At 34.6% G+C, this 60,007-nt stretch overlaps 1 protein-coding gene and 2 long non-coding RNA genes across 3 annotated transcripts; all 3 read right to left on the bottom strand.

Moving 5' to 3' along the window:
* Positions 1-14,943: 14,943 nt before the first annotated feature.
* On the bottom strand, positions 14,944-15,828 carry LOC147390940 (agamous-like MADS-box protein AGL61). Its single transcript, XM_086460263.1, has one exon. It carries the CDS (start codon positions 15,731-15,733, stop codon positions 15,068-15,070), a length of 666 nt encoding a protein of 221 aa, XP_086316389.1. The 5' UTR covers positions 15,734-15,828; the 3' UTR covers positions 14,944-15,067.
* A 6,072-nt stretch (positions 15,829-21,900) lies between these two features.
* Positions 21,901-28,038, bottom strand: LOC147390939 (uncharacterized). The gene is made up of 2 exons (XR_015170226.1): positions 23,664-28,038; positions 21,901-22,037 (listed from the first exon to the last, which is right to left on the bottom strand). It is a non-coding gene; the product is annotated as an uncharacterized LOC147390939 (long non-coding RNA).
* A 13,218-nt stretch (positions 28,039-41,256) lies between these two features.
* LOC147390938 (uncharacterized) lies at positions 41,257-41,974 on the bottom strand. Its single transcript, XR_015182514.1, has 3 exons — positions 41,835-41,974; positions 41,451-41,533; positions 41,257-41,378 (listed from the first exon to the last, which is right to left on the bottom strand). It is a non-coding gene; the product is annotated as an uncharacterized LOC147390938 (long non-coding RNA).
* Between the last annotated feature and the right edge of the window lie 18,033 nt (positions 41,975-60,007).

Genomic DNA, 60,007 nt, shown 5'->3' with positions numbered 1-60,007 from the left:
CTCTCGTCTCTACGATCCGCCGCTACCGGCTGCTCTCTCTCTCTCTCGTCTCTTTTATCTCTCTCTCGTCTCTACGATCCACCGCTAGCGGCTGCACTGTCTCTCTCTCGTCTCTGCGCTCTCTCTCGTCTTTGCAATCCGCCGCCAGTGCCAACCTCTCGTGTCTCTCTCTCTGCGACCTGCTGCCGACTCCTGCCACCACTCTTTCTCTCTCTCTGCGGCTGCGTCTTGATCGGTGACCTGAGGGGCGATCTGCGGCTGTGACCACCGGCTGCGACAGGTTCCTCCCCCCCCCACCCTTTCTCTCTCTCTCCGCGGCTGTAATTTACGACCAAACTGTAAATCTCATGGAACTGAACCGAACCAAACCTTTAAGATCGGTTTGGGTTGGTTCGGTTTTAGAACACTTCGGTTCAGTTCTGGTTCTTATATAGTAGAACCGATCTTGGTCGGTTCGGTTCTGATTTTGCTCTGACACGAAAAGCCTTTTTTCTTCTCTTGGAGAAAGTTACCTGTACTGTAATTTGCTTTGGCTTTCAATTTTCTCTATTTGAATCTTTCTCTTTTCCATTATTTCTCTCAATGCTTAAGATGGAAATTTTGTTAAATTTTGAAGAACAAAACTCAGTCAGTCAGGAAGGAAGAAGAATAGAAAAAGGAAACAAAACTCGGTTAGGAAGGAAGGAAGGAAGAAGAATAGAAAAAGCAAGAAAGAATAAAAATTCTAATTTGTGTTTCAGCTGTTTGAGGCTTTATAGAGTGAGCTGGGAAAGTGAGAGATTTTTTAATTTTTTTTTTTTGAGGGAGTGAGAGAATTTGGTTTTTCTTTGTTAAGTTGCATCCTTTCCTTCAGGAGAAAAAAAAAAACCAGAGTTGCTAGTGGCATACTCAATCGACTTCATGATGTGACAAGTTCGGATACCGTAGATCTGAATGCCTCGGGATACATTTTGCACCACCCCTTAAAAGTGTATGCCGAGGCATGCATATCTACGATTCCCAAATTTTCCACGTCATAAAATCGATTGAGTATGCAACCTGGTGAGTCATATTATCAAGACTCAAAAAGAATAAAGATGCAAACAAAATTTGGCTGACGGTGCTCATAGAATCTGTGATCCACCAATCACATGCGCCCACTTGTATCACTTAAAACTTCAAATTACAAAACTACCCTTGTTAGACTTGACGTGGCACACACTAGACGCAAACACTCTCTAATCAAACATTTAAGCGTTAAAATGACGAAAGTAACCGTTTGTTTTCAATCTTTGACAGCACGAAAACGGCTGTAATTAATTAGATAATAATACAACTTACGAATAGAAAACGTTAATAACAGATATTTTTTGGGCAGATTGCATTTTTATTATTAAAAAAAAACTCCCTTAAAGTTCTGACAACTCCAAGGGAACCTTACTTTATGAAAGTTTATTACCCACTAAACCTCATTTTATCAAATTTGTTACCCACCAAACCTAGTAAGAATCCACCTCATAAAATTCAAATTTATGAGATTAATTTATATGAAAATTTGAAGAATTTTATATAACATGCATTTATTTTTAGTTAAGAAAGAGCTTTTTACTCAAATGCTAGTTAAGAAAGAGTTTAGACCCGAAGGGCTAGACTCGAACTTCTGCCTTTAGCTTAAAAAGTAGTTTTCTCTCTTGCCGGCTTGAGTGTAGTACCGCTACCGCACTATGAGTTTATACTTCATTTAACCTCGACAAGGTTAATTGAAGGCTATCCATACCCCCCAGAGGTGAAACAGAGCTGGAAGGAGGCCCTCGCCCCGAGAGGAGGGGTGAGGATACTTAGCATTTAAGAGTTAGTCACTAGACAGAAAAGGGAAAGCAGCTGGCAAACACTAGACTTAGAAGCACTAGACTTGAAGCTGCCTTAGGGGCCTCATAAAGAGACAGGTTTCTTACTTTAGCTACAAAATAAATGCATGTTATATAAAATTCTTCAAATTTTCATATAAATTAATCTCATAAATTTGAATTTTATGAGGTGGATTCTTACTAGGTTTGGTGGGTAACGAACTTGATAAAGTGAGGTTTAGTGGGTAATAAACTTTCATAAAGTAAGGTTCCCTTAGAGTTGTCAGAACTCTAAGGGAGTTTTTTTTATAATAAAAATGCAATCTGCCCGGTAAATATCTGTTATTAATGTTTTCTATTCGTAAATTGTATTATTATCTAATTAATTACAGCCGTTTTCATGCTATCAAAGATTGAAAATAAATAATTACTTTTGTCATTTTAACGCGTAAATGTTTGATCACAGAGTGTTTTGCGTCTAATGTGTGCCACGTCAAGTTTAACAAGGGTAGTTTTGTAAATTGAAATTTTAAATGATACAAGTGGGCGCATGTGATTGGTGGATCACCAATTCTATGAGCACTGTCAGCCAAATTTTGTTTGCATATTTATTCTTTTTGAGTCTTGATAATATGACTCATCAGGTTGCATATTCAATCGATTTCATGACGTGGAAAATTTGGGAATCGTAGATATGTACGCCTCGGGATACACTTGTAAGGGGTAGTGCAAAATGTATCCCGAGGCATTCAGATCTACGGTATCCGAACTTGTCACATCATGAAGTTGATTGAGTATGCCATTGGCGACTCTGTTTTTTTTTTTTTTTCTCTCTTGAAGAAACAGATGCAACTCAACAAAGAAAAACCAAATTCTCTCACTCTCCCTTAAAAAAAAAAATTCAAAAATCTCTCACTTTCCAATCTCACTCTATAAAGCCTCGAACAGTTGAAACACAAATTAGAATTTTTCTTCTTTTTTTGCTTTTTCTATTCTTCTTCTTTCTTTCCTTCCTAACTGAGTTTTGTTTCCTTTTTCTGTTCTTTTTCCCTACTTCCTTCCTAACTGAGTATTGTTCTGCAAAACACAACAAAGTTTCTATCTGAAGCGTCAAGAGAAATAATGGGAAAGAGAAAGATTCAAATAGAGAAGATTGAAAATCAAAGCAAATTACAGGTAACTTTCTCCAAGAGAAGAAATAGGCTTTTAGGAAAAGCTGCTGAGTTTTGTCGTCTTTCTGACGCACAGATTGCCGTTATCGTCTTCTCACCCGCTGTACCCTTCTGTTTGGTCACTCTTCTGTCGATTCCGTTATCCATCGTTACTACAATGGAGGATCTAATTCCAATTCCAATTCAACAGTCTCTGATTCTGATTCTAACCACAAAAGATTAGAACATCAATCGGCAGTTTTTGATCAAATTAGGGATTTATAGTTAAATCTGAGGAAGATGGATGAAGAGAGGAGTAGGTTTTGGTGGGATAAGATAGAGGTTGAAGAGATAAATTCTTTGGAGAAACTTGAGGTTTTGGATAAAAAGTTGAGTGAGCTTAGAGAGAACGTATTGAATCGGCTTGATCAGAAACAAAAGCTTGAGGAGGAATCGTCGAGGAGGATTGTTGATCCAAAATGCAGTGATGATGAAGAAATGGAGGCTTTTTTAAAAGAGGTTATCTGTGATGATGATGTTGAGTGGCCTGTTGTTGTTGAAGAAGAAGAAGAAGATCCTTTGCTCATCGAATTTCCATCACTTTGATGGTTTGTTTCTTTATGTACTATACTATACTGTTTTCTATTTTAATTCTTAAATTTTGGAGAAAATAAAGATGTTGATTCCTTGTATTTGTTTTCATAAGGTTTGTAGAGATTTTTCTATTTTTCTTTAAATCTATTTTGGTTCTGTACTTGATTCTTTGTGTTTCTTTTTTATGATTTTTGTTGGTTTTTTTTTTTTTTAATTTTAATTAATGCGGTATTTGGATCCACATCTCCTTCCCTCTAACTCCAAGTGGAAGGACTTTATAGTGTTGATTACATATGCAAATCTCAGTCCAGTCAAATTAAGTCAACAACTCACGAGTCAACTCTGATGAGTCAAATAATAATGTGTTAAGTTATCAGTAATAGTTTAAAATAATTATATATATTCTATTGGCACACCAACTTTTACTTACAACACTTCAACATTTCCGTACAACACACTAATGATCAAACCATTGTCCACATACAAGATTGGTGTGTTATAAGTAAAATTTTGTGTGATAATTGAAGCTCTCAGAATATAAATATGTTGGAGGTAATTTTCCAACTAGTGGTAAAGTAACGTGTCACCATCAGATTTGAATCAGATTGCCTTAATATTACTCTTGTTCAAAATGCATAATTAAGTGCCATAGCCAGATTCCGTGGAATCTTATAGTTAAGGAAAAATTACTTAATGGTCCTTGACGGAAGGTTTTCTTTCTAATTAGTCCTTAAGTTTTAGACTTCTCTTATTAGTTCATTTAGTAAAACTTTCTTTTCTTAATGGTTCCTCAACCTCATCTTAGGTTATAATATTTTTGAAATACCGAAATTATTCTTTTTTCATCTTCTTCATATACTTAGGTTTTCCAATAACGATTCCATTCATTTCCAACGATTTTTTATCGTGAATGACGAATGAAAATTATATACTTCTCATTTTGAAATTTTAGAAATACTTTTTTTTTCCAACGATTTATAATAAAAATAAAACCAGGGTTTTTCAATTGTTTTGGTTTGTTTTTGGATGAAATTCTATCAAGAATGATTATTTTGGTTTGAAATCATCTAAACAAATCGTTATGTCAAGTTTAAAGTCGATCTTTCCATGTATTTTATTTGGAAAAACTCGAAAAAACAAAAAAAATGGGTGAGTTTTACCATGTCGAGTTTGTCAAATTTTAATGCCTGGATTTCACTTCCCTCTTCAGCTGCAACAAATACACCATTAGAATATCAAATAATAACACTATGGTCAACCTTCCTTTTTGTTGAAAGATTGACCCATCTATATATATTGACTTCAAACCACCCTTAAGGAGGAAGAGTACAGCGTATGGTATGTCTCTTAGTTTTCTTCTTCAAGGCATGTACTATTCCATTAGTTACTAGTACATTGTGTGTTATATATTTTTTATTTTTGGGGATAATTGCACTTTGGAAAAGAGTGATACACTATTATATAATACCAATATCCACTTGAATTGTAGAGTTCAAGCATTTGAAAATTTCTTTAAATTGATCATTTAAAGCACTCATTTTGAGTAAATATTTTCCAAAAAATTTGTACAGTGTACCGTTTTGGTAATTTATTCTAATTTATTTGTACTTGCCGGTCAAGTTCTAATATGTTTCTTACAACCACACAATTAAATATTTTTCACTCACAAGTTTCCGTCTTTAAATCTGGGTAAAGCTACCTCCTTGAGAGTACAAATTTGGCTCTACACTAATTTATTTATCCAGGTAAATGCTGCCAGTTTGCACATGGATAGCTTAGAGATGGTTCGACTAAATCCTTACTTTTCGTCTTCTAATACCTTTTTGCCTCAAGTGTTTCTGTTTTCATTCTATAGATATTGAGATTTCTGATGGCAGGTTAAGCATTTCAAATTCCTTGTAAAGAATATTGCATTAGACATCTCCTTCAATCATCTAGGAAGATTCTTTACATTTATACTACAAGAAAATTTTGAATTAGGAATGAGGTTTTAAAATGGTTTTAAGCCTTTTTTTTTTTGGTTGCTGATATGTTTATAGTTTGTTTAGGAGACATTATTTGATGAATTTGTTCTAACTCATACCTTTAGAAGGTGGGGTAAGGCTACATTGATTCATATTCAGCCCTTTCTGGTTCATTATTTGATGAATTCATATGTTTATAGGCTACCTTGATACATTGATGAATTTATTGATATATGAATAAAATCAGACTCATCATATATGATTCATCTCATAGATAAATTCTGGTTCTGTTGCAGGCTAGCATGGTTGCTGCACATGGTTTCATGTATATTGTGGATTGTAACAGGGATTAACCCGTGTTCTTGGTTTTATGCTCTCTTGTGTTTTGTGGATTGTTATAGGAATTAACCTCTATACTGTTATCATGTTTTAGCTGCCCATCAAATCTTAGTACAGTATCATTGCTTTACCTCTGTAATGTGATGAGTTTGATGCATCAAAGGTTCCTTTAATTTTTCAATTTTCGTTGACCACATCAACAAACAGGTATAATCCTCACAAAACAACTATTTTAATTGATGAGATTGCATTCTTTTCCCTCTATCCTAAGCATATAACTTTTGTGGAACCTTCTGTTTAGATGGGATTTGATTATTATTGAGTTGGGTAGCTCTAGCCAATTGTTTAGCACATATTTTGGGGATGGTGTTGAAGTACCTAGAGATTTACAAGTTATTGTGGCGTCTCTCTACCTAAAGGATGTAAAAGAGGTATGCTTGTGTGTGTGTGTGTATTGTGTGGGCACTCCCTGTATGCATGATCTCTATGCCTATGAGCATCTAGGCGTTTATGAGTGGCCGAGTGTGTGCATGACTCTAAATCATTAAAAGTTATCTAACAAAATTTACAGGTTCCTTTAAACGTAGGTGGAATGATGTTAGTCTTAAATAACACCTTGACCTGTGTGATGACCATCCCTTGTTCCCTTCATGTTATTTTGCTTTAATCCAAATTGCCTTTCACAAACATGTCTATCTTCCCATTTTCTACTTGGAAATTTGTGAATGATACAATTTATAGATGTTTTCAATGGAATAACAGATGAAGATGCTTCAAATTGGGTGCATGATGACTAATTCGGGATTTACTGCTACATGATGTGAGGGTCTGTATGTTTCCTTTATCTCATGTGGTAGAAAAATTGTGAGACTACCAATGGTTGGTCATGGAACCCAAACCCTTTGTTAACTGGGACTAGAATGCTTAGGTGCCAAACAATGGTTGCATCAAGTAAGGAGGCTGCTTATACCTCTCCAAACATAGATAGGGCTGCCCATAGTGATGTCAATAGTGGCTGCCAATCAAGGCTTATCGACTCAGTTTTTGGCCAAGGAGGTTGTTCTTTTACTGCAACTTTTCTTGTTCACCATAATTGAAGGTCCGCCATAAGATCAACTTATATCACCATCAATTTGAAGTCCACATTTTTTATAGGCTTGTAAGTTTTAAAAGGGCTGATTTTGTGTGAGGATCATTCCCATGGTGAGGAGATGATTCTCAGAAGGAATTTGCTCTTCACTAGGTTCCTTGTGGGTCACATGAACATTGCCAAAAAGATGGGTCATAGATACAATATGAGATTGGGTTATATTGACCTAAGGACCACCTATTTATATGGATTGAACTTCCAAATGGCACCCAAAAACATGTCGTAGTCCACGTGATCCAAATGAGGACCTCAGCTGGGGCTCTCGTCGTCCTTCAGTCCAAGTTATACTCATTTGCACTCAACTGACTGAATGTTTGGCATACCTCATGGGTAAACTGTGTAATTACAGCCTGATCTGAGATTTCAAGCTGTTTGACTTAATCACTTTTTATTCTTGGGTCTCAACTCTTGACAATGCTTTTCACTCATGTGCCCTGCTGCTCGTTTACGAAGCTTGTGATTGAAACATCCCGACTATTGAACTAAAATGTCATAGTTTTTTCTGTATAGTGAATAATATCGTAATGGACAGATTTTCTGTGATGATGACGACTTCTTGAGGAAAAATAACTTTCCGGTGGTTAAAAATTATCTACCGGTTCTTTGTCTGGTCTCAAGTTCTCACTTACATAATTTGATGCCAAGATGTTATTTGAGTTAGGAAATTATAGTTATTTGTGTGTTATATGAAGGGATTGAAAATCCTTTGCTGCAAAGACTACCAATGTTGGAAAAATTACTCAAAACTGCATGTGATTGAACTTGGTGCTTTGCCAGGCCCAATTATCTTCTTTTCCATTTACCTTTTTCTTTTAATAAAACTTATGAGTTAGGAATTATTCACATTGGTTCATGTATATTTTCTCCATTTTTAAGTTGTGGAGTTCAATCATGTCTGACGACTCTGGAAGTGTTATATTTATCGGCATCCATACTATCAATACTGTTCTCTTTGAAAGTCAGTATGTTTCTAAGTTTTCTCGCTATTTTGAAGTTTCAAGTATTGTTCTTTCCATGATTTTGATTAGCAGGTAAACCAGCTTTTACAAAGAAACAGGCAGATCTTTTCTTCCCTCCAGATTTTTCTGACGACTTCCCTAGTGTTGTATCGTGTCAATATGAAGTTGCAGATACCCCTTAAGTACAGTATGACTAGGAGACAGGTATCGCAGTTCACAAGAACCAAATTAGCCCAAATCCTATATTTTTAACAGCAGAAGCTTCATCAGTAGCTTGTATGCCGTTAATAGGCAAGGACAGGTCTTACTTGCCACAGTAAATGTGGCAACAATCGTGTCTTTTGTAAGTGGCCAAGTATGTCTATGTAAGCTTTCCTTGTGCGTGCCATTACAGTAAATTAAAGTTTGTACTAAACAATGTTAGCTGATGTCTGCTACAATTAAATAATCTAGACTTGGTAAATTAATTCTTGTCTACTGATTTTTTCAGCCTACTCCATTTTTTCTAGAACTGCAAGAAAGTAGAGAAGCTTCAACTTTATGCGGCCTAGAATCATGTGTTCAACATACTAAATTAAAGTCATAGTTTTGCATGCTATGTACTTTTGTTGCATGTTGGAAGTTTACTCGTCCATCGTTTTTTTAATTGGGTTGTGCAGCAGTTCCAAGAATTATTTTCTCAAACAAAATAAAAGGAGGCTGCAGATTCCCCACAGGGAATCCTCCATACTCCTGATACTGTTGTGAAATTTGAGGTATTTCAGTTAACTTGATGTGGTTTTTCATGGATATATGAACTTTGGTTTCATTTTTGAGCTTTAGATAATGATAAAACACCCAAAGCTCAAGATTAAGGTGGTGGATGGGAGTAGCTTAGCTGTTGCTGTTGTGCTTAATAGCATCCCTGAAGGAACAAAGCAAGTACTTCTTAGAGGAAACCTTACCAAGGTGGCTTATTCCATTGCCTCAGCTTTATGCCAAAATGGTGTCAAGGTAGGTACAATATGCAGGGATGATAATGAGAAGCTAAGATCAAGGCTCATAAGCCACAATCCTAGGGATATGTTGAATGGATATTATGGAATCCCCATGAATAGAATGAACCTTATTCCAAGGTATTTTCATGAGATTTCCCATGATTTATGTTTCATCTTTCATTTCTATTTCTTTTGTTTCAAGATAGGTATTGATCAAAATTCCGAATCTTTCTTTCTTCGATCAAAACAGAATTTACAGCTTGAATGTAGTGAGTAACTTGGAGACCTTGTGAAGGTTTGATTGAGAATTTAAGATAGCACTTTGTCCCATTCTTTGGTTTTTCCGATACAGTCACCAAAAAACTCACAACTTATTTTTTGTTTGAAAATTGTGTCTAATGAGTCAGACCTATTTGATATGAAATTGTCAATCTAAGCCATTTATGGTGATTGTAAGTAATTTGTGGCGATACATTCTTTATCATTTTTTGATATCTTGATGCAAGTTTTCATTTTAGACTGTTGATAATGACATTACACTTAAAATACATATCAGTAGGCCAGGGCTACTCCAAAAGTTGTTGCAGCTTTTGCCGAGGGAAGGGAATTTGACTAAATTCTGATCTACTTGAAGCAGGTAATTGTGTATGCTTCAAATTATTTCAGTTCATTTTGGCGCATGTGAAACATAGTGGGACCCATTAGTGATGTGGTGCTTATGAAGGGCTGTTACAATGTCTATTATTTTGCGTCCAATCCGGTGGAAGGTAGTTATCTGGTTGAGTTGACAGATCATAGCTAATGATTGATGAAAACATAATTTTTTATTACTAGAACCCAAAATACAAGAATTCTTATAATTTTTTTTTGATGGGTAAGCTAGACTTGAAACCATGACTAGGGATACTTGTTAAGAACTAGAGAGGACCCAGACCTGAATTTGTGCATAATGAGTGTTTATGTTGACTGGTTTTGGATCTGTCATTTTCCAGTGTATATTCTCTGCCACAGGAACAAGTAGTTAAAAACCTTCAGAAAGAGAGTACTCTATATAATCAACCTAAACTAGTGACCAAGCTTTAGAGGCAACGTTTCATCCTATACTTCAAGGAAAGTGATCGAGTCTGCATGATCTGACATTCGGATGAAGGGAGAGACTGTGAGAGCATGTAAGGGAAAGTGGAGCACCATGGGTATCAAGGCAAGACACTGAATAGGAACACAGACTTGGAGAGAATTAGTCCCATAGGCCATAGCATCCTTAAAGCCTTACGTTAGTATGTAAAAAGTGCTTGCATGGTTGATTTGTTCTAAAATCCTTAAAATGAAACAAATTCTAGTAGTAGATATAAATTTCCTCATGTTTTTGTATATCATATACTTTCTGGGAAATCTGAATTCTCACTATATTTTTTGGTGCATTTACGTGATTAAGTTGAAAGTTCGACATTTTCCTAATAGGTTTTGTCATATAATTCAATGTTAGAAAGCACTCATTGTGTACATTGTATTTTAGGCATGCTTGGGACCTTTCTCAGATTCTTTTATTTTATTTCGTAATGTTTCAAATCTCATTACATATATTTTAATGGGTGTAACTAACATTTTTACCAAGCATTCCATTCTTATAAAGGGATTGCAACATGTTTGTTTTCAAACAGTTAAATTCTTCATTCCTTGTCTTCTTCTTCTTCCCTTTTTTTGATTTCTTTTCTTTGTATTTCCCTCGTACCTCTTACAATCAATATTTTTCAAGTTTAGCTTTCAATTCTGTATATAAAGTGATTGCACAAAACCTATTATTTATCCTAAATAGCACCAATTGAGAGTTCCTCAGAACTTTATCAAGCATTGCCAACAGTCAAAATATCAGGAGAATAGCACAACCCTTCCAAAATTAATGAGAAAATGAAAATACAGGTGAATGTAAAACAACAGACCCTCATGTTCGGTTTTGATTAAAAACTCAAAAATACTTTCCAAAAAAACTATCAAAAACTAACACCCTCCCCCCAGTAATCCCTTATTTTTTTCTAACCATATCTAGCTAAAAACCTGTTTAAGCTCACTCCACACCTACAGCTGGAACTAATGTATGAGTCAGGATCTTTGAGACTGACATCATCATCCCGTTGAACACCTGCGAGATACCAATTAACAAAAACACTTGAGGTAAGCTCCTAAGCAGGTTAAAAATAATAATCAGATACCTTGGCTCGCGGATTGCTGTGCAACTCTACAAGTTACAGGTGGCATTGGCTGGAGACGAGAAGGCCTTGCGTATAAGAAAAATGAGGTGATTTTACTTATGATTTAGTATACTGAGGCCATTATTCCAGTTATTTACACTAATGCATTATAGGTTTTTCTGGATATTGTCGTAAGTGTCAATCTTCTTATGTCTTCAAAAGGTATGTGTTGGTCACCTACGAGCTTATTTGTGCTAACACAATGTGTCTTTTTTTTTGTCACAAGTATGGTCTACTTGCATCGTTATATGCCACCTTTGGAGGAGAGTGACATCTGCACTTAAATGTCAATGCACATAAGCAAAAAAGCTGTGAGCTTGTATAAGGAATTTGAAATGCTTAACCTGCCATCAGAAATCTCAATATCTATAGAGTGAAAACAGAAACAGTTGAGGCAAAAAGGTACTAGAAGACGAAAAGTAAGAATATTGTGAAACAGAATAACTAAGTTTAAAAATAAGAGATTGGACATGGTAAAGGTAGAGTTAAAACATCACAGTTAAAATAACTGAGTTCATCACCTCCATGAAAGATTGTAAAAGTTAAATTGAAAAATAATATTTCCATTACTCTACAAATAAATTCTGTTAGAAAGATGTGGGTAGCAAATCTTCTAGAATACCAGATTGGTTAGCACAGATAGTATATTCTCTAGATTCTCTATTGTATTGTATTCCATCATCCTTTGAAACCAACACCCCCCCCCCCCCCCCCCCCCCTCGAAAAAAAATAAATAAATAAAAACTCAGAAGAATACTAGAAAAGCTTCAATGAAATCACATGAAATCAAAGGATGAAAATCTTCAAGTTCTTTAAAAGAAAAGAAAAGAAAAAAAAAAAAAAAAAAAACCAAATACATATGACAGTCCTTTAAAATCCCCTTAAGACCATATACTGGTTTCTTGCTCTACAAAGAAAGATGGTTGAAATTCACAAGGTACAGATGGAATTGCTAAGATTATTTCCCTTGGAAGAAGTCATTTTAATTCATTTTTCTTATGACTTTTATAAGTCCAAAGGTTTCTATAACTCCCCAACATACTAAAAAATGAGTTTGAAGACTGATAAACAAGGTCTTGCATATGTTCTTGACAAGTACAATCATATCAAGATACCGCACAACAGAATGACATAATATACTGCACATTACCTTATGGTTTTCGACAGAATTAGTAGTTGACACTGCATTGACCTCTTGAAGTTGCTTTTGTAGCATCAAAGGTGAAGGAATTAATACGCACCCACAAGGATTTCAGTGTCACCTCAATGTACAATATGCTGTTTATTGAAAATTTAGATAATCCATATTTGGATTGCCAGGTAAATTGTGTTGTTCTCATTTACGAGTATTTCACCGACATTGATGGGGAGGTGATATGCCAGTGGATGGTAAAGGTCTGTCATCTGAACAGGCTCACATTCACAATTTTAAAATAATCCATCAACCAAGTTAGCTTAGATGGGAAGTTAAAATGCTCAAGATGTGACAGAGCCAGCTTTAATGAAGACTATGTAGATGGTAAAGCCTACTTGGATGTTCGGTATTTACTTGTCAAATATTGAAGAAGTTCCCTACCAACTTTGACATTTTCTCAGAATCAATAGTGAGAAGTCCATTGTGCATCTAGTAGCTTATATTGCTCTTGTTACAGGCAGCACAACTCTTCACAATTTCATTTTCGTGGTGAGAGAACACAAGGCCCATCCCTCCACCATGTATGTCAAAAGAGTTACCCAAATAAGAAGCACTCGATGTGCCATCCCGACCTTCCTCACCCCCTGGACTCTCCCAAAATGGCTCACCCTCCTTTGCAGAGTGCATATACATTTTAAAAACACAAAATGGTTATTTTGTAGACTGTCATGGCCTTGTGTGTGTGGGTTTTGGGGTGTGTTTTGAGAGTTACCTTCCTAGTCTGTGTTTTTATGAGGTAGGTATTCTCGACTCTTTTCTTTGTTTTTATTAATAGATCTTATATCCATTGTCAAACAAATAAGCAGTTATTGTCCATGGACTCACTTTCCATATAGCAAAATCAGCAGGATTTCTCTTCTTCAAGTCAACCCTTTCACCTGGTCTATTATATTCCAATGTGTATCAAAAGACAGAAAAGATCGAAAACCAAATGTGCATTCTTTATTTATAGCCTGCAGGACACATCAATGCAGCTATTCACGATAACACACAATAATACATAATAATAAATGAAATCCTTTTAGCAATTATCGACCATTTATAATCCTATAACACTGTAAACTTAAGCTCCAAAGCATGATCTGCTTAATATTTTTTCCCTCCATTGTAAATCTGTCCCTGTATACTAGTCAATTTCTCAAATAAGCATATGAAGATCAATTTAGTTAAGGTGCCCTACTAGAGAAGTCACGAACCACTAAACAAGGAAAATGTAATGTTATAATCAATATTCAACACCATGAAAGATAAGTGATACAGGGTTGTCAAAAGTGTAAAAGGTATATATGATCACTTGCACAAATATAGAGAGAAGTTTACCCATTCACTCCCAGAATTTCTATCCAAGTCGGTTTAGTTACTGATATGTCTAGTTCTCTCTCTTAAATGTGTGAGATTGTGTCCGACTATCTGTGGCATAACCTAAAGATCGTATACTATAGTATGATCCATGTATCTTGGTTACTAATCATCCTTAGAATGCTAAAACTCACATTGAGCTCGACAATAATTAAAACTTGGTGAGGTCGACAACTTTTTTTTTTCTTCAAGTGTCGAAACTCGACAATAAAAATATTGAACTCAAAAATAAAATTTGTCAAACTCGACATGGTAAAACCCACACATGTTTTTTGTTTTTTTTTTTTTTGAGTTTTTCTCACTAAAGTACATGAAAAGATCAACTTAAAGCTTGGCATAATGATTTGTGTAGATGATTTCCTTGATAGAATTTCATGCAAAAACAAACCAAAACAATTGGAAAACCCCGGCTTTATTTTGGTTATAAATCGTTGGAAAAAAAAAAAGTACTTCTAAAAGTGCAAAATGAGAAGTATATCATTTTTATTCGTCATTCACGATAAAAAATTGTCGGAAATTATTGGAATCACTATTGGAAAACCCAAGTATATGAGAAGGTGAAAATAGGATAATTTCGATATTATAACCTATGATGAGGTTGAGGGACTATTAAGAAAAGAAAGTTTTACTAAATGGACTAATAAGAGAAGCCTAAAACTTAAGGACTAATTAGAAAGAAAACCTTCCATTAGAGATCATTACATAATTTTTCCTTAACTTTAAGATTCCACGGAATCTGGCTAAGGCGCTTACTTATGCATTTTATCGAACGAGAGTAATATTAAGCGAATCTGATTCAAATCTGATGGCGACACGTTACTTTACCACTGGTTGGAAAATTACCTCCCACATATTTATATACTGAGAGCTTCAATTATAACACAAAATTTTACTTATAACACACCAATGGTTTGATCATTGGTGTGTTGTAAGTAAAAATTGGTGTGCTAATAGAATATATAATTATTTTCAACTAATGAAAACTTAACACGTTATTATTTGACTCATCCGAGCTTACTCGTGAGTTTTGACTTAATTTGACTTAATCAACACTTGTAAAGTCCTTCACTCGGAGTTGGAGGGAAGGAGATGTGGATTCAAATACCGCTTTAATTAAAATTAAAAATAATAAATAAATAAAAACCGACAAAAATCATAAAAAAGAAACACAAATAATCAATTACAGAACCTAAATAGATTTAAAGAAAAATAGAAAAATCTCTACAAACCTTATGAAAACAAATACAAAGAATCAACATCTTTATTTTCTCCAAAATTTAAGAATTAAAATAGAAAACAGTATATTATAGTACATAAAGAATCAAACCATCAAAGTGATGGAAATTCGATGAGCAAAAGATCTTCTTCTTCTTCAACAACAACAGGCCACTCAACATCATCATCACAATAACCTCTTTTAAAAAAGCCTCCATTTCTTCATCATCACTGCAATTTGGATCAACAATCCTCCTTGAGGATTCTTCCTCAAGCTTTTGTTTCTGATCAAGCCGATTCAATACGTTCTCTCCAAGTTCACTCAACTTTTTATCCAAAACCTCAAGTTTCTCCAAAGAATTAATCTCTTCAACCTGTATCTTTTCCCACCAAAACCTACTCCTCTCTTCCTCCATCTTCCTCAAAATTAACTCCAAATCCCTAATTTGATCAAAAACTACCGATTGATCTTCTGATCTGTTGTGGTTAGAATCTGAATCAGAGACTGTTGAATTGGAATTGGAATTAGAATTAGATCCTCCATTGTAATAACGGTTGATAACAGAATCAACTGAAGAGTGACCAAAGCAGAAGGGTTTTCCAGCAAGTAAGAAGACGATAACGGCAATCTGTGTATCAGAAAGACGGCAAAACTCAACAGCTTTTCCGAAAAGCCCTTTTCTTCTCTTGGAGAAAGTTACCTGTAATTTGCTTTGACTTTCAATCTTCTCTATTTGAATCTTTCTCTTTCCCATTATTTCTCACGATGCTTCAAATAGAAATTTTGCTGAGTTTTGGAAAACAAAACTCAGTTAGTCAAGAAGGAAGAAGAATAGAAAAAGGAAACAATTTGATTTTTTTTTTTTGAGGGAGAGCGAGAGAACTTGGTTTCTGTTTGTTGAGTTGCATCTATTTCTTCAAGAGAAAAAAAAAAAACAGAGTCGTGATAATATGACTCGCCAGTGGCATACTCAATCGACTTCATGATGTGACAAGTTCGGATACCGTAGATCTAAATGCATCGGGATTCAATTTTCACTTCCCCGTAATAGTATATCCCGAGGCGTACATATCTACGGTTCCCAAATTTTCCACGTCATGGAATCGACGTCATGGAATCGATTGAGTATGCGACCTAGTGAGTCATATTATCAAGACTCAAAAAGAATAAATTTGTTCACAAATTGTGGCTGATAGTGCTCACAGAATCTGTGATCCACCAATCACATGCCCCCAACTTGTATCAATTAAAACTTTAATTTACAAAACTACCCTTGTTAGGCTTGACGTGGCACACACTAGAGGCAAAACTCTCTCTGATCAAACCTTTACGTGTTAAAATGACCAAAGTAACCTTTTATTTTCAATCTTTGACAGCACGAAAATAACTGTAATTAATTAGATAATAATACAACTAACGAATAAAAAACGTTAATAAGAGAGATTTACCGGGCAGATTGCATTTTTATTATAAAAAACCTAGTAGGAATCCACCTCATAAAATTCAAATTTATGAGATTAATTTATATGAAAATTTGAAGAATTTTATATAACATGCATTTATTTTCAAATAAAAAATATCTTAAATTATTTATAATATGAAAATAAATGACAAAATAAATCGATTCTAGGTACCCACGGGTATCCATTGGATATAACCTAATGGTTCCGGTTCTTATTGGTTTGGTTCCATTTTAGACCTAGCTCTAATTGGTTCCAATAAAAAGAGAATTTGAACCGGTGTTTTCGATTTTGGTTCCGATTCAATTTCAGTTAAATGGCTACCCATTGATACCTGTACTTGGAAGTGGATTCTGACCACTTCAATTTGTGGCATCCAAAAACATGATCGTAGTTATAAAAAACATGATTCTAAGAACTTTAAAAAAATAATTTTGAAAAAACATTAATTTTCACAGTTTTATTTTAGTTTTAAATATGGAGTTGGCTAGTCATCTATTTTCAACACCTACCACCGAACTCAATTTTTATTTTTTTAATTTGAGTTTTTTCATGAAATCTAAAAGGCTGTGTTGTTGGATTTCTAATTTGATAATCCATGTGAGCCCAACAACCTTTAGTAAGATTTCAAATCTTACTAAGTTAGTCACGATAGCTTGATTCATAAAGTAAGGTTCGTTAAAGTGATAAACTTAACAAAATAAGGGAGTTTTGTAAATAAAATTGCAACAGATAGATTTGCCCAGTTAGATATCATTGGCCAAAAATTGTTTACAGTGACGACCCAACATTTGCATGGAAGGAAGTTAAGATTACCCATCGACCAAGTTAGCATTTAACCTCATTGACCAAAAATTCTGGCTCCACCCTTGAGTACAAGGGGGTATCCATGGGAAATAGAGGTGAAGGACATGATTTATGAATGGTTGCATAAAAAAGTCCCCCCACATGCAGAATTAGTGACAAAGTGATCCGTTTGTGTTTCACTTATGACATTATAGATGGATTTTAATCTTAGGCTTGTTAGTTATTGCTATAATAATCTTTTTGGTGATTACAATACTTGGAGATTACTATGTGAAAAAAGTGATAAATTCAACACCGAAGTCCGTTGAATTTAACTCTTTTTCACATAATCTTTAAAAAAGTCTCGACAAATTTCCCCTTTTTTTTTTCTTCTTAAAGTAGTGGATATCTTGCATAATGGGAGGCAAGAGATTTTGCTACTTCAACTTTTCTTAAAAGCAATTAATGAAATTATCTCTGAGACATTAAATAAGAATCGATCCACCAAAATGATGAATAGAAATTTGTTAAAAAATTCACACTTTACTCACATGGATGTGTGTACAAAACTATAGATGTTTTTCATTCATCGTACACACTTCCGCATGAGCAAAGTGTGAATTGATGTAAATTTTAATGTCACTCCAACACGACTTTTAAGGAAAAAATGGTTCTAAGCTGATTAGTCAATGGCATGGAGATTCGTGTATTGAAAATTTAGGGTTATGAGTCGAGAAAAGTGTGTCAAATGTCAAGTAGTTTATGTGGTTGGGTTTTGCATTTTTTATATACACTAGTTGACATGCTATTGATCCATCAGCTTAGCACACAATTACTTGTAAGCAAGAATATACACCAAATAAAGAAATTTATGGGAAAACTAGTATACATATCCAAAATTGATTTTAATTGGAATGGTTATTAAACGGTCCCTTAATTGATATTAAAGTATTTTGCCAAATGAGGTTCTGAATTTTGACACCAAAATACCTTACTAGTTATTATATGACCAAAATAATGATTTACACCATATCAGCTAAGGAAGTTATGAATCTGATTTCCATACAAGAATGTTTGCTTTGCATTGTAGAAACTTTTAGGTACTCAACGGTTGGAAATTACATTATTATTATTATTATTATTATTATTTTAAATCAGTTCAACGAGGGTTTACTAAATAATATCAACAAGAGCGCCGTTACATGTTGCACCGACGGCCAAGTTTTTTGTCGCCATGTGTCACTATTTAACTCGCTGGTAAAAGTTTTAGCAACAGCCACATAAAGCTACCATCACTATATCCCCTATTTTCTAGAAAATGTTTGGTGAGATTTTATTTTTTGTTGTTGCTTGTTTACACTTTTACCGACAATTATTTGTTAAGTTTGTTGGTATATGCTATTTTGTTAAAAAAAAAAAAAATGAAATTAATTTAATAATTAAAATCAATATATTTTGTGGTGAATGCATCCACAGAGCTTACTAGGGCGGGCTGATCAGCCTCAAATCGGACTGGACTTCAAAAAACCAAGGTCAGGTCGGGCCGGGTTAGGAAGATGACTATGGGCTTTTTATACCCCACTTCCCCCCCCCCCCCCCCCCACAAAAAAAAAAAAAAAAAACTATCCACATATCGTCGTACTCCAAATCACTAACTAAATAGATGGGATGTTTAGATCACATGTAATGTATTTTAACAGTTGTAGAACAAATTTAAAGAAAAAAAAAAAATTCAATGAGTGAAAGTGTCACGATCCATGAGTGCGGATCCGCTTTTACTTTTTGAGAGTCGCTACATAGTTTTACGATCTTGGAACCGAAACATGACTTTAAAGAATAAGAAATACTAAACTACGAAAAGATTGTGGGTACGGGGATCAAGTTACAGGATTGGAAAGTATTAGGCACAATTCCCGCTCGGCGAATGCTGATTTCTACTTTTCCCCAAAATTTACATTGCAATAAACGTCCTAAAAAAATAAAATAAAAGTTACCTTCCTTTACCTGAATGACCACGACAATTAATTCCCTCAAAAACTAAAGGTGAACGTTCCTCACGTGAATCTTCTCACTTTTATCTCCACTATTAGATCTGCCTTCGATCTTCGAGATTAGACTTTCTTCTCTTGAATCTGGATATTTTACTAACTTTTCGAGATGTTCTTAAGAGTTTATAAGTATTTATATTTTTTTAGGTGAAAATTAGAGCTTGGGGGTTAGGTATGGACTTGGGACTTTAAATTTAGAATTTTGGACAGTATTAGAAGAGTTTTTTACCTAATTTTTCTAGGATTTTTCTTGACCTACAAAATTAGGTGGTGGAGGCTCCTTTTTAAAAAACTTTGTGAAGATTGGGGTTTGGATTAGATCTCTTAGAGATAAGATCTATCTCTAATTAATATGTTAAATTATTAAGATTAGGAATTACTTAGATTTTATTTGAATTTTTAAACTTAATTTTTTATTTTTTGGAGAACCCCCTCCCCCCCCCCCTCTCTCTCTCTCAATTGAGGGTTCTTTATTAAATTATTCTGAATTCTTTGAAACCCCCGGTTGAAGGGTTCTTTATTAACTATCAAGTGGGCCTCACTTAAGTAAATAGGTCACCACTTAAAATTTAGCCCTTAGGCTTAATGAATTGATTTTATCTGTTCAAAAATTTTAATTTCATTTATTAATATTTCACTTAACGTTAATTAATGTTTTGATTATTAGTTTCAAAATTTTGAATTTTAGAGTTGAAAAATTATCGCTTTACCTTCAAAGAGGACTTTTGGGTTGAGATGTTCTTTTTTGATGTTTTGGAATTAATCTTTCGTAAAGAATTTAATGAGAGTATTGGTTTGTATCACTTCTGCGTTTTTGACGTGAAATGATTATGGATCCTATGAGGAGTGTTTTCATAATTTTGTCGAATTTTGTGATAATTAGCGAAACTGTTTATTTGGTTTTAGTTTGTTGTTTTATCTGTTTAAAAGGGTTTTCCTAAACCTAATGTAAGCTCTAGAGATATTTTGATGTCAGGGGTATTCTGATTTTTCTCGTAAAATTTCTTTTTATCTGAAAATGATGATTTCTATGTTTTGAGTCATATCTTCCTAATGTAACGTGGTTTCTAAAGTTTTGATTGCTTGAAATATCTCATCCGAGCTTTAGAAACATATTTAGTAACAAATAAAAACTTTAAAATATTCGTCTATCATTGGAAACTGTCGCAATCGGGTTGACAAGTTGATTAATCAAGCTAGTGCAAAAATGGGGTGTCTACAATGAGATATCCCAATTCCAATCCAATGGTGTAGACATTTTTTTATACAAGCAACAATTAAATCTGGGTACTCCATCTAATTAATTAAATTAGAAAACTCGGCCAATTAGTAAACTGACAATTGAGGTTTGGAAGGCAATGACAGAGAGAAAATCTTTGGAGAGGAGTTGCGAAGTCCCGAGAATTCAAAGAACCCCTTTTTCCTCATTGGCTTGCCCACGCACTGCCCCATTAAAGATTTAAAAAAAACCACATCACATATAATCATACATTACTAACTAGAATACTAATTATTAAGAACAACACATTATTATTAGAAGTGAAAAAAGAAATGAACCTAAAGGGATGAATTGGCTACAGAGAGAGTAGTCGAAGCCATGTTGTGATTGGTGATATGTGAGAGTAGCAACAACAAGAAGGTGTTGAAACAATAAAAAAGAGATGATTAGATAATGGATAACTTTGTGGCTGACTGAATGGTTGTGGTCTCCACTCCTTCAGACTATCATATATAATCTACTCTTCCTCCTCTTACTTTACAAATGTTGAGACTCATCACCATCTCTGTGTTTGAATGAGAATGTGTGATAGAAAACAATCCCAATGACTGTTTCTATTTTAGTAGTAGAATTTTAGGAATTAGTTGCTTCTTTTTCTGAGTCAACTTAGTTGGTGATATATTCTAAGAACATTGTTGAGTAGTGTAGTATTTCTGGGAAGTTTGTTAGTAGTGTTGCACTGTATTTTTGGTTTTTTGTTATTATAATCATCTACAAATTCAGCAATAAATAAAATAGATTTTGGTGCTTGTGTTCAACATTTTGGTATCAGAGAAAAAAGTTTGGCGTTCTCAATCAAAGAGAGAAGCAGATCCAGAACAACACTACAAAATTTTAGGGTTTTAGCGGGGGTCAAAAACCGCCGCAAATACCAAAAAACTGCCACTATTATTAATAGTGATGGCCACGTGTAACGCCACTATAGGTGGCGTATATGGAGCCCTATAGTGGCGGTAAAAAACCGCCGCTAATTGATTGTATTACCGTCGCTATAGATATGAGTGAGACCTATAGTGAAGGTAAAAAACCGCCGCTAATTGTGTATTACGGTCGCTATAGATATAAATGAGACTTATGATGGCAGTCAAAAATCGCCGCTAATTGATTGTATTACCATCGCTATAGATATAAATGAGACCTATAGTGACCGCCGCTAATTAGTTTTTTACCGTAACTATAAATACGATTTGGAATGCCAATAGTGGTGGTAATGGCCGTCTCTAATAAGATTTATTTATTTTTTTAATTTCTTTTATTTTAAAATTATTTGTAATTAAATACCTATTTTTATATAACCTGTTAATTAAACATAATTACTTAGTAAATCAAATTAGTTAAGAGACAAGTATAACAAAATAATAAGTCGATTGAATTAAGAGTCAATGCTTATAAATCCATGTTTATCACTCAAAAAACAAAAACTATCTATCATGGTGGTTGTTGTGGACATTGATCATTGTGGGGTTGGTCGTGCTGCTCATCAACCTACAATGCATATACATTAATCAAATTAGGCATATCAATAAATATGTTCTATGTACTAATTGTGGAAAAGCATATGCAACAAGTTATGCTTTATTTAATACTAAAACAAGTTAAATTCACTAACACCTCATACAAGGACTAGCATTAAAAATAAATATTTGTTCTGAACAGATTAAAAAAGTCTAGCTCAATCAAGATATATGTTGAAGCATTGACTCTTATCATATAAGGTGGTAAAATTTCTCAAGAAAATACATTGTATCGTCACATTTCGATATGCATTGCATCAACTCGATCATTTAGAAATATAGATAAGCCTTGTCAAACTCACAATTTAACACACTTACACTGCAAACTTGGTTTAGCATTCTCACATGAGTCAGAGCAGGTCTCCTACAATGTCAAGTTGTTAACCATGATGTGTTTCAAATTGTCAAAACAAGAAGATATCTAATAGCTTAATGAGTTGGGATTGATGGGCTCATGAAAAATGACTCATATAAAAATAGATCACTATAAATATAAAAACAGATCACTATAAGATAAAATAACAAAAATGCATGTTTTTCTAAGATGAAGTATTGAAGTACAAGTGACTCTATTACTGTTTCAGAAAACTATAGTGTCAGTGGACCTGTTATGCTCAAAGTGTAAGAAAAAGGTGATGAAGTTAAATGCTGGAATAGAGTGGTGTTAAATGTCTGTCTAGTTGAGTGGTGTGTGTGTGTGTGTGTGTGTGTACACGTGCATGACTAGTGTGTTAAATGATTCCCAAAGGGCTGACAGGGTTGTGGTTGATAGTATTGGGCTACATTGTAATATGTAGGGTATTTAGGGGTATACACCATGATCTGAGATTAGGATTTCTTTGCTTAAAACAAATGAGAAGCTTCTGAAAAGAAGGGAAGAAGAGCTAGAAAAACAATAAGAAGCTTGAAGGCTTGAAGTGGAATCTTGCTACCTTGAGAGAGGTTCTAGAATGGATTTTCAACACCAATCGTATCAAATTAGCTGAATTTATGGCGAGTTTTGTCAATTTCTACTTAGGCCGAGTGACATTCACCTATAATACACCAAATTAAAGTGTTTATGCTGAAATTTTAAACAGAACACTTCCATCCCTCTTGTTTTCAACATTTTCTTTCTTTGGGTAAAAAAAAAAAAAAACTAAGAACCATCTGGATTGCATAGTTTTTTAAGGTCTTACAGAAAATTTCCTTTTTGTTGTAATTTGGGTGGGTGGGGGTTGGGTGACCAAAATGTCAAATTCGTAATGGATGCAAGGCTCAAAATAATCATTTGTTGTTTGCTCGTAGTTTATTTTTTTGTTTTTTTTATGAGTTTTGCTTGTGCTTTATATTTGTTTTTTAATGATCATTTCTGATCAATAGGCCTGCATGGAATGGCACAGTCAACTAATGAAGAACATCACCAGTGTGGGTACAAGATAACAAAAGGTTTGGTAGGAAGTGAGAAAGCATGTTTTGAAATGAATGTGTGGAGATGTCAATTATATGCATTATATCAACTCAATCATTCAGAAATATAGATAAGCCTTGCCATGAAAATGTTTCAAACATGGAACCCAATCCTCTAACAGAGAAATATTCAGTCTGAGACACAGACCTTGACAAGAGGTGGAGATATTGGACACTTCGCCACCTTTATAAAACTCTGGCCTGCAAAAAAAACAAAGAAAAATGTTGAAGCGTCATTAGAAACCATCTAAGAATATGCAGTTTGCTGTGATAGACAGTCTTTCTACACCTTTCTTTATAGATGACTGAGGTGGGCACCTACCCTAATTCTTGAACATTGCCTTTGCTAATACTAAATGCAATGCTTACATAGTTAAAATTTGAGGAACAACCAATTTTCATCTTAAATTCAAGAAATCAACCAACTACAAGTAGTTTCCAGACTGCATCTAATATAGATAATAGGTGTTTGGTAGTTTTGTAGTGAGGACATAAACATCATATGGTAAATGAATTATACCATGACACATGTAATTTCACCAAATAACATAATCTAGCCAAGTCAACTGATAATCACCTTTAGATTGTTGGAATGAAGTGTATGAATTCAAGAATTATGTGGTGCACCCATAAGCCCAAGTAAGGCTTTCTAGCCTGAATAGGGTAGACGAGCCCTTTTATATATATATATGTATGAAAGACAGATTTTCTACTAATCATATTGATTAGTTTGAGAGATACATTTCTCTTTGGCTTGCTTAGGAGTAGACTCCCACATCATTGCTTGTAAAAAAAATTTCTCTATAGTTTTTTCTGTAATTTGAAATCACTCGTATTGATGTTTTTTCAGTTGGAAGATTGGGTACTTTGCAGAATCTACAAAAAATCCAACAGCCTCCCTAGTACGACCATGCCCGAAAAAGAAGAAGAATATGAGCCTTTGATCCAAGATGACCTCCAACCTGCTTTTTTCTTTCTTCTTCATATCTACACTTACATTGAAAAGAAGGCAGTCAAGGTAGCCAATCAAATATAAAACAAACCACATCCAAAATAGAAAACTGATCCTTTGAAATATAACAAACCTGATCCCATCTACCTATTAAGTCCCAAAGGACGCCCCTTTGAATTCTTTAAAGATTTTACAAACATCAATACCAAAATCCCAACATTGAGATAATTTTCTGACAAGATTTTTACTTACGCTCAAAGGCTCACTGGTTCCTCCCCTTTCAAGGGCGGATTGAAGATGTACAATTCAACGACATCCAACCTTTGAATAAGGAACACAAAGACCAAGGAACGCATCCAGCTATTACAAATAGCAACGAAAAGTTAGACCATACCTCATGTGCTAGCTTGCAATACATAAAGATATGATCTATTGACTCCCCATTCAAATGATCAAGGAAACAGAAATTCAGAACAATGATGTCCCTTCAATTAATCTAAGAATGTAAGAATTTTGACCAAAGAAGTTTGTCCACAAGATAAAGAAAGAGATTTTGAATGGAATCTACAAAAAGAAGAATGATGATTGATGATATTGAATCAGCATTAAAAGCTTATGGGCTTATTGAGCGGTTCTAGTTGGCTAATGTCCTCTGCTCTAAAATACATCAAGTAAAAAGTGTTGAACATATAAAGCAAAATGTTGGAGAAATAGTAAGAAATTTAACTAATTATCTAAATAAACAATTGCAGTACAGAAAGAAATACCAAAACTAACTTCGAGGGAAACTTTATTGGGTAGCAAAGAAGACTTGTAGTAATTTTTCTCGTCATCTTTCCTTTCACAACTCCGCATTTATTTGCTCAATATTACATAAAGTGGACCTATTCATAATTCCGAGCTATTTGTAAAATAAACGTTCAACTACACATAATAAAACGAATTCCAACAATTGTATCAGAACCAAATAAGGCAACATGTAAATGTTTTTCTTTCCTAAATATGTTGGATGAAGGATATTTTTAAAATCTTAACTGTGTCAATTATTTTGGAGTACAAAAAAGTTTTTGTTTATAGATTACAGAGGACAGTCCTTGTTCTACAATGTATGAGTGCTTATACTTCTAAAGAGGTCCCCACTGGTTTTATAAGCTTTGGGTGTTGATGACTTCAAAGCTCATATTTATTGGAAAGGACCTTAGGCAGCTCTTTGAATTTCGGATCTACAAACCATGTCTGTAGTGTTCGGATCTACAAGCTTATGAAGTAAGTATGTAAAATCCTATGTGTGGGTAGGATTTTGTGTTCTATTTGCTTGCACAGAGAAGAATCAGATACCGCTGTTGTATGAGACCATGTGAGTGCAAGTTCATTGGTAGGTGTGTGTTTGTCAAAAAGGGTCTTAGATATGGATTTGTGATTGGAAGGTACAAGTAAAGGTGGTATCAAAAGCAGATGCCACTAACACGCACAACAGTGATGGTAAAAATAGGAAATCAACGTAATCCTGTATCCAAACAAACCAGTGGCAACTATTCATGGATTGAGTTAAAAGTTATTTGCGTGTTAGAGAATCAGCTGAGAAGCCAAGACAACCAAGTCTAGACTGAGAAAGACAGTGGCATATTGATTTTAAGCCATCTTAAATGGCTTAATTTCATAAGCAATAGTTGAAGTTAATAGATTACTAATGCAATTGATAGAACAATGCAAGTCTGGAAAGTGTGTGCAATATCAGATATGGCCCATCAATTGGACATTCATAATGAAGGGCACATGTAGCAAACATATCTTCAGTATTTGTTAAGCAAGCAGACTTGATTGATAAAAAACTATAAATGTAAAAACTACATTGAATCCAATGGTAGTATGCACAACAAAGATAATACACAACACTTGAGAACTATGTGACAAATCATAGGTTCATAGTTCTCAAAGGACTCAACTTCCATACTATGCATTGCCAAGATCAAATAATCAACTCATATTTCTGAATCATATGCCACCTATTGGCTGGGATTTTCTTAAACAGCTGGTTAAGACAAGTGTGGTGGACGTATTAGCTGCTACTGGGTTTCCAATCACAAATCCAAAAAAACACAGAACACTAATGATCTAAAAAACACAGAACACTCTCATTGAACACAAACACAGCAGTAGCCACAGCAGCAGCTGTCCCCATTTCCCACCTATACCACAGTAGCAGCCATGTGTCATAACAGCAGTCACCTGCTGCCATTTCATATCCATAACAGCTTCCACCTTCCTATTCAAATACACAGCCTCACTGCCATGTGCCAACAGTTGGCTTCCACCTTCCTTCTCAAATACACAACCTCACTGCCATGTGCCAACAATTGCTTCCCTTTCATAATGCCATCTCTTACTTATACCACAACAGTAGCAGCTACCACATCACTGTCCCACAATATGCCATTTCATAATGGAGAAATGAAGTGATCTACTCAAAAGTATTCATGAAAAATAAAAAGGTGTTCCTAAAGGGTTGATTAGATGAAGGTTTTAAAAATGATTGTTAATAATTGATTAATGATGATGACATTAGAAATGCCCGTGGTTCATAAACTCTTATATTTAACTTGTAAACTATTAGAACTTCATTTATTTCATATTTTTACAAATAAATTAATATTTATAAATCAAGGGAGTAGCACATCATATACAACAACAAATATTGCAAAGGTAAAATAAAAATAAAAATGTGCAGTTGTAAAGGTCATCATTACTGTTATAACACCAGTGCACCTCTTATTTTCATTAAAACCTTAATGTAGAGGGACTAGTTAAAAGGATTCTTGTAGTGCCTTGACAAGAGGTGAAGATACAAGTCACTTGTTCTAGAACTCAATTGAATACAGGATGAGTAACAAAATAGCAGTCAGTAGCTATTTACAAATTTAGCCTCACTGTTATTATGCACTCCTCTAAATAATGGAATGAGCCGAAATAATAATAATTTAGTCCCATCTGATCAGTACTCACTATCCCCTATTCAACTCTACCTTCTTGCTCCACAATTCACATCTAGTGTTCACAGTAACCGTTTGTGAGATAAATGTGAAAGATGATTCTCTCCATATTTGGATTTTTATGAGTGTGAAGCAGAGAGCTTTCTTTATATAGCTGGATGTGGATGTAAGTACTAATCTATTTCTTTAATGTGGGATGATCCAGTGTTTCCGATTTACATACCATAAACAACATTACATACTTGGCAAATGGTCACGAATCATAATAAGGTGCATGATTTAAAATTCTAAATTCTACCAAAAATAGAATAATAAGTTCACGACCTCCACGTCAGAAATGTAAAAAATTGCAGTAAATCCAATGCCACCTCAGCACGACCCCAATAAGCTCTATAAAGAGATGGTAAGTGCAGATTCATTGTTTGTGTAGAGGCCTCTTGAAAGCATAACTTACCATTGAGCTTCAATTACTTAATTCATTGTTTCTTAGGGACCTACACCTCATAAAGCATCACATGGGTTTGCTCATTTAGTGTTCTTATCCATCAATCAATTGATGTTGCATCAGAACCACTTGTGCATTTGAATTCTTTATTCAAATAAACATTAGAGCTTCATAACAGATAGCTTACCTTATAACAACAAAAAACCGGTACATGTGATGGTGTTGGGTGTACAAACAAAATGAACATGAAGATGATATGAGCATGGGCCTACATCTAAGATTCCGAAAAAAATATGGAAACAGAACAATAAATGCTTGTATTGTTCTAACATGGCATGATGAATTTGTCTATCAGCACAAGTTATTATGTTAAATACAACAAAAGGGCTGTAAAACAATCAATACCCCACCCACTAAATGTTATCAGAAATTCTATTCTCTTCATCTTCATTTGATTTTGAGAGTTGGGATACTTTTTTGCTCATAAGTATTACAAAGAAAAGTAGTTGATACAGGTTCAATCATTGTTTATGTTTTATGACCTACCATCCATAGTCTTACACTTCCATTCAACCATTTCTCATGTCGGAGACAAAGATACATTTCTAGACTGCAGATCATCAAGAACATGATGCTTATATGAACAGAACATTTAGATCATCATTGTTGTCAAATTGTTAGCCCACAAAATTTAGTGTAATGTAGGTCAGAACCCAATTTCACAACAAGAAGGTGATATAAATAAAAGTAAACATAAAATGATTTAAGTTGTTTGGCAGCACCCAAATCTATAGATGAAATGAGAGTGATTTACCATGTTTGACAAAGAAATTACAGCCTTTGAATTCTTTTAATACCTCTCTTAGATGAATATCTAAGAATATGTAACCGAAATAGTGAACAGAACCTTGGGACATTTTTCCAACTTAGGTATCTACAGGATAACACAACCTTGGGACATTTTTTTAGTGTCTCCTGCTAACAGGTAGATGTAAAATGAGCCACTTGAGAGTTCGTACCTATAGCTTTGTGACCTGTGCCGAGAGGGGGTTGCCTCTGTCTGAAGTGTCTGCACCTTCCTTTCTAATTCACTGGTGTAACAGATCTTCCTCTCCTTTGATCTTGCCACAGATTGCTGATTTGCAAGAATCCTACAGTGAAAAATAGTATGAAAAGGAACAGACAATAAATTTTCACTTGGCTTCTCAACCACCAAGTTCAATAAAAAAAATTTAAGTACAATCTTTCCATGTCATCTACTTGGCATAAACAAGATTTTTTGAAAAGATATATTGCTCAATGCTTGGAATAACTTTATGAATGTGTTTGCTAAGGATTGTACCTACTAATTGTTGATGCATCTATGCCAATCCTTAGATGTTGGGTGAGATAAATTGTTGATTCGCCATGTTAGTTGCGACTCAAGATCCAATAGGGTGTCTCGTTCTTATAAAATAGAAACAGTGTCTATGTGGCCCGCTTGAGTCGGAGTTTGAAACTCCTTGGGCTCCTGACCAAGCCATACATGCAACCCGATGTGTGTATTCTCCAATCCAAACGTGCCACATTGACACCGTTCTGGATCGCGACTCTTCAATTGTTGGTCCATTGTTTAGTAATTTTTTCCAAGTTTTCAAAAAAAAAAAAAAAAAAAACATAAAAAAGAACTTAGATGTTGTGACTCTGGTTTCAGGTCAAGGAATAATTTATAGAAATGTGTGCAACAAGCAGCATTATGTAACGTTTTTTACCATTCATAATCACATAATCAACTCTGTTTTACTTTAAATACAAACACTTAATCACTTTCCTAGAGTCGCCAAGTTTATGCACTTAAATCTCAAACTGAGGTCAGTCTATTCTGCTCCATAAGGTTTTCAGCCTTGCCTGGATCGATGACTGCTACATTACTATTATTATTATTTTTTTATTAAGTACATGAACTGCTACATTCAGAACCTAATTAGCAATCTAGTATATTATTCACATTTAAAAGCACAGATCAAGGTGTCTATGAAATTTGCTTGGAAATAGCATCTAATTGAATGATCCAGACTTATGTTACCCAATTTGTCATCTCACTCGGTTCAAGTTCAGTTTCGGGGTTCATCATTTTAGAACAAACCTGGTTCATAGGGTTAGGCAGAGTTAATTCATATCTAATGTTTACTAGTATGATTCTCTTATGCTATATATAATTCAAACACGCTAGTTACAAGTACAACTATAATGTTAAAAACATAGGAAAATGCATATAAGGAATAAAAACAATCATAAAGATTTGCAAAAAAATGACAGTTTCAACATTGGATCAGGTCCACCATCAAGGACAATTCCCCTGAAGGACAATATAGGCTGATCAACAATGCTCCATGGGGCCAAATGGTTGCATCAGAAGAAAACAAGATGAATCAAACATTTCCACAAAGCAATCTTAAAATCAGCACAATCTTAAAATGGTTATGTTGAGTTTAGTCACATAAATTGCCTTGTCACTCTCCTTATAAGCTCCTGGGCCTCTCCACTCATTGCCAATTGGTTTTGAGTTAGACCCCCAAATTTATCATGGTATCAAAGCGGGCCTTTCTCTCCTCCACGTCACCCAATTCATATTTCCACGTGTTTTGGCCCAAACGTGCAGGGGCGTGTTGAGTTTAGTCCCACATCGGACATAAATTGCCTTGTCACTCTCCTTATAAGCTCCTGGGCCTCTCCACTCATTGCCAATTGGTTTTGAGTTGGACCCCCAAATTTATCAGGTTACACTGTGTGAGGCTCTATTTGGAAACAGAGAATCATCTGTAAATTGATACCAAAATATCTCAACCAAAACATTCTAAAATGGAATGAAACTTCAAACCATGGGCTACGACCAACCCAAAATAAGAACAATTTAGATCTACCAAGGTGGGATGGGTGTAAGGTATAACTTGATCTCAAATATAAAACTGATTTGAGCATTTTGATCTTTAAATCAATCTATAAAATGGAATAATTAAGATCGATTTGATCTCCAATCAAACCAAGTGGAAATCACCATTTGATCTCAAATCAATCTGAAATCTTAAATCGAGTGGAAACCATTTGATTAAATCGAATGAGAAGATACATAGAGAAAGAGACGAAGAAGAAGATATCTGTTAGAAAGAGTAGATTTCCGCCATTAATTCCGAAAACCCTAGAATCGTAGCTGGAGAGGAGAGGAGAAGATACAGAGAGTAGAGAGAGTGAGATGATTTCGGCCATTTTGTTTAAACCATTTGATTAAGTTGAATGAGAAGATACATACAGAGAGAGAGAGAGAGGATACCTCTTCTACCAAATTTCCACCATTAGCAGAGGAGAACATACAGAGAGAGCAAAGAGAGAGACGTTTTTGAATTGGTAATTTTCGCGCGAAGAATTTTGTGAATAGTTGCACGGAGAAGTGATTTGGTAGATGGGAAGCAACGGTGGTATGTAAAAGACGAGTTCTATAGCGACGGGACTCTTGGCCGCCACAATAATATTGTCACTAAAAACTCATAATTTTGTAGTGCAACTTCGATCAAGAACCAAGTTAAGAAGGCTGCAGATTTAGCATATCACTTTATACATTACTATTGGGATGATCAATTAAATGGATCTTGTCAATTCAGTGAACGGCATCGAGAAGTTGAACAACACAAATGATTAATACTGGAAGTCTTGCATAGAATCATATCTTCAAGGGTAGGATCTATGGGACGTGGTGAATGGTGTTGATGTCAGACCTCACAGTATTGAAGAGACTATAGATGTTTCAAAGAAGTGGAGGGTTAAAGCTGGTAAGGCTTTGTTCATGTTGAAAGCTACCATCCAAAAGGAACTGTTGGATCATATTCGAGAGGCTAGAACTCCAAAGGAAGCATGAGATTCATTTGCTACTATGTTCTCTAAACTAATGATGCAAGATTACAAATGCTTAATATTGAAATCGGTTCAATCTCTCAAGGGAACATGACAATTTCTCAATACTTCATGAAGGTCAAAGGGATTTGTCATGAGATTTCTCAACTTGATGAGGAATCTAAAATAACCGATGCACTTATGCAGCGAATAATTATTCGTGGACCGAAGCCCGAGTACAATGGGCTCATTATTGAAATCCAAGGATAGCCAACTTAGCAGAGTCTACTTGAATTAGAAAACCTCTTGGTTGGCTGGTGTCTCACTGAAGGAGAATGATGAGGTGCTCTTTGTTGGTCGGGGAAGAAAGCATTGCAAAGGTATAAGCCTAAGCCTAAGCCTAAGCCAAAATAGGGGCATGAAGATAGTCAAGGTGAGGAAGTCTCAAAATTTAATGAGCTCAGGAGACGAGCTCAAAGCTTAGCAATGAAGAAATCTTGCTACAACTGTGGAAGATTTGGCAAGATTGTTGTTTTCCAAAAAAGAAGAAAACAAAGGAAGGGAATACTGCAACATCAAATGATGATCAACACAAAGAAGATGATTGGAGTGCCTTTATGTGCATCATTGAAGATCAACAATGCTCATGCGTAAAAGCATTTACAACCACAAAAAATAATTGTTTCCACTAGCTCCATGGAGGCGAACATATCAAATTAATTAGACTATTCTAAGGATTGGATAGTCGATTCAATGTGTTCAAAGCACATGACAGGTGACGAGCAAAATTTTGCAAGAAAACCTGAGTAAAAAGGAGGGCAGATGGTGGTGACAGCAAACAATGCAAAATTGCCTATTACTCATGTAGGCTATGCTACCTGCACGATGCAATCTAACAAGGAGTGTTCTCTACTCAAGGACATTTACCATGTTCCAAATATGAAGAAGAACTCGATGTCTATTTCTAAACTAACAAAATCAGGTAATTTTGTGTTTTTTGGACTTGATGATGTTAAGATCTACAAGCAACTACAGATTTCAGGTACTACTCTCTTTTGGGGGAAGGAGAGTAAAATCAGTTTATGTGATGTTGGCTCAAGATGCATACGTAGATAAAACTCGAAAGAAGGAAACTACTGATCTATGGCATGCTAGACTTGCACATGTAGGGTATAAAAAGTTGAAAGAGATGATGAATAAGAAACTATTGAAAGGGTTTCCCTAATTGGATGTTCGTCCTGATGTAGTATGTCTCGGTTGTCAATATGGGAAGGCACATCAACTTCCTTACATCGAGTCATCTTTTCGGGGAAGGAAACCACTTGAACTAGTACACTTAGACGTGTTTGGAAAAGTCAGAGTACCATCTATTGGAGGCGTGTGTTACATGTTGACGTTTATTGATGATTTTTCTCGTTAGGTTTGGGTGTATTTTTTGGAAGAAAAATCTGAAGTACTTGGAAAGTTTGTAGCATTCCGCTAAGAAGTAGAAAATGATCTTAACTGTAAGATCAAATGTCTAAGGACTAATAATGGAGGAGAGTGCTCACCAAATGAGTTCAAAATGTGCTTGCTTAAACATGGAATATGCAAACAAGTTACTTGTCCTCACATGCCTCAAAAAAATGGGGTGGCAGAGAGGAAAAATAGACATCTAGCAGAAGCGTCTCGAAGCATGAACCTATACAGAGCATTGAGCTCAACCATTCCTTCTTTGTTGTCATAGCCTCCATTGTAGTAAGCTCTATTGAGATAAGCCTCTTTGATGAATAGAATAATGGCAAAACCACAAAGTACACCAAGATGTCAATTCTAATACTAATACTGATACTAGGACGATCTAACAGCCATTTCCTTTTGAAATCCCGAAAGGGACAGTTTCAAACATATCCAGCATAGGTTGGACAACACCTACATACCATTCTGTTGCTTTGGACCAATATGGCTGCAATGTAGTAGCTACCTCCTCAGTTGTGCCAAAGAAAAGAAGCTTTTGGCAGGGCAGCCATTGGTATTTTGGGCCTATGTTATCTACTATAAAATATTTCTTAAGGATTGTTTTATGAATCCGTCAAAAGGATGAAGGAGCCAAACAACAACAATATAAGATTGTATTGATTGGTTGTTTGCATATGCTCCCATTGAGATCAACTGGCATGGTCATCATTGGCATTTTCAAAAAATATTGTTACTCTTTTACTAGAAAACTTAGCTAAGTTGGCAAGACACATGAAATGTTGTTCCCACGTTCTAGGTTCAAACCCCCTTGAACCCACCTTCACTTAGCTAACCACTAACCCTTTACCCATCAAATATTTATGTACCATGTCAAATATCGCTAAAACCAACTGTCTCTGCAGTCGTTTATAAAAAATGACGGGCGAAACAGTCGTAAAAGCATAGGCTAAAACCGATTGACTCTTGCAGTCGTTAAGTTCGTCGCAATAAACGACTATCTAGGACAGTCGTTTAGTGCAACATCCAAAACAATGGTTTTCAACCATCGATAAGGCAAACGACAAATAATTATAATTTTGCATATAAATTAAAATTTTAAAAAAAAAAAACGACTGTCTATGGCTGTCGTTTTCTTTTGTTTTAATTAATAAATTAAAAATTAAAAATTAAAAATAAAAATAAATTATTACCAAATATTCACACACAAAAAATCCTGTAATTAGACCTAGCAATGAAATTAAATATTACATATTAATGTAAATCATTTATGGATTTCAAACACTTGCAACGACACCTATTTTAACTTTAAGATGAGCCACGTTATGTTACAAAAATGGCATTGTTAGAATTTTATGTTCCTCAAAATGACACACTATAATAACAAAGATAAAAATATGAAACTTCAGCAGAAATAGAAATTAACTATTATGGGGAAAAGGAACAATTTTACCCAAGGTTTGATGCATCATGGGACATGGCCAGCAATGCAATCAGTGGAAAAATCTATTTGAACTTGATGAACTTGCAAAGGGGTCCCTAGTTCACAAGCCTATTCTCTAGCTGGCTGAGAATCCTACTCCATTGAAGCACACGTTTACCCATGGGACAAATTGATCAAGTTGAATAATCTGTTCAATTCCAGTTCCTGTAGTTGTGCTGATCCCAAAAACATGCAATATTCCAAATCCTATGTTTAAAAGTTCCCAAATCCAACACAACCTGTGTCGAAGGTGACACCCATACCATATTAGTGCAATACTGGGTTCCATAGACTAGCATATATGCCAGCAATATTCCATTGACATCAGAAAAGTAGTTCACAGTATAGCTAACAAGTAAATTTAGATCATTTAGTAGATGAACGTAACCAAAGATTATTATAATACCTGTGAATCCCTAAAGCGAGTGAGCCAATTCAATATCCTCGGGATTGCCTCAATCAACGTTTTGTGCGTATCAATTTCATTTACTGTACAGTTCACATAAGAAAGTGGAGGTTAAGATAAAAGAAATTTCAGAGTTTAGTTGCCACAGCTTATCTAGGAACGATAAACAATTTAATTTATCGAAGGATGGCCAATAAAGCATAGTTTAGTACATACCCTGTGTCAAGAACAAAACAGGCGCAATCGTAACAAGAAAACAAATCAAAAAAATCAAACACAAGATGCAATCATACAAAGAAAACACCGAGATTTTAAGTGGTTCCCTCTAGATTGAGGTATGTCCACGGATCACACCGATTCCACTATGAAGAAAAACTCACAGTTACAGATTACAACCTTTCACCAAAAACGAGAAATATAAATACCCCAGGAAACCTAACTAGGGTTTTACATAATATTAGTGAAATTACGAAAATACCCTTGGGAAAATTTCTTTCGGGGAGGTGGCTTGATTTACAGTACCTCCTTGTTGACCAGTACTATATGGCTCCACAAACCACAACACCTTGTTACTAAGTGGTTTCCCAGTCATGCAGAAAAATACAGTTTTCAAAACATGGATTGAGGGCAGCAGCACTAGGAGATAGTCTCCTTGGCTTGGAGCATTACAATCATAAATTTTTCTTCATTTGCAAGCATTTTGTGACTGTCCACAAGTATATTTTGGATTGACAGTGACAGTCATCTCAATTGAACTTGTCACCAAGTAGATTAGCCCTAGGTACCATTGAATACATTCAATTATGAAAACTGTCATTAGACAGTAGTAGTACACCATATTTCCTCGTGCAACACTTACATTAGACACATTTGTTCCAATGAAATTTAAACACTACATAAGATGATATGCTACTCTTTTGGCAGCAAAACAAGCACACACAAAAAAAAAAAAAAGAAAGAATTCACCTCTCGTGTTTGTTAGATCAACATCAATGCGCTAAATGTATAATGAGGGGAAAACAAAGGGCACTTGAGAATCAAATGAAAAGGAAATGGGCTTAATTAGACCCATAGCTCAGTTGATTTGACACGATGCAAAACAACTTTGAGGTGGTGAGCTCAAGTCCAGCTTACCCATCAGAAAAAAAGAAAAAAAGGAAATGTTCTAAAGTATATCTTTATTGTTACTAGTAGAACCATGAGCAGGGCATCTTTCTTCCAAAGCCTGCAACATTTAGAACAGAATGGAAACAACTCTTACTAGTTTGGAGGTGTTAACAAATACTAAATTTATTGCATTCAAAATTATTCTAAATGAAGGCATGCATATATATTTGTTTGTAGCCCACATGTAAACAAAATCATACATCACTTCTAATTACAAGAAAAATAAAAAAATAATCTTGAAAGATCTTTCCCAAAGTCTTTGTCTTTCACCTTTTCCATACATTCAAAACATTAGCCAAGACCCCTAAAGTTATTTTTCTTGTCTCTCGTAAAATGTCCATGCTTAGGAAATAAAATGACAAAAATGATACTGGCACTCTTTATAGCCTTGCAGATTATAACTTATAAGTAATGAGAATGGGAGATAACCTGTGTTGGATGGATAGGATATGGGTGCTATCCAATATGGATAGGGGAAAGCATCTGATGTGAGTGTGTGTGTGTGTGTGAGAGAGAGAGAGAGAGAGAATCTTGTGAGCTACCCCTACTTGCACAACACCTTGATGTCGCAAAGAACCTCATGGTCTCAATCCAAACATTCATTGGAAAGAAATAGATTTCAATTTCAATTTCAATCACCCACATGCATTCAATTTCAAACATCCAACACTACTAATTTAACTTGATATCAATCCGATAAGAATTTAATTAGATCTTGACACTATTGGACCTGTTGCCAAATTAAGTTTTGGATCCAATACAATCTGATCCAATATTAGTACTATTAACATACACCCTTACCCAAATAATTTATATAAAAATTTAAATTATTCATAAAACCAACTTACAAGTGTTGCCTTGACATGTGACACATGTGCAATATGTCACATTGTCCAAATGGAAGACAACACAACCCCCGAACATGACTTCCTAAAAATAGCACAAACACAGATTGCAGACATCAATTGAACAAATGTACTAAGGTGGGAGATGTGTGGAGGGATGGAGTGTGGGATTCGAGCCGAATTAACTCGATCTCTCAAAGGTGCTTTTTCTTCTAAATGGACTGATATTTGGAGAGCTAAAGTGCCAATTAAAATACAGGTGTTGGTTTGGAAGCTTGCACACAATGCTGTCCCCGTTGAGACTGTTCGTAGGAAATGGGGCTAGAAAATGACTTCTAGATGTCCCAACTGTAAGAGGGCAGAGGAATCGGCTAAGCATCTATTATTTTCCTCCGCTTTTGCATCAGAGTTGTGGAGATTTTTTAGTCTCAATCTGCTAGATTGTGGAAGGCTGACGGATGGAAGAAACATGAGAGAATGGCATCAACCAGTGAAACCTCTGTTTGATGCAATTCTGAACATGATTCCATACATCATTTTTTGGTGTGTGTGGATTACTAGAAACAAAGTGACCTTTGAGGAGTTCATTTCCAGTCAAGATGGAGTGTTAAGGGACTGTTTAAGGTGGTTAAAGGAGATTGAGGACCCTCTCTCATTCAAGTTACTCTTGGCTGAAGTTGAAAGGGCCAAAATCCTTACTTTGGATATTCCCCTTAAAGCTGTCCCACCTAAACGCCTTCTAAGGCTTTTATGGTAGAAGCCCTCTCCGGGTTACTAGAAGCTAAATTTGGATGGGGCTGCGTTGGGGAATCCAGGTTACTCTGGAGGAGGAACTGAGCTTAGGGACAAGAATGGCTCATTGATTGCAGCAGCATATTGGTTCTTTGGTGTAGATTCAAATCTAGTTGGGAAGGTCTTTATTGAAATGGACTTGTTGTTTGTAGTGAATAAAATCAGAAGATTGGTTCTAATGTGTGAGTGGAGTATTAGTCATGTTTGGAATAGCTGATGCCCTTGCAGCATGACAGTCCATGCTCAAGCTTCTGTGTTCTTTGATTGTGAGCATAGCCTCCCATTGATTGTAAAGAGTTGTCTGAATGGTGATAGGCTTGAGCTCACCCAAGTCAGATTTGTAAACTGATGGGGGGGTCTCCCCTTGTACATTTTTATTTTTTTTATATCAATATACTCTTTGCTTAGTTAGCGAAAAAACAGAACAGATTTTTCAAATAAGAACACAGGAACAACTAACGATCTTTCAAATTGGTGCAATCGGAAAGTTCTAAAATTCTAAATTCTTCCCCAATCGGTTGACCAAGAAAAGCTCAAGAAACTATAATACTAACCATTAAATCATCACTGCCATGTTTTCCAAGCTTCCAATAGAAACCCTAAAACATTAACAAAGCCACAACTTCCACCGACATAAACAACAAAATCGAGATTATAAGGTCTAAAAAACTACATAATAACTAATAGAATGAAACAACAATACCTATAATGGATCAAATTTTGAGGGTTAACTCTACATCCATATAGAATGGATTACTTCTCAATATGTGGCAACTAATGTTGTGTGTACCTGACATATAAGCACATACAGCCCCCAAGGAAGTGACAACGGTCTGCCATGCTGAAAAGAGGGATGAACATTAAGTTTTTGTGAATGTTAAATTTTTGTGGCATAAATATAAGTGCAATATTCAAGGAAGAAATGAAATCGCATTCAAATACCATTCAGGGCAGGGTAGGGCAGGAGAAGAAGAAACTAGCAAAATCATTTCGTGGAATCAGTAAGTCATCGTAGATTGGTTATTTTAGAGATTCAAAGGGCAGGCTGGGTCTTTTTAAGGGCATTGTAATCATTTCATGGAAGATGTTTCAACAGTTTCACAAGCAAAATGAAAGTGCACGATGCATAATTAGTTTAGAATATTGATTCATATACCATATCGAATACAAATTATGTAGTGTGTTGGTGTCAATCAGCACTAAATCGTCTCTAGTTTTATATTTACCAATTCAAAAAAGATAGCATTGGATCAATGTCAAAATGAAGGTTTTACATGCGGACAATTAAACTTGAGTATTCTCATCATAGAAGTTACGACATATCTCTAATATGTTCACTTAAAAAAAAAAAAATTAACTGATACTGTGATGCTGCAACATTATTGAGATTCATTTATCTTATAAAATGTAAAAATAAATGATTCAGTAAAGTATGAAGGTATACCACTCATAATCCGAACACACATTGAAATGTTACATAAGCTAGGCAACATTTATAAACTAGGAGATCTTGTGCTTTAGAAATATGTACAAAAAGCATTTAACAGAAGTATATGGAACCAAGACTAATAAGAAGTTAATAAAAGAATTAGATAAGGAACCAAGATCAACACCATTTTTTTTTTTTTTCGCAAGATAGTTACCGAGTACACAAAAATGTAGCAGAAACACCTCTGGCCTGAAGATCAATTTAGTTAAGGTGCCCTATTAGCGAAGTCACGAGCCACTAAACAAGGAAAATGCAACATTATGATCAACATCCAACACCATGAAAGATAAGTGATACAGGGTTGCCAAAAGTGTAAATTGTATATGATCATTCGCACATTTAAGAGTAAGTTACCGATTCGCTCCCAGAATTTCTATCCAAGTGAATTTGGTAGCTGATATGTCTAGTTCTCTCCCTTAAATGTGCGAGATTGTGTCCGACTATCTGTGGCATGACCCAAAGATCGTATACTACAATATAGTTCATGTGTCTTGGTTACTCATCATCCCTAGAATGCTAAAACTCACACTGAGCTTGACAATAAATAAATAAAAAATACATCTAAAAGTTCAAAATATGAGAAGTATATCATTTTCATTCGTCATTCACGATAAAAAATCGTCGGAAATTATTGGAATCGCTATTGGAAAATCCAAGTATATGAAGAATATGAAAAATGGGTAGTTTTGGTATTTCAAGAATATTATAACCTAAGCTGAGGTTGAGGGACCATTAAGAAAAGAAAGTTTTACTAAATGGACAATTAAGAGAAATCCTAAAACTTAAGGACTAATTAGAAAGAAAACCTTTTGCCAGGGACTATTAAGTAATTTTTCCTTAACTTTAAGATTCCACGGAATCTGGCTAAGGCGCTTAATTATGCATTTTGAACAAGAGTAATATTAAGCGAATCTGATGGTGACACGTTACTTTACCACTGGTTGGAAAATTACCTCCCACATATTTATATACCGAGAGCTTCAATTATCACACAAAATTTTACTTATAACACACCAATCTTGTATGTGGACAATGGTTTGATAATTGGTGTGTTGTAAGTAAAAGTCGGTGTGCTAATAGAATATATATTATTATTTTAAACTACTAATGAAAACTTAAACACATTATTATTAGACTCATCCAAGTTTACTCGTGAGTTGTTGACTTAATTTGACTTAATCAACCCTATAAAGTGCTTCCACTTGGAGTTAGAGGGAAGGAGATGTGGATTTCAAATACCTCGTTAATTAAAAGTAAAAAAAAAAAAAAAAACCATGCAAAAATCGTAAAAAAGAAACACAAAGAATCAATTACAGAACCTAAATAGATTTAAAGAAAAATAGAAAAATCTCTACAAACCTTATGAAAACAAATACAAGGAATCAACATCTTTATTTTCTCCAAAATTTAAGAATTAAAATAGAAAACAGTACATAAAGAATCAAACCATCAAAGTGATGGAAATTCGATGAGCAAAGGATCTTCTTCTTCTTCTTCTTCTTCAACAGCAACAGGCAACTCAACATCATCATCACAGATAACCTCTTTTAAAAAAGCCTCCATCTTTTCATCATCACTGCAATTTGGATCAACAATCCTCCTCGGGGATTCTTCCTCAAGCTTTTGTTTCTGATCAAGCCGATTCAATACGTTCTCTCTAAGTTCACTCAACTTTTTATCCAAACCTCAAGTTTTCCAAAGAATTAATCTCTTCAACCTGTATCTTTTCCCACCAAAACCTAGTCCTCTCTTCCTCCATCTTCCTCAGATTTAACTCCAAATTCCTAATTTGATCAAAAACTACCGATTGATCTTCTGATCTGTTGTGGTTAGAATGAGAATCAGAGACTGTTGAATTGGAATTGGAATTGGAAGTAGATCCTCCATTGTAGTAACGGTTGATAACGGAATCGACAGAAGAGTGACCGAAGCAGAAGGGTTTTCCAGCGGGTGAGAAGACGATAACGGCAATCTGTGCGTCAGAAAGACGGCAAAACTCAGCAGCTTTTCCGAAAAGCCCTTTTCTTCTCTTGGAGAAAGTCACCTGTAATTTGCTTTGGCTTTCAATCTTCTCTATTTCAATCTTTCTCTTTCCCATTATTTCTCACGTTGCTTCAATAAAAAATCCTACAAAATACCGTCATCCTCAATCAGTCCATCTGTAAAAAAAAAAAATTAAAAACAAATCGATTTTCCTTTTTTTTCAACTCCAAAACTGGTAATCTTCCAAGTATTTCAATCTTAAAAGTCGAATAAAATGGGGTTTTTCTGTGCGTGTGCGTGTGTGTATGTGTGTGTGAGAGAGAGCGAGAGAACGTATATTTGGATGCTCGTTGGCCGGAGAAGGCGGTGGTCATGGAGCTCGCACAGTCGAAAAAAAGGGTTTTACCGAGAGAGAGAGAGAGAGAGAGAGAGAGAGAATATGTACCTGAACGATCGCCGACCGAAGAAGACGCTGGTTATCGAGCTCGCACAGTCGAAACCACTTTGATGAGGACGCTGGTTCTTCTGCGTTTTAGGAGGGAGAAGATGAAGTTTCAAAATTTAAGTTTTGTTGTATAACATGAATGTACAACATCATATATGTATTAAAAAAAAAACGTTTTGTTGTGTAACATAAATATATAATATACATATTATATCGGAGCGGATATTATCGAATTGGATGTCGCAATATCCGAATTCATAATCGAAACTCATTCGAATACTAAAATAACATCCCAATCCAAATCCGATATCCAAAAATTATAAATAATATCTGATTTTTCGAATTCAAATTCGAATTTTAACTATCCATTGACACCCGTAGCTTCAACTGTTCGAGGCTTTATAGAGTGAGCTGGGAGTGTGAGAGATTTTTGAAATTTTTTTTTTTTTTTTTGGAGGGAGAGCAAAAGAACTTGATTTCTGTTTGTTGAGTTGCATCTGTTTCTTCAGGAGGAAGAAAAAAAAAAACCAAAGTCGTGATAATATGACTCGCCAATGGCATACTCAATCGACTTCATGATGTGATAAGTTTAGATACCGTAAATCTGAATGCCTCGGGATACATTTTCCACTTCCCCTAAAAGTGTATCCCGAGGCGTACATATCTACAGTTCTCAAATTTTCCACGTCATGGAATCGATTGAGTATGCAACCTGGTGAGTCATATTATCAAGACTCAAAAGGAATAAATTTGCTCACAAAATTTGGCTGATAGTGCTCACAGAATCTGTGATCCACTAATCACATGCGCCCGCTTGTATCAATTAAAACTTCAATTTACAAAACTACCCTTGTTAAGCTTGACGTGTCTCACATTGGACGCAAATCTCTCTCTGATCAAAAATTTACGCGTTAAAATGACGAAAGTAATCTTTTGTTTTCAACCTTTGATAGCACGAAAAACAGCTGTGATTAATTAGATAATAATACAACTTACAAATAGAAACCGTTAATAAGAGAGATTTACCGGGCAGAATCCATTTTTATTATAAAAAAACTCCTGAGTTCTGACAACTCCAAGGGAACCTTACTTTATGAAAGTTTATTACCCACTAAACATTACTTTATCAAGTTCGTTACCCACCGAACCTAATAGGAATTCACCTCATAAAATTCAAATTTATGAGATTAATTTATATGAAAATTTGAAGAATTTTATATACCATGCATTTATTTTAAAATAAAAAATACCTTAAATCATTTATCGTATGAAAAGAAATGACAAAAGTAATCGATTCTAGGTATCCACGAGTATCCATTGGTTCCCATAAAAAGAGAACCTGAATCGATGTTTTCGATTTTGGTTTCGATTCAATTTTAGTTAAATGGGTACACATTGATACCTCTACTTGGAAGTGGATTCTAACTGCATCAATTTGTGGTATCCAAAAACATGATCATAGTTATAAAGAACATGATTCTAAGAACTTTAAAATATAATTTCGTAAAAACATTGATTTTCACAGTTTAATTTTAATTTTAAATATGGAGTTGGGTAGTCATCTATTTTCAACACCTACTATCAAACTCAATTTTTATTTTTTTAATTTGAGTTTTTCCATGAAATCTAGAAGGCTGTGTTGTTGGATTTCTAATTTGATAATCCATGTGGGCCCAATAATCTTTAGTAAGATTTGAAATCTTACTAAGTTAGTCACAGTAGCTGGATTCATAAAGTAAGGCTTGTTTAAATAACAAACTTAATAAAATAATAAGGGAGTTTTATTAATAAAATTGCAACAGGTAGATTTGCCCAGTTAAATATCATAGGCCAATAATTGTGTACACTAACGACCCAGCATTTGCATGGAAGGAAGTCAAGATTACCCGTCGACCATCGTTAACATTTGTAGTCTCGGTTGTGGGATCCATGGGGATAACATTTTAGAAAATCCAATTGTACAATAAATTGTCCGTGTCTAAAATAACCTTATCACAAAATTTCAACTAATCATGGCAATTTTCCCAAATTTGACTTGAGTTTTAAGAATCCAATTCATTAAAATTTTTAATTATAGACAAGTCTATATATATATAAATAAAATATATATATATATATATATATTTATGAGGGCAGTTCATGGGCCATATGTAAAAACAATGGTTTTTCAAAATATGAGTTAGAGGTTTTGGATTGAGTTGATTTTTTGAGAGGATGGTCACTATGATGAGAAGATCATCCCCACAAAAAATCAGCTCAATCTGAAACTTCTAAATCCATCAAAATTAATGTACAAATTATTGGCAAAAATTGGTAAAAAATCGACGATCCACATTCTAAATCACTTTTAATGGGGTTAAAGTTTCAGATTGAACTGATTTTTTGTGAGGATGATCTTCTCATCATAATGACCATCCTCAGAAAAAATCAACTCAATCCAAAACCTCTAACTCATATTTTGAAAAACCATTGTTTTTACATGTGTCCCACAAACCGCCCCCATATATATATATATATATGGAGGCGGTTCATGGGACATCTTAGAAAACAGTTGGAAAACCGATGCAACTCAACCGTTAGATCTGGGGTGGTTGACGGTTGAGATCTAATTTTTAAATCGAAAATTACTTTACAGCTATAAAGATTCTAACATAAATTCTCAGATTTTTACAAAGACCTCCTCAACAAATATTTTTTTATTTATTTATAAAAACTTCATTCACCATCAAAAAGTAAAAATTGATTGGACAAATGAATTTTTTTTTTTTTTTTTAAATAATTCTTCTCTCTCTCTCTCTCCATCGGCTTCTACAAAAAACTAGACCAGCTCTCCATCGACTTCTACATACATTAAGATCATGGATAAATATAACTAGAAAAATATATATGGATAACTTGAATTTTTTTCATTAAAGTATGTTGGCTTGCATCTAACATATGGTTACAACACAATGTTGGACTCGACAATTTGTAGAAAATGGAGTGCTCTGAATACTACTGGATGGCTTGTATGATTCTTGGGCATCGATGGGCCCAATCTGGATCAATGGTCATGTTTACCATATGCATTATAGAAACCATTTTGTATTATAATATGATGGCATGGCTGTATCCCATGATAATCTTTCAATCTTTCTTTTAAACTTCATATGTTTCTTGTTTTTGTATGAGTTGAAATATACTGTGCACCAACTACGGATGCCAGAGATGTATGGCGGGCGTCTATGACCCACATTGCCATTGAAGGTGGATGCTTTGTTCTTTCTGCAAACTAGTTCTGCCAAAGGAAATACTACCCATTACCACCAGAATGTGTAACCATAGATACAGATAGTGATCTTTCTCCGAATTCGGTTGTGTGCTCCGGAGGCAGTGATGATCTGGTTCTCCATAGAAGCCGAGAGATATATAGAGAGAGAGAGAGAGAGAGAGAGAGAGTGAGATGGAGGGAGAGAAGAATGGTAAAAAAAACTTTTCATCTATCCAATCAGTTTACTTTTTGATGGAAAATGAAGTCTTTTTAAATAAATAAAAATACTTTCTTGAAGTCTATGTAAAAACCTAAGAATTTATGTTGAAATCCTTCACACCTGTAAAGCAATTTCGATTTAAAAATTAGATCTCAACCGTCAACCACCCCAGATCTAATGGTTGAATTGCATCGATTTCCCAACCGTTTTCCAAGATGTCCCACGAACAGCCCCCCACATATATATAGTGTCGAACTCACCACTTTTTATTATCAAGCTCACAAATTTTTATTCATTGTCGAACTCACCTATTTTATTTATTGCCGAGTTCACCAATTTTTATTTATTATTGAGCTAACCACTTTTTATTATTGAGTTCGATTTCAAAAAATACACACTACATCATAATGCTCGAAAATGACAGTCCAGGATAGTCGTTTTTGAAAAAAACAATTGCTCCTACAGTCGCAAAAGAAGTCGTTTTAAAAGGAGTGATTTTTTAAGTGTGACAGATCAAAACAGTCGGAAAAAATGACAGTAAAAACGACTGTCTTAGACAGTCATTTTTCTTGATTTATAATTTTTAACAAAAATTATTTTTTTTCTGAATTTATAAATTGAAAAAAAAAATGGATCATTAAAAAAATTATTGAAACCTCATTTGCTTCTATTGTTATTACTACTACTATTATTAATATCACATATGCACGAAACATAAAATAAATTCATCAATACTTAATCCCAAGAGCTCCTGTGGCACTAGCTCTCCCCTTCTCTGCTGAAGGGATATTCTTGTTGTGTGAACCAACGTATTCCATTTATCCTGCACACACACCAACACCCCATCCATCCATATATATCAAAAACTCATCAATGTAAAATTATTCTGACCCAGCCAGCCTTTAAAGTCATACTGGAAAGATTTACATATTTTACATTTTTTTTTAATAGCTACTGGAGAGATCCAACAAGTCTCTATCCAATATTTTGGACTTAAATGGTTGTAATCCATGAAAAATAAGATTTTGTGACTGAGCATTTACTAATCTACCTTATAATAAGAAAAATAAAATTATTCAAATATAAATATGTATTGATAAATAGTTTTAAAAAATTTAAAGGAGACAGACAAGATATTTCGTTTTAAAACCATGAGACTGACTGGGCCATTTGAAATGACTAAACCCTAAGATCCTATGGGCCAATCTATAAGTAGGAATCACAAGGTGTGTTCACAAAAATGACAAGCATCCTCAACTAAAATCATTGAAAAAAAAAATTGGCATGTTTACATAATTAGAGTGCAACAGCAGAAGTATAGTGTACCTACAACTTGGCCATACTAAAAAACAATCACAAAGATGATGTAAATCTCTCAAAGAAAAAAAAAAGTTACCTTCAAGTCCACATAAGTTCGATGTTTTGCATTATCAAAAGAACGTAGTTTGATGTCACACCACTTGCAGAATAAGGAGTGTGTTAAAATTCGGTATGCTACAAGGAGTCATCACTGTAATAAAATTCTATAAATTTTTCCAAAAATTCAAAAAAAAAAAAAAAAATAGTTAACCCAAAAAGACACAAGCTGACTAAATTGCTAAAGCACTGATTAATTTGGCATCTTGATTAATCACCTCCTTCAAGCTGATTAAATAGCTGAAGCACCAATTAATTTCAAAGAAACGGATGAACAACTGAAAACCTTGATTACGGTAAGTATGGTGCATTAATCTCAGTATATCCTGAGATGCTTTGAGGGGTAGCGGTTGCATGGTATAAGTTTTTCCCACTCCCTGAATAAGCAAAGAAACAACAAACTTAAGTGTATTATGCCCTCCTCCGTGTGATAGACATGGTGAGAGCTGCCATAGCAAACATTAACTTTATAAGTAATTAAAAGGATGGCAATACAGTGCTTATTCATATCAGAGGCTAATGTCAACCAAAATATTTTCAACCTGAACTTCAATTTTTGTAACAATGACAATAATGACACAAAAAACTAAGGGAAAACTCCAAGTATGTTAACGCCTAACAAGTTACAATAAACAAAAGTAGAGCTTTTCGGGTCAAGAATAAATAAGAAGCATAGGTGACTATTCTAAACATAATAGAGTCCTTTCAAAAAAACAAATCAAAAAGTTTGACCGCCTCTTCAATGCATGATGCTTACTAGAACTAATATTTTGGCCTGATTTCTCACCAGACCCAGACTTTAGAGAGTCCCTTAGAATACCCTTTGACCATGAAAAAACAACATTCTCTAACTTAGTCTTTCCACTAACAGCTTTTTCTTCAAAATCTAAAGCATTATTGAGACTACCACTCTCTTCATTTTTCTCACCATCCATTGAAAGTCTTAAGTTTAAAGATATATCTTGTATATCTCTCAAGGAATCACCTGGTGAATCTGATTCTGAATTAATATCATCATCACTTCTTTTCCATTGTGGATGCCTTGGTCTACAGCTGGTTATCCGAGGTAAGTAAGTCTTACAATGCTCTGCCCATGAGAATAGGTGAATATTTTTTGGAAGAAAAAATAAACAGATGTCTATTAAATTGGAAATGTTGATAATTATTTATGGGTCTTGTTAATGTGTGCCCTTAGGGCACATGTTAACATGCAATAAATGCACTAGTAAGATACATAATCTGTCAATAAGGTACCATGTGCACTTTGAAAATCCTAGATGTAAGAACTCTTACAAGGGAAACTGAAAAAATAAAGTTATGAGAAACTAGTAAGCTATGGTTCCCTAGGTTTTAACATCAAGGAAGAAGTTAATAATTAGATACTTTAGATTTTTGTAATGCAAGTTTCATTGCTAACTCATGGATTTGCAAATTCAACGATGTAAGTACTTAAAAAAAAAAAAAAACAGAATATTGGCAGTCCATGACAGAATGAAAATGATTAATTGCCTAAACAGCTAAGGTAATTAATTTAAAGATCTAGGAGGGAGTCTATATGGAACAGAATGAATCTTAAGATTGCCAATTGGAGTGCCTGCGAGAATTTAGCTCGTAAAAGAAGTAAAATATAAAACTTGTGGTATGCAATCTTAAGATCGTCCATTTCCCATTATGTAGATTAAAGTGTAGATGGTAATAGACTTGTGGGAAACTGTTATTTGAATTGGGCAATGGAAGGCCACCAATTGAAAGTTGTGGATCAATTTGAAGGTGCCTACTCGGTGAGGTGGTAAAGTCCATATGCGGTACAACAGACCTTGGATCAAAACACCACCTTCACATGCATACTTATCCAAAAAAAATAAAAGTTGCTAATTGATTCCGGGGCAGGAAAATGGGGCCAGATGTTTTTGGTACAACATGAAAGGCACAACTACTTTTCTGTTCTTCTTTACAGACAGAACACAATTCCAAAAAATATGAAGTGTGTTGTTCACACTGTAATGCATTTTAAAAGAAGAGATGAGAGAGTTGTTTCTCATATAACCTTGAATAATAGCACCATGTAAATCTGTAGTGAGAAGGCATTGTGCTAACTGGCTTTTCCTGCAATATTGAATGCAAGAAGGTTATAAAAACTACTTCCTTAACCCAAGCATACTGTGCATGTTGCGCAAAAAAAGAAATTTGATACATGTCAAGTCATAACAACTGAGTTGAATATGAATGCAAAAGTATCTCACCCAACATTTTTAAGAAGTTGCATTACATAGTCTTTCCACATCTTGTGCATTGGCTTGAAAATGTCGAACCTGCAACAAATGCCCAAAACTTGCTCATCAAACAAAATAAATTATAAGAAATACCACAAATATACGACGCGTGAATTGTAGTCTACTTGAGCCTCAAATAACTTCATCAAGAAAGCCCGACTCTTTCCCATAAAGACTTGTCTTACATGAAAGCACCTAAGATGTGAAATGCATGCTCATTATCTTGAGAAACAAAATGATAGCACCTAAGATGCGTGGATTGTAATCTCCTTCATGGTTTCACTATTTTTCTTCTCATCTTCACTCTCATCCAATTTCAATCCCACTTTAGTCGTAGAAACCAACTTCTTTCCTTCAAATTCCTTCAATTGACCCACAACATACTCATCAATAGGTTGCTCATCTATGAAGGGCTATCATATAAGATTCAAAAGGGTATGCTAATGTGAAGGTGTGCTAATTATGTTCCTGTTGCAATAGTCATTAGGTATTTTTTAAATTCGGTATAATCAAGGTACTTCAACTAACTAATCAAAATCTCTTTATATTTTACTCCTATCGATATAATACTTGAAACTATAAAAATATAGATTGGTGTACTTCAACAGAGTTATACACGGAACACATTCATATAAGTCCTTAAAGAAAACTTCAAGTTTCTACATGCATTATCTCTAACTTTATGTGATCTTAAAGAAATCACTTCAACTCATCCAACCTAATCCAACCTCTCTGTTTGAACCAAACTACTTCAACTCATCTTTTGTATCTCATCACAATCAACATGAGCAATGAATCAGGATTAGATGAAGATTTTATAATTATATCAGTATTGCATTGTGCAATTTTTTTTTTTTGGACTAAATATTATTGACTTTAATGCTAAGTCCTACAACAAAAAAATTGATTAAAGCAAAAAACATTATCAACAAAAACTCTGATATCAAACACAAGAACACAAAAGAGGAACTAGATTTCACCTTCCCAGCTCTGATTTCAAAACAGAGGAAATCAAATTGCTCCTTCTTTCAACTACTATGCCTTCTTCCTTGGTGTAGTTCAGAAATTTCAGTTAAAACTCCACCCTCTGAAAGAAACTCACTCCTCTATAGATATTAAATAATCTCAATGTCTTACTAGTATAAATTTTATTTATATACAAGTTTTGTAGTTTCAAATTCAGTGATTTTTTTTTTTATTTACAATTTTGAATAAATTCTTTCAGACAGAAATGCATCCATTTTGACAATTTGATCCTTCTACACTTAGAGAAATTAGAATCATCACTATCAATACAAATCCCCCTCCACTTTGTAACATTAAATCATAGAAAAATACATAACTAAAAGCATAAGCAACGCAATTACAGGCATTCAATCTAACAAAGGATCTAATCATGATTGTCTCTTACCTCAATCGCGTGCCAGAAGAGAAAGGATACATGATTGTATCCATCACAAAGCTCTTGGCGAGCTCGATCTAATCCAAACAAGAATAGAGACAAAGAACGAATGATCATAGAGACAACTGAAGATCAATGAATGAGAGAGAAAGAAGTGAAGAGTGACTGTGGAGATACGAAGAGGGAGAAATTGGGGGATCTAAGAAAAGAGAGTGTGAGAAATACAGAGAGATTTGGATCTCAGAGAGAGAAATGACTTTGCTTAGATCAAAACCTTAGAGCCGAGAATAAAAACATGGGAATGCCCAATGTTTCTTGTAGTGTTATTTCATGAGGGAGAGATATTAGGGAAGATGAAATCGAAGGCGCAAAGATGAAATTGAAGGGTGCGAAGATGAAATTTGTTATTGGGAGAACAACGCGAGATGAATGATAGCTTTGAGCTCTCTATCTGAATCATAGAAACCCTCCCTTAATCATTTTTTTTTTTTTTTTTTGTAAATTTACTATATTACTCTCACTAACCTCAGTCGTTTTACATAAAACGACTGTTCAAGATTGTCCCCACAAAACAACTGCTTCAGACCGTCTTTTTTAGTGCCATAATTGGAGTTTTTGACGTAGTGATATATGTTGAACTCAATAAGAAAATGTTGACCCCAAAAATAAAAAGCGATGAGCTCGATGCTGGTAAAATCCACTCATTATCATTTTTCAAGTTTTTTGTATTAAAATACATAAAAAGATTGACTAAAAACTTGACATAAAGACTTGTGTAGATGATTTCAAACCAAAAGATCCATCCTTTATCGATTTTCATTCAAAAGCGAAGTAAAAAAATTGAAAAGATCTTAACTTTTTATATACATCTTCAAAATGCTTGAAAATGACTTCTTCCCTTCTCAAATCCTTTCCATTGGAATGGAGTCTCCGAAACTCGAATAGAGTGTTGAAAATCCAATTTTTTTTTATGAAAATGATGAATTCAAATGATAAGGGTAGTTTCGACATTTCAACCATAAGAGATGTGTGGAGTGGGGTTTAGGGACTGATTAGAAATACTTTTTTTTTTTTTTTTCTAAAGGGACTATTAAGAGAAGCCCAAGACTTAGGGACTAATTAAAAGAAAAAAAAAACCCTCAGCCACAGTCCTTGAAGTAATTTCCCCCTAAGTATATCTTAATTATATATTTAATTAGATTTAGATCATACATGTATTTTTCTTTATAAGTTAAGAGTTTTTGACATATATAATGAAATTACTACAAGCTATATATTTTAAGTATTTAAGAAAATGGTTGTAAACCCAATTTATAAGAGAGATATATCAGGAAGACCTATATATCAATTGCAATTTTATTTAAAAAAAAACCTCCCTTACTTTATCAAGTTCGTTATTGAATAAACCTTATTTTATGAAATACTGAGGGTTGTTGGGCCCACATGGATTATAAAATTGGCAATCCAAAACCACAATCTTCTAGATTTCATGGAAAAACTCATATTCAGAAGAAAAATAAATTTAAAAAAAAAATGTCGGCATTGCATTGTAGGAAGTTTTTGGTACTCAATGGTTGGAAATCACTTTTTTTTTTTTTTTTTGAGAAATTTCCCAAAAACATGAGCAACTTTTGATGAAATTTCCATTCTGGCCAACTGTTCATTTTAATTCCCAAAACATGAATTTGAGATCTTAAGTTTTTCAAAGTGATGATCTCGTTGATCTAAATTAGTGAGATTGTTATTATTATTTTTTTTTTCCAAAGAGACAATCCTACTGGTATAAAAGTGATGATCTCGTAAGTTTGCAGCGATCTTACTACTTTAAACCAGCAAGATTGTCACTTTGAAAAATCTACGATCTCACTTTTCATTTTTTTTTAGAATTAAAATGTGCAATGATACATAATCGGAATTTCATCATACTCAACTCATGAAATGGTAATTTACCATTTATTTTATGTATTTTTTAGATTAGATCAACAAGGATTTACTAACAATATCAACAACAAAAAAATTGAATTTTAGTGTTTGATTGCACTCAAATTATCAAAAAGGGAGTCAAATTTAGTTATGTGGGTGAGAGTAATCCTGACAATACCCATTAGGTTTGGTGACAACTATTATCCCAAGAGTGTGGAGGGAAAACATTTTTCTATCCAGAGAGATGAGATGCTTTGACCAGAAAATCAATGTTCTAAAGAAAATTCTCAAAAGTATACTATTAAAGACTTAGGATTTTGTACTCCCTTTGAAAATAAATCCCCTATGATATCATACATACATGAGGGGACTGTATGATTGCACATGAACAATGAAAGGAAAAATGATTTTTAACCTTCTGAAACAAAAATCTCAAATGTAAGCTTGAATTTTTTATTTTCAAGAAAATTTATATTCCCTTTCATTCATTTGCAATCCATATAACCAGTTGGGTATGCATGATTTTAGGGAATTTGTTTTCAAAGGAGTTCAAAATCCTAGGTATTCAGTATTATGTAATAATTTTGTGGAGAATATTAAATATATATTTTTGGGTGAAAAAAAAAATATTTCTCAAGATTTGTAAAATCTCTAAAAATTTTAAGAAAATAAATATATAGAATCAACATCATCTTTATTTCCCCAAAAATTTAAGAATAATAACAGAAAGCACAATACATAAAGAATATAATCAAAGTGATGGAAAATAGTTTGAGCAAAACATCTCTCTAATTAGTATGACGAAAGTACCAGATTCTGCTTTTTTAGGCTTTAATGACGTTAGACAACGAGATCATAGATAGATTAGAGAATAATACAGATTTGAATAGTAAAAAGTATTAAATTTAGATGTCATTACAAAGTTGAATTCAAATTCCACAAATTCAAATCAACTTACAAGTATATAATGGATTCTATGTATTAATATTTTGTAAAGATGGTTTTCTTGACTGAAAATTCCTCTATGTATATATTACACTAATAATAATATTTTAAACAAGTTTTCAATGATTGATTATACATTTAAAGAGATGTCGTTTTCTTACATTTATTTATTTTTTCTATATAAGCCAAGCTTTTAATAATCTAGTCGTGTTTTTTGTTTTTTTTCATTTACTCTTGTTCTTATTTCTTATTTCTTGTTTTGAGTTGTTTTATATTTATATTTTTTGAGTTTTTATTCTTTTTTTATCGATTTTATTTTTCAATCTTAGCTAGTTAGTTTTATCGTTTAGGAGGGGATGAGCTTAAAGAATTTTTTTGTTTTGGAAACTAACACTTTTTAGGTATATGTAGATTTTATCAATGATTTTTTTAATTTTTTTTAAACCTCCCAATTCCACTGTGTAATAATAGTGTAAAAGACTAGAGAGTTTAATTTTAAAAAAATTGGAAGAAATTTAAATCGTTGGATCTTTCAAGGGTTTGTTATTACTATTATTTGAGGAATCTTCACTTTTTTACTATGTGTACAATTTATTCAATTCTTGTTTGTGAGATTCACAAGTTGGAAGTATTTAAAAAGGTTCTACTGCTGATAGATGGAAGTGGGCCAGGCCAGATGTAGGCATTTAAGCATCATTAATTCAGAGGACGATAAATGATGTTTGTAGAGTAGGGGTTTCTTCTGGGGAAGAGGTATGTAAAGAACTCTTGACATTGGATGCTAGCACACAAGTTCTAAGTCTTTAAAAATTGAGATTTTTGATTCTTTTAAAAGCCTGACAACCTTCATAACTCTTATCTTGGTCTCTTCCAATTTTTCGATAAGCTGATGGAACGTGACATCTTGATACGCTTTACACTATTCTATTTTGAATTCTTTTTTTTTTTCGTTTTCGTTTTTGTTTTTTTATAAGTTTAAACTTTCATTAATGGAGGACAAAGTGTCCTCAAAAGAAGTACAACACTAAATCCCACCTAAATGAAAAGTCCTCAAAGGAAAACTCTTTGGAATCATTGTTTTGTTTACACCAATAGAAAATAACACCCAACACACTAAAGATGATTTTCTAGAGTGTTTGCTCCTTCCCATCAAAGATTCTCCTATTCCTTTCCTTTTACAGGGTCTAGTAGACTGCAAAGGGAACAAGGTTCCAAACGAAACTCTCTCTTCCATGCATTGATGGAGGTTTCCGACTTTGAATTCTTAATAAAGCTGAAGTATGACTTTCTTTTGAAATAAAACTAATTATAGCAAATTTTCGCTTATATTATAAGATACAAATTATTAATTATGTAAGTTAATTTTCTAGCTCACATATTTATCATTTCATTTCTTACTAGAACAAGATAACTTGGTTAGCTTATTCCAATACGGAAGAATACTTTCAAGCTCCGTTTTGAAAAAAGTTAGCCATTGGCTGCCCAGAATACATTAAACTATCTTGCTGAAGATATCTATAGACACATATTTGATGGACCTCAAGTTCAGTTTTTAATTGGTGAATGAATGATTCATGTGAGTATTTCAAGTTTCAATTTCTAGGCCATCTTTTGTGGGCCCAAAAGCCATAGTTGTGTACCCATTTTGCACCCGTTTTAGAAACAAGAATCTCTTATCTTGGAATTGATCATGAGTAAGAATCTTTTCCATGTTTCCATCCAAGAAAGGTCAATCCCATTGAAGTATAGGCTTTTTTGAATTCAAGCATTTTGAGAGAAAAAAAAGATCTGAAAGAAAGAGATGTTTCTATAATGCTTTCTCAACTCCAATAATTGGAGAGTAGTATTTATATATTTTGTTCAACAAATATACGTTCCTCTTTTAGAGAAATTATAATTGTTGTATAAAAAACATAATAAGTCAAAGATCTTATCTTTGAAGATATTCTAAGCGAATAAGTCAAGAGATCTTATTTTGGAGGATTCTCTTGTGTAGGAATTCGGTAATCCTCAATAATTACAATTGCTGTATCAAAAATAAAATAAATCAATGATCATATCTTAAAAGATATTTTAAAAGAATGAGTCAATGATCCTATCTTATAAGATATTCTAAAATATTGAGTCAAGAGATCCTATCTTGGAGGATTCTATTAGGTAGGGATTTGGTGATCCCCAATACATCTCCTCAAGTTAGTTGGTCTTTCAAAAATGATTAACTTGTTTTGAATCATAGAAAACTATGGAGAGACGAGACTCTTAGTAAATATATCCACAATATGAATTGAACATTAAAAGCCCAACTTGTAACTTTTTCTCGTATAAAGTGATAATCAATTTCAATATGTTTGGTGTGTACATAAAAAATTGGGTTAACTATTAGGTAAGTGGATCCAAGATTTTCACACCATAGGACATGAGGGGAGACATCCGAAATACTGAGTTCACATAGAAGAGGTTGAATCCAAGTTAGTTCTGCCGTATCAATAGTCATGGTTTAAAATTTTGTTTCATTTCGGTTTGTATTGGCTGAAACGTTTCGGATTTTCAACTTTCTGAGACAATACATCTATAGAATCAAAACGTTCATGGTTTCGGTTCTAATGTTTCCATTTTCTCTTGTGATCCAGTTATTCCGATGGATAATCGTCTTCAATCAAGGCTTCTCAAGTTATTTTCCAATCCCTGCCACCATAAACTAGGGTTTTGTGATCCACTTGTGGCATCAGATGATTGAAAGAGATCTAGAAGAAAGAAAACATACCTTGATCGTCGATGATGAAGTTCAAGGTTTGGTTAACTCATCGTCTTCATCTTATTCTTCTTCTTCTCTGTTTTTTGGTTTTAAGGGAGACTACCGAGCTCCACGATAAGCGCCTTTTTTTGCCTTGTTCCAGGTCCCAGTGAATAAAAAATGTCCCTGTGCTCTGCCTTGTTGTCGATGCCACGGGATTCGAGATAGCTTTCAAGCTTAGTTTGAGAGGGTGATTATAGATTGATCGAAATATCCCATTTTTTAAAACTAATAATATGTTCTTGACCTCAGTCTCCCTTCAAAGACTCGAGGGATTTAGAAATATCCCATTTTATATTTAAGTAAATATTTGAGAAATCCTTGTATTTTCAAACTAATGACATACCTCATGACCTAGGTATCCTCTAAAAGACTTAATATGAATGTTTTGAATGTTTCAGAATCCCTCGGAAATGTTTCGGTATCACTTCAGTTTTTGAAATACCTGAAACATTGAGATGAGATTTTGAAATACCTGAAACGAAATTTTAAACCATGGAAATAGCAACTCCTCAATATTTGGATTCAATACTAGAAGGGAGACGGTCTTTTGCTTGTGGGCACTCTAAGAAATGAGATTTGGGTTGAGGTAAATGCAAAAATTACTAGTAAATCGACGATCATCAAGGCAACCAGCTTAATCAACATAAAAAAAAATTACTCAAGGTAAAGGCACCTGAAGGACGAATCTAAAAATCATAGTTGGTTGTATGTTTAAGGTAACACAAGGCACAAGATACATTTAATCGTATTCCAATGATCTTCAGAGAGAGTCTGCAAGAATTGACATACCTTATGGAAAGAAAAGGTAATGTCAGGGCACATGAGAGTAAAGTACTACAACGCACTGACACCACTTCGATATTGTTTGAGATTAGAAAACTTAGAGTGAGTGAGCTTGGAGAGTTCCACTTGACTGCGCATGGATTCATCAAGGACAATGTCCCCATCCAACTTTTCTATAAAAAGGTTCTTGCCAGTTATGTGGTTGAAAGAACGACATTGCAAGAACTTGTTGGTATTGCTTTGATCAGGGTTATCAATTTCTAACTTCTTCCCAAATGTTGCTGCCCAAGCCACTTCAAATGACATCAATTGGTACTCCGACAGTAGTGCCACCAATCATGTTACCTCTTATTTGCGTAACCTTCATACCCACTTTGAATATGATGGCCCAAATTAGCTACATGTTGGTAATGTCTCGAACCTCTCCATTTCTCATTTTGGTAAGCCTACTTTCACCCATGCCATCATGACATTTATTCTTGACAAGATTCTTCATGTTCCCAATATCTCTACAAAACTATTGTCCATTTCTAAATTTCCCTTGGATAATAATGTTTTTTTTTTTTTGAATTTCACTTATATTTTTTGTTGTTAGAACCGATACACGGGGAAAGTAGTTCTTCAAGGGACTTACCATTTTTTTCTTGCCTCTCAATTATTTTCAATAGTGCTGTTATTTGTGGATCAATACCTGATGTTAGGTTACTAGGGGTTGTGCTGGTTCAGACGAACTCATGGTGACGGTAGACGACCTGAGAAAATAAGGAGGTACTTTTTACTGTTTATATTTATTTCGTTTGGCCACTTGTGGGTATAGAAGACCAAGCGTTACCATCTTGTTTACAAAAAATGAAAATGCATGATGTTTTATTAGGTCAGGTAAAGTTGTTTATTATGAGTTTTAACGAATAAGTAATTTCTCGGTGCGGAGCCGACATCAACACGGAGTTGGTAAAGTGCTTTAAAAAAGAATTACATCAGCACAAAGCTGGCATCGACACGGATTCGGTAAAATATTTTTGAAAACGGAATTAACTCAGTGCGGAGTTAGCATTGACACGGAGTCGGCATCAACACGAGGTTGGCATCAGCACGGAGCTGGCATCGACATGGAGTCGGTAAAATGTCTTGAAAACGGAATTAACTCAGCACGGAACTGACATCGACACGGAGTCGGCATCAACACGTAGTTGGCATTAGCATGGAGTTGGCATCGACACGGAGTCAGTAAACATTTTGAAAAGGTAATTTCATCAGCATGGAGCTGGCATCGATACGGAATGGGAAAACATTTTGAAAATGTAATTTCATCAGCACGGAGCTGGCATCGACACGGAGTCGGAAAATATTTTGAAAAATGTAATTTCATCAGCACGGGACTGTCATCGACATGGAGTTGGAAAAATATTTTGAAAAAGTAATTTCATCAGCACGGGGCTGGCATCGACACAAAGTCGGGAAAACATTTTGAAAAAGGTAATTTCATAAACACGGAACTGGCATCGATACAGAGTCGAAAAAATATTTTGAAAAAGTAGTTTCATCAGCACGGAGCTAACATCGACACGGAGTCGAAAAAATATTTTGAAAAAAGGTAATTTCATCAGTACGGAGCTGGCATCGACACGGAGTCGGAAAAATATTTTGAAAAAGTAGTTTCATCAGCACGGAGCGGGCATCGACACGGAGTCAGCATCGACACGGAGTCGGTAAAATATTTAAAAACGGTTTCATCAGCACAGAGCTAGCATCGACACGGAGTCGGAAAATCATTTTGAAAAAGTAGTTTTTGAGATAAATCGAGTTGGAATAACTCCTGTTTTTGTTAGCCTCCAATTCAGTTCTCTGAAATCAACTCCGGCCAAGTAGATCTTCAAGGAAAATGTGGCGCACAATGGTACTCTTAAATCACCTCATTTCCCTGAATAGACGTAGTCTATACCCCTCATATCAATAGGGCAAGATCTTTCTAGGCACCGACTTTGATCAAGGACTGTAACTAGCTTTTTTAAAATCATTTTTTTTGAAAAAGATTGAATTCACTTGAGTTGATTGATCGGTTGTTATCTTTGTTAGATCATGGACTTGGTTCGAAATTGGATATGGATCCAGTTTGTAATGGATTTGGGTCTTAAACCCAGTTGAAACGGATCTGGGTTGTAAATCCAGTTGTAGCGGATCTAGGTCGTAAACCCAACTGAAATGGGTTTGGATCTGGGTTGTGAACCCAATTGAACTGGATCTGGGTCGTGGACCCAGTTGAGACGGATCTGGGTCGTGGACGCAGTTTGAATGGATCCGTGGACCCAGTTGAACTGGATTTAGGTTGTAAACCCAGTTGAGATGGATTTGTATATGGGTTGTGAACCCAGTTGAAAATGGATCTGGGTCATAAACCCAATTGAAAATGGATCTGGGTCATGGACCCAGTTGAGATGGATCTAGGTTGTGGACCCAGTTGAAAATAGATCTGGGTCGTAGACCCAGTTGAAAATGGATCTGGGTCGTGGGCCCAGTTTGATTGGATCTGGGTCGTGAACCCAGTTGAAGTGGATCTGGGTCGTGGACCTAGTTGTGATGGATTTGGATCTGGGTCATGATCCTACCGTTTTACTCCGAAAAAAAAAACATTCCACTGACCAACACCATAGTCTTCAACAGATGAACAAAAGGATAATGTATTTTAGATAATAGATCTTGAGAGGGGCTGTCGACTGATCTTGAGATGACAATCCTTCGAGGAGACTATGGCGCCTCTTCCTTAGGAAAAACCTATGATTTTTTGGCTTCTGAATCGATTGGAATAAGAGATCAAACTGGACCTCTTTTAAAAACGGTGGATCTGGGTCACGAGATGATTTGGAATGGATCTCTCTTTTAGAGACGATGAACATGGTGTGAAAACAACGATTACAACGATTCCCTCAGCACTAGCGGAGAGTATTCTCGTATGTATTTCCTTGCTATTTGCCCGTCACCGGATCTGATTTCTTATCCCCAAGTTGAGGTATCTTCTTCTTAGATCTGTGAGTTTTTTTAATTTTTTTTAATTTATGAATTTGAATGTGTTTTGGAAGGGTTTTTGGGTGTTTTTTAAGCTAAAGTTGATGTATGGATGTTAGGTAAGGAGTTAAGGCTTTAAAATTAGGGTTTTGGGAATGTTG

The sequence above is a fragment of the Akebia trifoliata genome, chromosome 11 (assembly GCF_017979445.1).
Source record: "Akebia trifoliata isolate Shusen 1 chromosome 11, ASM1797944v1, whole genome shotgun sequence".
Classification (NCBI taxonomy): domain Eukaryota; kingdom Viridiplantae; phylum Streptophyta; class Magnoliopsida; order Ranunculales; family Lardizabalaceae; genus Akebia; species Akebia trifoliata.
Note: the sequence above shows the minus strand (reverse complement) of the source record. Positions and strands in the feature narration are given on the sequence as shown.

What these genes read in the sequence shown, in the direction of transcription:
- LOC147390940 (XM_086460263.1), bottom strand. Translation starts at nt 15,733, where the DNA reads ATGGGAAAGAGAAAGATTCAAATAGAGAAGATTGAAAGTCAAAGCAAA.